This window comes from Pelobates fuscus, chromosome 5, assembly GCF_036172605.1.
Source record: "Pelobates fuscus isolate aPelFus1 chromosome 5, aPelFus1.pri, whole genome shotgun sequence".
NCBI classification, from domain to species: Eukaryota; Metazoa; Chordata; class Amphibia; order Anura; family Pelobatidae; genus Pelobates; species Pelobates fuscus.
In genome coordinates this window covers 130,545,127-130,617,215 of record NC_086321.1, presented here as the reverse complement: position 1 = coordinate 130,617,215, position 72,089 = coordinate 130,545,127, and the positions used below count along the sequence as shown (strand labels likewise).

At 40.8% G+C, this 72,089-nt stretch overlaps 1 protein-coding gene across 2 annotated transcripts; it reads right to left on the bottom strand.

Moving 5' to 3' along the window:
- Positions 1-12,874: 12,874 nt before the first annotated feature.
- Positions 12,875-47,570, bottom strand: SBNO1 (strawberry notch homolog 1). Of its 2 annotated transcripts, none has more exons than XM_063454305.1 (32): positions 47,199-47,570; positions 40,772-40,900; positions 40,299-40,403; positions 39,125-39,428; positions 34,943-35,043; positions 34,197-34,290; positions 33,857-34,017; positions 32,640-32,773; positions 31,924-32,014; positions 31,643-31,804; positions 30,431-30,566; positions 30,184-30,289; positions 29,927-30,080; positions 27,711-27,893; positions 27,526-27,623; positions 25,642-25,790; positions 24,323-24,526; positions 23,593-23,769; positions 23,330-23,508; positions 23,007-23,138; positions 22,785-22,920; positions 21,778-21,890; positions 21,266-21,337; positions 20,652-20,751; positions 19,447-19,521; positions 18,417-18,563; positions 18,234-18,328; positions 17,189-17,281; positions 15,829-15,966; positions 15,668-15,744; positions 14,921-15,114; positions 12,875-13,753 (listed from the first exon to the last, which is right to left on the bottom strand). In XM_063454305.1, exons 2-32 carry the CDS (start codon positions 40,898-40,900, stop codon positions 13,611-13,613), a joined length of 4,182 nt encoding a protein of 1,393 aa, XP_063310375.1. In that variant the 5' UTR covers positions 47,199-47,570; the 3' UTR covers positions 12,875-13,610. The 2 variants fall into 2 exon arrangements, with proteins under 2 accessions (XP_063310375.1, XP_063310376.1); XM_063454306.1 differs by lacking the exon at positions 47,199-47,570 and adding an exon at positions 46,661-46,718.
- Positions 47,571-72,089: the final 24,519 nt, after the last annotated feature.

Below are 72,089 nucleotides of genomic sequence, written 5' to 3'. Positions count from 1 at the left end.
ACGAACAGATATTATGTATATTTGCATCAATAATCAATATCCAGGGTCGGTGTGCAGTGCTGTGGGTTTCATCTGGTGCATTTCATGATGTGGATTGCATAAATTTTAGCCAGGGTTCCCAGGTAAGGGGGTAAAATCTGTATTTATGTGTTAGAGAATATGTAAGTTCCTCCATATGTCTCACCAATTCTACTTTTTGAATCCACTCCCCGATGGATGGGGCTGAGGATCGCTTCCAGCACAGTTGGATGAGTAGTTTAGCTGCTTTGAGGAGGTGGTTAAGTAGAATGTGCTGGGGCATCTTCATAGGGGTGCAATATCGGAGGAGTAGCAGTAGTAGTTTCAGGTGCTTTTGGTATGTGTGGACCTGTGATTGTGTATATGAGAATTTCTATTCTATCCCAATAACCCTGTATAGTGGGGCAGTGCCACCATATATGGCCTGGTGTACCTCTAGATTGGAGACATCTCCAACATGTCTGATGTTCCAGGGAAGAACCTGCGTAATCTCGTTGGAGTGTAATGCCATCTTGAGAGTCTCTTATAGTTACCCTCGTGTGTACTGTTAAAGATAGAGGATTTAAATAGGTTGTAACAATTTTGCTTCCAATCCTTCTCAGTTATAGAGAGGTTCAGCTCTTCCTCCCACTGTTTAGTGTAAGGTGGGGGGGGGGGGGGGGGTCTAAAGCATTTTCCTGTTGTATGAGCCTGTAGAACGTGGGTAGATGTTTTTTCTTGATATTTTGTGTAGAGCAATTCTTTTCATATAGCGTGCATGGTCTATATCCCTGTGCTAGATTCGGTGTAGATGATATGAAGTGATTAAATTGGTGAAACCTGAATTGATGGATGGTAGATATTTGTGTGGTCGGGATTGTGTCAGTAAAAGGTCTGCTTCCACTGTCGTTGAGGATAGTCCCCAGTTGTAAATATGGGGAGTCATGAAAGATCGTGAAAGGCAGCCAGGAGGGAACAACAGGTTTTGCAGAGGGTACAGAGAGGATAGGTGGGGAGAGATGTTTGTTGACTTCCTAATCTGTTTACAGTTTCTCAGTGTGGGATGGACAGTAGGATGTGAGGTATGATTTGGGTCTAAGAGTGCATATCCAGATTTATGCCAGGGGATTGTATAGAGGAGAGTTTGGAAAACCAGGTTAACCCATTGTTTTGTTGGTTTATGAGCCGACCAGTCATATATTCTCATGAGAATAATGGCCTTATGGTAGGATTCTATGTCTAGGAGGTTCAGTCCTCCCTGGGTTATGTGACGTGTCATGAGCTTGAACCGCCTAGATCTTTTGGCTACCCCAGCGGGGGGGAAAGACTTCGTTCTCCTGAGTTTTGTGGTTCCAAGATGCAGGCCCTCACTAAGGTCTGGAGCTGGAGAGGACCCATCTCATAGTGAATACCTACATGTACTCTCCGGGTTGCACTCTACTCCTGCTGCTCATGGGGATTTGCTGAACGTGTCTCGGATCCCAAACACACCTATGATGTGTCTGTGAACACTGTTTTCCTGACTATGTCTGTTATGTGACTTATCACTATCATTTTTTTTCCCCATGGTTTCTGTTTAACCTCTTTGTTTACTTTAATCCTTCACTTGTGCTTTCCTCCTGAGTGGTTTTTAACCCATGTTATGTCTACGCATGATTGTCATTCCCCGCTATCCAAGTGACTAAAATATAAACAATATGCCACACAACTATACTGCAATGTTGATTTGCTTGTGTATATGCTGCCGTGGGGTAATTTGTGTGTGTGTGTGTGTGTATATATATATATATATATATAAAATATTTGAAATCCCCAGCACTCACGTTTATCCAAAGCCAATGGCGCCAGACCAAAGCTCCAAAACAGATAAAAATCCAAATGAAATAGGCTGCTCTCCGGGCTTAAAAGTTCCAAATTTTATTCAAAGTTGATTAAAATAACTACCAACGTTTCGGTCCCCGCTCGGGACCTTCTTCAGGGTAAAATTTCAACAAGACAATACATCTTAATAAAAATACTGACATTATATACCATTGCTAATCAAGGAAATAACTCACCAGAGTGTTTACCGCCGAAACCGCCATCACCAAGTGCACTTCCGGGTATGCGTGCGCACCTCTAAGCGTGCCCCGCCTCCCATCACGTAATCATGCGTGCTTAGCCTCCTGAGTGACCGAGAACTACGGTTACCATAGTGATGTGTAAACGATTGTGGTTTATGAATGAATTTAACCATCTGTTCCCATATAAAAATTACTGTAAGGGGAACACTATTATTAAGTGCTTAACATGTATGAATATTCTTAAATACATCTAATATTAAAGTGCTTGAAATAAAGTGCTCACCATGTAGCTATTATTCATAAAAAGTGCCAAGTGCAATAAATTGAAAAAACTGTCAAATTGGTGCTATAGTGGACATCACTCAATTAAAGTGCTACAAAAGTGCTTCATACTTCATAAACATACATACATTATATACATAAATACATATAAGCTAAAAAATATTTTTATAAAAATATATTGGCTAACTGGCTATTCCTACAAAAAAGAGTGGTAAGTGATACTTTCATTAAGTCCCAGAGGTGACACTGTATTTAATTGGTTAATCCAAAACGCCTCTCTTTGGAGCAATAGTCTCCCTCTATCTCCCCCTCTCCGGGGGGGAGGGATGTGGTCTATCCCAATGAACTTAAGGGCTGCCAGAGGGTGCTTCTTATCCAAAAAGTGCTGTGCAACAGGTTTGTCCGTTAGTCCATCCCTATACGCCAACCTAATACTTGATCGGTGACCCCTGATCCTCTCACATGGGGGTGTTTCAGTCTTTCCCACGTAGTGTAAACCACACGGGCATACCAATTTATAAACCACATAAGGGGTTTTGCAAGTAATGGTGTGTCTTATATCGTAAACCTTGTTCGTATGAGGGTGGTTAAACTTTTTAGCTGCAATCATGTGTCCACACGTTACACACCCTAAGCATCGTATGCATCCCCTTATATTGTGCTTATCCACTTTGGAATAACATTCCACTGGGTCAGTGTGCACCAATATGTCTTTGAGGCTTTTATTCCTTCTGTAACATATCAATGGTTTTTCTCTGAAAATTTTTGGTAGCGATTCATCCAAAGCAACCATTTTCCAATTCTCTTTGACTATCGCTGTCATTTCACTCGAGGTATTATGGAACGTCATAGGGAATCCTTTGTGGTGTGCACTGGAGCCATCTTAGCTTTCAACAGTGCCTGTTCCAACTCCCGACGGTCATAACCTCTATCCAAAAACTTTTCAGTCATGGTTTGTAATTGTAACTCAGCTTTATTATCATCCGAATTGTTGCGAATAACCCTTTGGAATTGCGCCTTGGGAATGGATTTTTGGAATATTGGAATGGAATATTCATACATGTTAAGCACTTAATAATAGTGTTCCCCTTACAGTAATTTTTATATGGGAACAGATGGTTAAATTCATTCATAAACCACAATCGTTTACACATCACTATGGTAATGGTAGTTCTCGGTCAATGAGGAGGCTAAGCACGCATGATTACGTGATGGGAGGCGAGGCACGCTTAGAGGTGCGCACGCATACCCGGAAGTGCACTTGGTGATGGCGGTTTCGGCGGTAAACACTCTGGTGAGTTATTTCCTTGATTAGCAATGGTATATAATGTCAGTATTTTTATTAAGATGTATTGTCTTGTTGAAATTTGACCCTGAAGAAGGTCCCGAGCGGGGACCGAAACGTTGGTAGTTATTTTAATCAACTTTGAATAAAATTTGGAACTTTTAAGCCCGGAGAGCAGCCTATTTTTTTTTTTTTATATATATATATATATATATATATATATATATATATATATATATATATATATTTGAGCTTTTTTTGTACCATAGATTAATTTTTAAGGAGTTTATTTTTTCCTGTGTACCATACATGTAGTGACCAATATAAGAGTGATTTAACTACTTTGATTAATTAGTTTAGACAACCAGTGAACTGTGAAGGAGATCATCAGAATACAATAGTGATTTATCAGTGTATTTTGTATGAAGTGACAAATACAATAGTGTTTTACATGTTGTTGATGAATTAGATATCTAGTGTATAATAAATCAATTTCACTTTTTTGCATATTAAAAAGAGAATCATTTGATGGGGCGGAGCTAGCGGCACACTGCAGCGGTCGCCATTTACAACGGCTCCGATAAGCCAGCGCAATAAACGAGCCTATACTCGGCACCAACAGCCCTTCGACTAAAGAGAACTGCAGGGTCACACTCCGGACACCCGGCGGATCCTGCAGATGCCTTTTTTTCAAAAATCTGGCACTAAACGCCGCACCAAGGGACCCGGGGCCTACCGCACGAGTGAACACTACCTAACCAGGGAGCTGACTTCGTGGCTCGGCGGGACCTCACAACTCACCGACGCCGACTTCTATACCCCGGAAGAAATGGGACGGAAATCACACAAACCGATCCCGAGCACTCCCAAGCCGCAAAGGGACATAAGCAGCATGCTGCAATCCCCTCCGCCTGCACGGACCCAAGCCGTCGAGACGGCATCACCCGAGGGGTCTGAGGACGGAGACTCCACACACAGCATGACTACGGCAGGCACGAGAAGCGCACACGTATGCACCCAGGATGACACGGTACCGGCATCGAGGCAAGACATTCAGAACATGCTGGCCGGTCTGCAAAGGAATCTACAGCACATGTGGCAAGCTGACCTGAAGGGGCTGGCGGCAGAGGTACAAGCAGTATCGGCACGAACCCAGGCTGCAGAACAGGAGGTGAGAGACATACGCCAAGACATCACCTCCCTTAAAGATACAGTCTCCCAATTACAATTCACACAAGCAAACGTCATCAAACAACTTGCTATACTGGACGATAGGGGCAGGAGAAAGAACATTAAAATCAGGGGTGTCTCAGAGGTGGTACTACTGGACGAACTGCCCCATTTTATCAGGCGCCTGGTGGCAGCACTCCTCCCCAACAGACAGGCGAAACACTTCATGTTTGACGGTGTATACCGCATCGCAAAACCCCAGCAGGCACCAAAGGCAGCCCCGCGTGACATCATCTTACGATGTCAATCCCTAACGGATAAGATAGCCCTGATGACAGCCATCAAAGAGAAAACGTTAAACGAATTTGAAACACACCGAATCACCTTCTTCCAGGACCTGAGTAGAGACACTCTCCTATGGCGCAAGAGCATGCAGCCCATCACGACCACCCTGCGAGCAGCGGGCCTCAAGCATAAATGGGCAACCCCCAGGACATTATGGGTGAATAAAGGCGACCAACATTACAAGATCTCCAACTTCGGAGAAGGTTCGGCCCTACTGACCACCCTAGGACTGTCCAATAATGCCAGGGCACCAGCCACAACACCTCCGGGACCAGCAACCTAAAACCTGCATTGATCACAACACCAGCCTACTGTTACTGTTTACTGTTCTTATGTTTTCATGTATTTTAATTCACCGCTTATATCGCTCTGTTTCGCTGTCTTTTCTGAAGACGCGCTAAACCACCCACAACCTGTTCCGCTGAGGCAACCTCACCAGTTAGCACTGACTACACGGCCCCGTGACGGTGAAATGACGGCCTAACGTCTAACCAGTGCCCCTCCTCCCTCCCCCCCCCCTACATGCCCGGGGTTACAGGGCACAGTACACTACGGAGCCCCTAGGCGGGAACACCGGCCTGGCCGGAACATGACAACACATCACCCGAACTCCATAACATCCTGCACTCTCACATAGACAACCTAAAGGCTTAGACCTTGCACGATATCCAACATGACACACGCTGAACCACGTGAGGAACTAGGCTATAATAGAGGCCATAACCTGTGCCAGCGTCCCAACATAGTCGCAAAGTCCCCTCGGGACGACCACAGCTACTTATCTAACGCACCACTGGCATAGTCAGTCCCTCGCTTCAACTACACAGCCCTTATCAACATAAAATGTGCATAGCTCGACTTGGCCCAACACAAGAGACAAATGTAATGTGACTGTTTTTTCGTGCATCTGCTGTTGTGTCACAAATACCTATATCTGTATTACTGAAACTGCACCAAAAATAAAGAATTTAAAAAAAAAAAAAAAAAAAAAAGAGAATCATTTGTTTATGCATATGAGTGCAGTATTTAATTGATGTTTTTTGTATATATTATCGAGGTCCTTGATGGTGAATACCTTGAATACCTGCACCACCCAGTAATTGAGTGCCAACACAATTAATTTTGAAAAAATTAATATATACATAAAGGGAGGAATTGATGTACTGCCACCATATTATGGAAAAAGGAATTTACGGTGAGTAAAATTACATTTTTTCCTGACATATGTGGGCAGTACAATAGGGATATATCGAGATCCCAGACTAGGGGTGGGAATTTAGGCAATAACAGCTTGTAACACCATGTGCCCAAAAATGGGTGTCAGAGGCAGAGAATTAGTCTAGCCTGTAATGTTTGACGAAAGTGTTGAAAGAAGACCAGGTAGCCGCCTTGCGTATATCTTCCGGAGAGGCACACGCTTTTTCGGCCCAAGAGGCAGCCATGGCTCTAGTAGAATGTGGTTTCAAAGAGGAAGGCAGAGGTAAATTCGAGATAGATTAAGCCAATTTTATAGTATCCACCAGCCATCTTGCCAAAGTGGCCTTGGAGGTAACTTGGCCCTTAAATTTACCAAAGAAATTCACAAATAGATGATCAGTCATCCTATACGCAGAGGAGCTGTCCAAGTAGATTTTCAGAGACCTACCCACATCTAGTTGATTCCAGTCAAATTCCCAATCTGGCTTAGATGGACCATTAAAGGAAGGAAGAAAAATAGGTTGGTTGATAACCTTGGAGGAGATAACTTTCGGAAGAAAGGAAGGCTTAGGAAACATAACCACTTTATCCGGAAGAAATTTTGTAAAGTCAGGAGAGGAAGAAAGGGCCTGGAGTTCCCCTATCCTCTTAGCCAACGTAATGGCCACCAAAAACACGGTCTTCAGGGACAGATTCTTCAATGAAGCTTCTTCCAAAGGAGCAGAAACTTGGACTTTGAGGGTAGACAGACTAAAACCTTGAGCAAGACCATCTTGTAAAAAAAATGAAGGATAGTATCCGTAGAAGGAGAGGATCCTATGCAACGATTAGATATGCACCAGTGAAGAAATCTCGTCCAAATTTTTAAGTAGATAGAAGAGGCAGAGCTCCTGGTAGAAATTAACAGTAACTGAAACCTCTCTTCTTTAATGCCCCTATTATGCAGAATTAGCCGTGCAGCAGCCAAGCTGTCAACCTGAACATGTTCAATACTTCTACTGGAATTCCCTTGTTTTCCAGAAGATCCGGTGTTACCGGGAGAATCCAGTACTTTAACCCCTTAAGGACACATGACATGTCTGACATGTCATGATTCCATTTTATTCCAGAAGTTTGGTCCTTAAGGGGTTAAAGCCATTTTCTTTAAAACAGAGAACCAGCTGCGGTTTGGACAGTACGGTATTACTGCCAGAATATGAGCTTGATCTGATGTTACCTTTTGCAGAATCCTTGGGACAATGCTTACTGGGGGGAAAATGTAAGCAAGAGGAAACTCCCACTGGATCGAAAGACAATCCATTACCAGCGGCCTGTCTACCTTGAAGAGAGAGGCAAACGATCTTACTTTTGCATTTGATCTTCTTGCCATAAGGTCTATGACTGGAAGACGGAATCTCTTCACCACCTGAGCGAAAATTTCTGGATTGAGAGACCACTCGTTCTGGGACCATTTTAATCTGCTTAAATCGTCCGCTACCACGGTCTATTCCACGAATGTGAATGGCTGAAATGTCGTCTAGATGACTTTGAGCCCAGGACATAATCCGTGAGCAAAGGAAATACCATTTTTTTTACTATTGTACCGCCTTGTTTGTTCAGGTAGGAGACTGTAGTCTGATTGACCGACTGGATCTTTACAGCTTTTCCTACAATTAAATCCTTGAACTGCTGAAGAGCGTAGAGTACTGCTAACAACTCCTTGAAATTTGAAGATTCCTTTTTCGACCAAACACCTTGTCTTAAGTGATACAGGAGGTGAGCCCCCCCAACCTGTATTTGAAGCGTCTGTAGAAATCACGATCCAAGATTTTTGACAAAAAGACAGGCCTTCGGTAAGGAGATTTTTTTCTTTTGTATGATCTGATATACTCAATGCATCCAAGTCTTCTTCCTTCTTTGACCATTGGACAAGAATTTCCCACTGTAATGGCCTTGATTCCGGTGTGGACCATTTTACTGCCTGGGATTGTAGAGGTCAAATGACCTAAAACCTGCATGGCTTTCCTCACTGAACATTCTGACATCCGAAGAAGGTTTTTTATTAAAATCTTTATCTTTCTCTTTTCAGATGAATCGACAGTCTGACTTGATCAAAAACCCTAGAAACAGGATAGACCTTGTAGGGGTAAGGTGTGATTTTTCTAGGTTGATAATCCAACCATGTTCTTCCAGGATTTCTAGTGTATAAGCCACATCTGATTCTAGAGCGCCTCTTGAATCTGCCTTTATTAACCAGTCATCCAAGTAAGGTACTACTGTGATAGGTGTGAGGACCTTTGTAAAAATCCTGGGTGCTGAAGCTAGCCGGAATGGAAGGGCTCTGAATTGGAAATGGAAATTTTTCCCTTTCCTTATAGCAAACCTCAGGTATTTTCTTGATTTCACATCCATAGGAATATGCATATAAGCATCCTTTAGATCCAAAGTTGCCATGAAATCTCCTTTTCGAAGGATATGAGTGACAGACGCTATAGTCTCCATTCTGAAATGTTGGTAAGGAATGAGCTTGTTCAGGTTTTTTAGATCCAAGATTGGACGAAAAGACATGTCCGGTTTTGGGACTAGGAATAACCGGGAGTATACACCCTGATATACTTGGGAAGTTGGAATCCTTTCTACCACACCTTTTCTTAATAGGGAGACTGTGGCCGAAAAAAGGGCTTGTTTTTTTAACTTCGACCGGTAGGAGGAGACAAGGAAACTTTGTCTTAGAACATCTAAGAATCCATTTCCATGGATTTGTAGTGGTCTCCCTCCATCTGTGAACAAAACCTTGCAACCTTCCTCCCATTTTGATGGCGTCAGAAAGTTTGTTTCTGTCAGACTTATTGTCTTTTTGTGTGTCAAATCTTGGATTTTTCCTGGGTTTTTGAACTGAAAATTTCTATACCCGGGTTTCCAGGCATTTTTTCTGTCTTGAGGCAAGGTCTTTTTTTCCCCCGACATCGGTCAGATTAACTCTTCTAGAGGAGAACCAAACAACTTTTTCTACTCCAAGGGAAGTTCACATAATGCAGATTTTGACGCAGTGGCTGCTGTCCAGGCCTTAAGCCACAGTGCCCTTCGGGGCACAGATGTCAAACCCATGACACGAGCCGAAAGCTTAATCACCTCCGTCATAATATCCATAATGTACATATTAGACCACCTTAAATTTTGGAACAGGAGGGAAAGGCCTTTGGTCTTGGTTATCACCCAGACCATCTTCCAAAGTGTTAAGCCAAAGATTCTCAGCTCTCACCACTGAAGCCTCGGCTAATGCTGCTTTAGCCTGAAAACCTGCAGCCTGATAAGCTCTTCTGCTGGAAGTTTCAGCCCGCTTATCCATAGGGTCTTTCAGACCAGAAACTTTCCCAACAGGTATGGTAGTTTTTTTAAACAAGTGCGCCACTTGTACATCAACTACTGGCAATTCTTCTGTTGAGTAGCTTTTACAGGAGAAGTGTGAGCAGGCTCTTTAAAAGACTCAAAAGTCTGGGCCAGATTATCCTGAAACCAAGACAAAAAGGATTTCATCTCTTGTTGCTTGGATTTTTCTAGCTTCAAAGAAGAGCAAATATTACAGACTTTCCTTTTAATCACACTTATCTTCCTCCGCCATTTTAACAATACTTTTAAAATGTCTGGAGAAAAAAAAAAGCCCTTTTCTCAAGTTTTTTTTTAGAAGCAGGAGTAGGCACTTTGTCTTTATCCATATTATCAGTAGAGACAGGACTAGACATACCTGCAATACATAAACAAATAAACCATTTTTGTAGAAACAATAAAAACAGTTTTAAAGATTAGAAACAAAGAATCATACCTCTAAAACCTCTGACCCATGTGGGGGGGCTGGCGACACGGGATACCTTCACTGCCGAGCATCCATGCTGACAGTAAGACCTGCACAGCATAAATAGACAGATCCTTTGAAATCTAGCGCCATTTCGGGGAGTTTAGACCGCGCATGGCGCAGTCGGAACTCCGGTGGAACGCATAACCACCCGAGTGTGCGTTCCACCGCCATGCGCATGCGTCTCCGACGGGCAGTGATTTGCTGCCACTAGAGACTGCCTTCCTGCTTAGCCGGTGACTGCACTCGGCATAAAGCAGGCTTACCATACCTGCTCCGTAATCCTGCAGGATGCTTGCTGGCCATTCAGCTCCCACCCAGGAGTCTATCAGACCAGATGCCCCTGGCAGCAACCCATGTGCCTCACCATCTCATTCCAGATGCCGTCCGTTCCTGATGGAACAAGAAAGAGAACCGAGGTCCCAGGGCTGGTTTGGTCTCTTATACCTGGTAAGGGGAGGAACTTATGTTAATTATTTATTTCAGATGCTTGTCCCGAGGGAAGAGTACATCCCTATTGTACTGCCACCATGTGTCAGGAAAAAGTAATTTCTCCAGCAACTCACTGATACTTATTTATCACAACACATGCTTGCTTTGTTTTATTTCAAAGTTGTATTTAAAACCACATCCATTCCTGCAGAAATAGAGTGAAGTCTGAAACATAATGCCTGTCTGGGATACTTATTAAAGGGACACTAGTCACCAGAACAACTACAGCTTATTGGATTTGTTCTGGTGAGTAGAATCATTACCTTCAGGCTTTTTGCTGTAAACACTGTCTTTTCAGAGAAAATGCAGTGTTTACATTACAGCATAGTTATAACTTAACTGGCCACTCCTCAGATGGCTGTTAGAGATCCTTCCTGGGTCATGGCTGCCTAAAATGCATCCAAACATTCAGTATCTCCTCCCTCTGCATGCAGACACTGAACTTTCCTCATAGAGATTCATTGATTCAATTCATCGCTATGAGGAGATGCTGATTGGCCAGTGCTGTGTTTGAATTGTGCTGGCTCTGCTCCGATCTGCCTCCTTGTCAGTCTCAGCCAATCCTATGGAAAAGCATTGTGAATGGATCAGGCCACCACTTCTGATGTCAGCAGACAGGTTGAGTTACAGCTTCAGGCTTGAATACAAGCAAGATTTTGCAGGGGGGCTAGGTGGTGGTTTTAACACTATAGGGTCAGGAATGAGCGAGCTCGCTCTCTGATCTGTGCTCGCTCTCTGATCTGAGCTCGCGAGCTCAGATCAGAGAGCGAGCTCAGAGATCGAGCGAGAGATCGAGCAGAGATAAGATCAGAGAGATGGAGAGAGATAAGATCAGAGAGATCGAGTTAGCGAGTGAGAGAGAGCATGAGAGATATACACACACACACACACACATTTCCAAACAAAATTATATATGTATATAAAAGTAAACATGACAATGTATTCCCCCCCCCTAACCCCCCAAGAGTATTTTAACACTTTTTACATTTAACTAGCAATCTGGGGAAACTTTTTTTATCCATTTGTGAAAAACATTCCAGGGGATCTCATATGATGTATATTGCGTTGCCATTTTTTCTACCAATTTTAGTCAAAGTTCCCAAAACTTTGTAGAGTGTCAAATGATGAGCAAATGGTAGCAATTGTTATTGTAATGGTTGTTTAAAATCTGTTTTTCCCTCAAACATGAGCCAAATTGAAACAAAATTTACTCATGCTTGGTATCACAGGAGAAATGTCCAAAGACCATACCAACACACCATCTAGCAAGGCCCTAAACATGGAAGCAGACTCATTTTCAGGGGTACTTGGCAAACGTGTATAGCCAAAAGCAAATTATATATGGCTGGAATTCAGTTTTACGAAGAGGGCAATATCAGAAGAGTAAAACAATCATCTGGGGAAATAATTACAGTAGCATACTCCATAACAGTTATGCCAATTAACACTGACATTCAAAGTAAAAAAACAAGTTTCCTTTTTTGTACAATAAGTTTTATTTGAACCCTACAAGTGGACACTTGCAGGATTTGTTTTTTTTTATTTTAAACAGGTTTATACAATTTCAAAACGTTCAATAGTGCAACCTGTGCAAGCAAGAAAAGACAAACATTGTCCTTTTCACGTCCTTAGGAACAAGTACTATCAGAGGCAAAAAAAAACAAAACAAAAAAAAAACTTAACCATATTATAGATAACTATTCACATTTGTACATTACATTTTTAAACAACTCAAGAAACTCTACAATGTCTTACAACATATTAAATGGTATTCAAGTTACAGAGAAGGCAAAACACACAGCGGGGAGCCTTGAGTGTTCAACATAAAGCCTACAGCTCAAATTGTGTCTGATTTTACCAGTGAAAATGTTCTGTATTAAATTACAATAATCTAATGGGACATATGGGGAAAGAAGAGAAGGTGGTCTTAATGAAGTTATGTTATTCCCACTATTGGGTGACCAGCAAAATACTTAACGGAGAACGGGTGGGGAGGGGACAAAAAAAATAAATTAAAAAAAAACCCACAAGGCAGAAGCCCTTTTTCTGCATTACATTAGAAAATGTTCATTTTTTTACACTTAAAAATCATTTAGGATCAAATTTTTTTTTTATAGCAACTATGATGAAATGTCACTTTACAGAAGCAAGAAAAGCACTCAAATGAAGTAGTGGCATTTAAAACACAATGTGTAAAAACCCCTAAAAATAAAAATGGGGGAGGAGACATTTGGCAACCAGTTTCCTCTCCCTGCAATGGGACATTCAAAGCCTTTTCTAGTCATGCTTCCAGAGACACGCTCTGCTTTAAACAAAGTAAGAGCAAAAATGCAAATAACCTTTTTATAAATACAGTGCATTAATGAAAGCATGCATTCTTACCATTACACAAGTGAGGGGAAAGAACTTGTATATACACCAATGTTATGCATCATACCTCCCACGTACATGCATTTAGAGATAGTTAACATGAAGAAAGACCATTGATTACCAAGTTAAACCCTGAGCAATGTGTGGAAAATGAATCGGGGTGGGGAGAACAAAAAAATGGAAGATGTGCCAAACCAACTCTATATTTCATAAAGTACACAAAAATGCCCATCCAAAACTGAAAAAAAAAAAAAAAAAGAGATGGATCCTTTGAAGTTCCATGAGGTGGAAGCAATGAACATTTAACCACCGTGGCATTCAAAAAAAGGTTGTTTTTTTTTTTTACTATAGAGGGGCAGGAGGGAAGCACCAAAAGAAAAGAGAAAAGACCAAATGTGCCACTACATAGGAAATTGTGGATTGCCACAAAGACCCCCAAGTCTTGACTTGTAAAATAACAAAATGTCCATCTATGCTCAAGTAGACTGAACTCTTTGGAATCTGTCCCTGATTTATATGCACAGTTCTGTGCGCCTGTAGCTTCTCCTGTGACACCCAAGTCTCCGCCACCTTGTTACTACAGAGCATTGAAGTTGCTTATACTCTGAGGGTGAAGCTGCTGCCACATCTGCTGCTGCTGTACTGCGATCTGTTGAGACTGGTCTGAAGTTGAAAGCAGAGTCACAAGTGATGAGACACAATTTGCAGGAATGATTAAGCCTGTTGAGACAAAGAGGTAATAATGGTCATATAGTAATACAACAAGAGCAGGACTTTTATTCCTATTACACAACCTAAAATAAAGTCTTTTTGAAATACTAATGCTGACTGAAATCAAACATCGTTGAAAAGATTCAAGACAAAGTATGAAGCTTCTGTCAGAACAAGGATCTCACTTAATGAGATTCTAGCACGGTCTTACATGGTCCTTCATAAACCTCAGTGTTGTACTGTCACACATGCACAGGAATACAACAAAACATGACTCTTGAAGGCAGACCTAAGAGAAGCTGAAGACCTATGTCGCATTAAAGATGGCATAGTCTACAAAGGAGAGCTTCAGATAAGTATATCTACCTTCAGCTTCTCCAACCTCTGCTGCAACACAAGCAGGCATGGTCACTTCATAGGGTCTTTAAAAGATATGCAAAGACTCCCACAGGTGACACAACCACTTTACAAGAGCAGCTTGAGAATTACAGGGAACTTGGGTGAATTCTTTTTTGTTTAAAAAACAAACAAAAAACAAAGCCAACCCCTTAATACACCAAGTGCAATTTACAAACAGTAAAATTGCCCTCATCTTCACGGTTCTTTGATTATGATAAACACTGGCTGAGAAAACGCACCTGGGAGTTGTACAGACACTGATATTTGAAATTTTAAAAGCTAGATTGTTTGTAATTCCGCAATCTTCCCATTCTGCCCTCACCTCCACCCACAATATGATGAATAAATGCTTAGCGTTTCCAATAGGTGTAGGGGTTAATATTAGGGACTTACAGGTCAACATTTTGTTTGCATTACAATCGATACTCACAGATCCTTAAGATTTAGCAAGACATCTGTAGTAACATTTTAATTATAGTGTAACTGTATGCAGCAGACGGGTAATCAGTGAACGTCTACGCAAAGTAGATGTAGGAAACATGGATTCAAATCAGTACCAACAAGGTGGGGTAAATTCTAACTTGAATAAGATAATGTTCTAGTGGATCTGGGATTACTTTGTCAGTAGAGGCAAAAATGGATGAGGAGGAAAACAATTTGACTTAAACTGTTGAATAAATTATTACCACAGAAGGTACACATACACATTGTGAGAAGATATTCAAATACAAAGGAGCATTTATTTTGTAAAAACCTGAAAGAAAATGTAATATTTACCAACAATCCTTTGCCCATCTTCAGTTCGTAGTCTAACGATTTGCATTTTTACATTTGTACCACTGACAGAGGCCAGTACTCCTTCCACTTTAGTCCACACACTTAACACAGAACCACACAACACGTAGTATGTCCGACAGCGCAAGCCAATTTCACAAACTAGGCCTAGACTAGCCTTCTTGCAATTTCCTCGCCTAATTTAAAAAAGGACAGAAAAATATGTTACACACAGCAATATTGGATTATTTTTATTTAGAGTTAAAAAAGGACAACATGTAAGCCATTAAATATCTTGAATATATAGCTTTTTGAGGAGAATACAATAACTCCGATAGTACACAGTGTAATCGGGGTAAATTGCCATACAAATAGCATGCTGCACATAAAAGGACATGGAATTACTTTGGAGTATCTCACTTGCTCTGTTCAATTACTGGCATGCCTATACTTCCCCCACATTAAAAAAAAATGCCAATTGAAAGACATAGGCAAAGCACACATTTTATTTATTTTTTGAAACGGAAGTTGTATGGTGCTGATAGAATACATCCACATCTAGTGTTCATGCCTGACAAACAGATGCGTGATCCCCATTATGTTTATTATATTCCTGACTCTACATTTAACTTGACTTTGTATGGGGGTCAGATTACACTAGTACTTCATGTTTACTTGTGTCATTAGCCAGGTGGCTACATCAACTGGTGCCCAAAGAGTATCTTGCAACACTACACAAAATGCACTCACCAATAAGCATGTGTACAGATGTCAGCAGATGAGATGTACTGTTCTTTCCAGTGAGCAAAAGCATCATCAGAAATGACCTGCATGAAAAAAAATAAAACCCATTAAAAACTTTCTACACAGTAAAAACACACTTCTGGAGATTAAACATTACCAAGTATTACCTTTTTGTATTTCTTTTTCAAATCTGACAATGTTTCGAGCTTCAATTGTTTCCCTGTGTTGGGTCTATATACAAGGAAAAGCTTCTTTTTGGGATTAATTTCTTTTACCAGAATGGCAGTTTTCTTATTATTTCGGATCTGAAAAGACAAAAGAATAACCCATTAGAAGAGATTTGTGAAAGGTCGAATTTATTTAAAGAAAACTTGCTGCAAGTGGTTAAGAACCTCACAGGTATTGCCTGTCTGCCAGCAATGTACATTCTAGGGACACTAATCACACAGTTAACTGGTGGGGACACTCGACTCTGGATTACATGTGATTTATATGGTGGCATTTTTTGTGGCAAAAAGTGCATGGAGCACAGTAATAAAAACAAAAACACAAACATTAAAATAATTTTTTTACGTTGTGTTTTTCTTCATCTTCTGAACTTTTAAAGTATTTTGTTATGCATATGTTTATAATAACCATATATTTATAACCTGTAGAACTGCAAATAAGAGCGGTGTATAAGGCGTTAAGATATTTAAAAAGATATTTATCTTGCCATGTCATGAAATGATCATCGGTGTTGGTATGGTCTACTTTTTAAAGGTACGCATGACACATTTGTACAGGACTTCCGATTAAGCAAATTTACCTTAAATGGACACTAGAGTCACAAAAACAACTTTAGCTTTTTGAAGCAATTTTGGTGTATAGATCATGCCCCTGCAGTCTCACTGCTCAATTCTCTGCCATTTAGGAGTTCAATCACTTTATTTATACAGCCTTAGCCACACCTCCCTGCATGTGACCCACACAGCCTTCTTAAACACTTGTAAAGAGTCATCTAATGTCTACACTTCCTTTATTGCAAATTCTGATCAATTTAGATTCTTATATCCTGCACTGTGAGACCCTGCATCTAATTAAAGTTCAAACTACAGAGCAGAAGTTAAAACTTTTAAAGTAAGTTACATCTGATTGAAAATGAAGCCATTTTTTAATCAGACTGTCAGTCACAGTCAGGGAAGGTGTGGCTCAAACTGCAATAACAGAAACAAAAGTAATTTAACTTAATTTAATTCAATAAATGTTTCTAAATGGCATAGAACTGAGCATTGAAACTGCAGGGACTTGATCTATACACAGATGCTGCCATGATCTATACACCCATGCTGCTTCATTAAGCTTACGTTTTTTGGGGGACTATAATGTCTCTTTAATATTACTGGAGTGATTCCCTTAAAATACACATGATTGTGTGCCCCTGGTTCGAGAGTGCTTGTATTTCAAATAAGGGGCCCATTGTTTTGCACTATAAAGTGCACATTAAGTCTAGTACAATGCCCTGTTCTCAATACGGGGATTACATACCTGCAGCGAAAGATAAAAGCCATCATCTGGTCCAGTTTGTTCGGCCCATATTTTAGTTGCATCCTCCCAAGACATCCCTCTTTCCACGCTTATCTAAAAAAAGATTAAACACTGAATACAGACTGTCTAGGAGCTGATTTTCACTTTGCAAGTCATAAAATAATGAGCAACTGCTTCTTAATAACATTAAGGTCTTTAATACTTTATGTTGGAGTACAGAATGCCAACACACACATTCAGTGGAAATATGGAGGAATCCCAGCTGGTGTACCAGATGTTACCACATGGGGTGAGTAGACAAAATTATGGGTGTATTGCATCACAAACTAACAGTGTATTTTTCCACGCATGCACAACAGCCTCCCAAAACTTTCCTAAGGGAAAGCACTGGCTTGCATAAGATCATCAAGATTGATTATCTCATACATGAAGAAGGAGGCAGTCGGGGCCAGCCATGACGAAACAGACGCAGGAGAAAAGGAGAGTAAAATCCTATTTAAACCCCAGAGGGGGCCGGTCATCTAAACAGCAGCTTCAGTACTATAGTGTCAGGAATACAGATTTGTACTCCTCACACTATAGTGTTCTTTTAGGGGAAGAACAGAAATAGTTGCAAATAAGAGATTTCTTAAAATATTGCTTGTCCTTGATAGGCATCACCTTCTGGTTTAAGAACTTTGAATATTTCCTAATCAGTTTCACCTTAACCAATAGTCTTCCTAGAGATATTAAACATGGTCTATTTCTGCTATGCCCACACACGTATTGACGAATACTGTACAATACAGCAGAATAAAGACATCTCATTTAGTGAACACAAAAACAAACAAACATATATATATATATATATATATATATATATATATATATATACACACACACACACACACACACACACACACACACACACACTTATTTATTTCTGCACTTGTTTCCGTAAAATAAAAAGAGCCTTAACTACAAAAGGATATTACCTTTTTGATAATTCTTTGGAAATCATGTTGCATGGTTAAAAAGAAAATGTATGTAGCTCAATAAAACATACCGTGTATAACTCCACATGGCCTGAGGTAGAATAACCAGGAGTCAAGAACTTTTTTACGTTAGTTTTCCTCACTTTCTCATCTCCAGAACCGAGATCTTGAAAGAAGAAATGGGCATTAGAAGCAATATGCTCATAATAGATACAATTGTAAAAGTAACACAAAAATAATATATTGATAGTTACCTAAAATACCCATGTCATATCTTCCATTCTTTTTAGCGTTCTGAATAACAGCATTGAGTGTGTCAGAAAAATACTGGAAGAGGGAATTCTGTTGGTGGACTTCCATTCCCAAGATACGATTAAGGAATTTTCCTATATTATTATAATCTACAAAGAAATAAATGAGAGATGTCATTGTACCTTGATAAGCAGAATTAAGAGAGCACTTAACTATGAGTCCAGTTATGCTGGAGAAACCAAAACAAATCCCAGAATTTATCAAAAGAATAAAAACAAGAGGTCTACTAGGATCTCATGATGACAGACCGGAAACATTACAACATCACAAAGGTCTTTCTGACATTCTCAGGCTTGAAGCTTTAAAAGGACATTTGCAGGGTTGGAAAGTTCCCTGTTCTAATAAAGGAGTGTTTAACAGCTGATCTATTATGCACCATGGTCACTAAAATCAGTAAATCAGTGCATGGACAAATATATATTGGTTTTAAGATTAAATTATTAATCATATTTTTAATACATGAGCTCTGAGCATTGGGGGGAGGGGATTCGGGGAATAAAACACAAAACACTAAATGCAAGTGTGTAATTTATGCAATGCAGAGAACTCAGCCCTTTGAAGCTTATGATATCAAACACTTATACACTTTATACTTTTTAAATATGATCTTGTGTCTGCAGCTATATGTCACAAGAGAGGATAAGTGTGTGTTTGGTGGGGGTGAGACAACCAAAGGGTGGGGAAATTTACAGCTACAAACTAAGCAGCCAAAGGGGACAGAAGCCATGTAAGCTCAGCAAGATTCAGTCAAAATGGATCAATACTAGCCAGAAAAATGTAAGCTATAAAATGTAAAACCAAACAATGTCGCACCAAATAAGCATTGAATATTAAGCAGCAAAATTAAAACGATTCCCTAATCTGCACCCAAACATTAACTGCCCCAAGTGTTATAGAAGGGCAGCCTGACTTAACAATACACACACATTTTTATTGTGCCATATAGAAAATTAAGACTTTTATTAATGTTACCTTTATCAAGAGTCAGTATTCCTGAACGGTCTTCAACATTGATTAGACCAACACCTATTAATCCTTGCCGAACATCTGCCAAGAACAACATTTATTAAGAGTTAACGATATAGTTTTTAGAATCTTTTTTTTAAAGTGAAAACTGAAATGCAAAAAAGTTTTGTTTTTTCTCAACAAACAATTTATTATACAGTAGGCATGGCTCAGATGGCAGACTGAATACATGGATAATGGATACAGACTGCTGAAATAAGGATTTTCCACTTTCCTGCCCAGTGAGATGCTCAAGCTAAATTAGCCCAAGTACAGAAAATACCAGGTTATAACTGGCTGATGACCTGGGTTATATCAGCAAGTGACTAGTTTAATAATTGTGATCGAACATAAAAATAAGCACTGAAAAGCAGGCAGAACTTCAAGTGGCAACTGTGACAAATTGTACTGCATTTACATATTTATCATTTGTGGATGAAATAAAAAAATAAAAAAACATTTAAAACCGAATTTAATTTGGCACCAAACACTGAATTATGTTGTGAGAAGGTACAAATACATTAAAATTGCAAAATAGAGATGTGTACTCTAAAACTTATGTGAATTATGAAACAGACAAGATAGTTTAATATATTTTAAGGCAACCAGACCACTTCAGCTCATTGAAGTGGTGTGGGTGCAATGTCCTTATTGCCCCTAGTGCTGCAATGTAAAACATTGCAGTTCCAGAGTCTTCCTAGTTTGAAATGGACCTGTGGTTTGGTATCTGACACTGAACCAGCATTGAATAAATGCTTTCCTATTGGGAAACAAATCTGACCTCAAGCACTGATTTAATGCTTTTCTATGGTGAAGTCCAATTTGGGTGCAGCATTTACCGTGCATTAGAGCCCACTCGTTGTGCGATGGAGGAGCTTTGAACAAGCGCCGAGTGGCATCGGCGCTGGGATCAGGCAAGTAAATGGCTTTTAAACTTTTTATTCACTGGGGGGAAGGAACGATAGTGCCAGGAATACAGCTTTGTATCCTGGCATTATAAAATCTCTGTAATCTTTTGGTATAACTCAATTTTGACAGAAGTATTCAAAGAGGAATGGGAATGCAAAAATAAATACATACATTTTTTTTAAATGTCTGCTTACGGTAAGTTCTAAACATTTTGCTTGAAAAAATTGCTATCTGCTAAGATAACCACATGCACTTTAGGTTACCTTTAAAGAAGTCACCAGGATAATCTGGTGGAGAAGAAACCAGAGGAGAATCCAAGTTCACGATTGATTTCATGACAATTTCCAGAGCATTCCTTCCGTACTGTAAGATATCAGTAGCACATAATTATAACAGAATAAAACAGCTTCCCAATTCAGATTAGGTTGGTAAAGAACATTCATAATAGAAATAAGCCACTTCATAAGATGAAAATGGCTAGCAAAAATGTATTAAAGTCCTAAAATAAAGCATCAATAACTAGGTCCATATTCTTTTGATCAATTGATTTTCCTCTTCCTATAACAGTATTCAACTGTAATAACATGATGGCGTAACAAGCAAAATAGCACTTAAAGCAACTCCAACCTCCACTATAACTTTTGTAACTCGACCTGCAGGTCTTCAATGGCAGCATTTACCCCCATCTGTGCTGCCCATGCCCTCCCCTTTTCCAGCAGCTAAGGGTAGTGATGTGTGTGTTTTTTGTAACCTTTAAGAGGGGCATCATTCCAGATGGGATTAAAAGTAAAAAAAAAAAAAAAAAAAAAAATCTAAAAAAAAAAAATCTAAAACTTTCAAACTATAAAATAATCATACACTATTGCAACAACCTTACCTTGTTATCAAAGTTAAAGCGGCTCAAATCTCTGGATTCTGTTGCCCTCCTGTCTCCATGTGTTAAAGCTCCCTAAAGAAACAAAGGAAAACCAAATTTGGCACATTGGAATAGATGATCTTCTATGATTGTATCTTTTAACATCTTATTTAAAATACACATATACACACATATATATACACACACACACACACACACACACATATATACACATATACATATACATATATATATACATACACACATTTTTTTTTAACTTTTTTTTTATTTAAACGTAACGGTCATGCATTCACGAAAATACAATGGAATGTGTGGTGACAGTTCCTGTTGCGGTAAGCACTCCAGTGGTGTCACAGGAATACGGGGTGCAGAAGGTAAAGGTACTGCACCTTACTCCATAGTAAAGAAGTATAAACAATATATGGAATGTTTACCAACATGAAAGAGTATGCATGAACAAAAAATAAAAATATATATATGTACCAAAAATGGAGTATGAACCATAAACTTACCAGGCTTTCTAATCTTTTTGCAACTATTGAAGCAAATCTTTGTTCTCCCGCAAGTTCAGAAATCAGGAAGACATATTCAGGAGCGGTAACCTGATTAGACCTATGGGTCCTACCTAAAGATGAACAGAAGCAGCTAAAAAGTTAATAAGACATTTACCATTGACCGATCAATCAAGTTCTTCCCACATGACCGTAAATATATAGATCAAAAATAATTAGTGATTTACACTTATTCTACAGCATGAAAAACACAAGTAATTAATGCAACAATGAGAATGAACCTTCCTCATCCAATGCGTTAGACCTGCCTACGTGGGTAATCCTCAAATGGAAAAGCTGTAATAGAAGCTGGATTCCCTATAATAAAGAGTTGGCCCTGATTATGTAAGATTTTTGTGTATATCTAGCAGATTTTTAGAAAACAAGTCGTTAAACCAGTTTTGCATTGTCTCTGTAACTGGGGATATGTCTACAAACATGTTAGTGAATGCAACATCTTCCTTCCCACCTCTTAATTTGATAATGGCAGGACAAAGTTTAAAGGAACACTGTAATCCTGACACTATAGGGTTAAAATAATTTAGGTGCCTCACCACCCTTAAAACAATGATTTACTTACCCTTTTCCCAGAGCTGTGTGGGTTTCCTCTCGACTGGCCTCACCCACCTCCTTGGCTGAGATCATCAAATTTGATCTCAAACAAACAGGAGGCAATTGCACATGCACAACAAAAAGAGCCACCAAATCAGCATCTCCTCAGAGATTGACATTGTGATTCACTGATCCAGGAAGCACCTCTAGTGGATGTTTGAGTGACTGCCACGGGAGGTGTCCCTAGTGACCAATGTAAACTCTGCCTTTTCTATGAAAAAGCAGTGTTTACAATTAAAAAGTCTGCAGGCTCCAAGCTGTAGTTCTGGTGACAATAGTGTTCATTTAAGATAAGGTATGTGTGGCAGGACTGACTGGTATTGTTGTTCATGGTTAATCAGGTAACTTAAGCTCACCAAATTGCTGAATAGCTCGGTCTGCACTCCAAGGTAATTCCAGTGTCATGTGTACTCTCCTCCTCTGGTTTTTAGCTCTGCGGTCTGCTTGTAACGAGATTCCTGAACTGGCAGCTTCTGAGATGATGGCTATGTTCTATAAAAATACAGTTTCATTTTTAAGTAAATACATATAACTGAATTTTAATGTGGTTTTGCATAACGCTACAAATATATACATACCTTTTCACCATCCATAAATCTCTGCTTTTCCGTGATATTTAGAATTTCAACAGGAACATCTAGCTCTGACCTAGATTCATAAGATATGCTGCCATCATCATTGCTGACAACTCTGCCTTTTCGTCCAGTCATCTTTATGAAGGAAAAGAAATACCACCATATTAACTGAAAGACAGAATGGTGCTGTACAAACTATCCAACAGCAAGCTACAAATGTAACAGTATACACTTAAATAAAGTAAGTGAAATTTCATAAACTAGAGACTATAAAACGCAACAAACTGGAAAAGCACACTGCAATTTAATAGAAATCAGCAAGTTACCTCTGCCACATTATCAGGTCCTCCAAGTTCATCAATGAGCTCATCTAAGGTGTTTGGTGGAAGAGCTTCGGCCAGATCATCAAGTTTGTCCAAAAGTTCCTTCTTCATCTGCTGGGCCCTCTCTACAGCATCCTGGCTCGTCACACAGCTGTTACTAGGATTTGTATTACTGGAGAGAGCTGGGAAGGAAGGAGGATTGTGTTATTTGCATAATACATGTTTCTCCTAGTACATTACACCAGTCACCTAGTGATCAAACTCACCTGGTAAACTAGCAGCAGAAGCAATGGGGGTTACAGGTTTAGCAACAGTTGAAAAGCTGGGTCGTTTAGATCCCAGACCAGATGCTAATAAGGCACTGTGAATTGAATCAGGATCAATCTTTTTCTTCTTCTTTTTGTCTTTGCTTTTCTTATGGTCTTTTCTAATCAGCCAAGGATCTTTAAAGAAATGCACAATCATCAGCAATGTCAGAGTTATTAAAGTGTAGCATATGTACACCACAGCTCAGATAAACAGTGATTTTATATTCATTGATGGTAAATACCACTTCATAACTACAGAAACTTACAGTTAGTTATTCACTAAAGCAATCATTTTTCAGTTGGATTCTATTTTACTCTTAATCTGACACAATAGGAAAGGAAGGCACCCTAGTGATAAAATGGTGTTCTATTAAATGTGTACATTGACCATTCAGCCGCCACTGCAGATATTAAGAAAAAAATGTTGGCTTAAATTTTTGATTTCCCCATAGGAGGATCTGTTCTATTAACCACCAGTAGATGATCACAATTATATCAATAGTCTATTTTATACAACTATCTTGGAGGGACATGTTTTATAGCTAGCCAACTTTGATAGATTGCAGAGGTAGTCTATGTTCTATATCTCTAGTTAAAATCAAACCAAGAATCTTTGTAGATTAGCTTATTCTGATTGCCAACATTCTTATTTAAAAGGTTAATTTTCCATCGAGCAAAAAAACCTTACCATCTTCATCATCTTCACTTGATTCATCGCGAAACGGATTAAAATCATCATCGTCATCTCCAGAACTGACGGACTTGAAACTTTCACTTTCACTCCCTGCTTCCTTGTCAGATGTGTCTGATTCACTGTCCATTTCATCTGAGCTGCTACCTGCAAGACCACCAGTTTTCCGTGGTTTCTTTGCTTCCCGTGATAATGCTTCACCTGGGTAGACCAGTGATAATATTATAATTTGAGCGTGCAAAAGGAAATAAAAAAAAGTAGAACCAATTCCCCAATGAGTAAAATGATTTACAAAAAAAATATATAATTTTTACATAGAAATGCAATATGTGCACATCACAAAAAAATTACTTTAGACCGTAATTTTAAAGGAGAAATCACCTCAACTGACATCTCACAACCCAATAGCTAAAGAGGAACTGCCAATATTTCAAATATGACAATTCCGTTTTAAAAGTACCTCTACAACAACCCCAGTAATGCAAAGGGAAAAAATACAATTGAACAAAATCTGCACCGTCACCATTTCCCTTAGCAACGGCCCATTTAATAAATATTGTTCTGCAGCCAAACAGTTTAGGATCGAGAATAAATTGTCAAGGCACGGAAATCCAGTTTTTACTAATATGAGCTGTTCTATGTTGCACGTTCTAAGAGAATACAGAATTGTGCGTGTATGTTTAAACAATACCGCTTTAACACTGATATAGTGAAAACATGATCTAAAGCACTTCACACTCATAGAAAGAGGTGAAAAAGGAAAAGGATAAAAAAAGGAAGACAACAGGGTGAGAGGAGCTAACCCTGAAGTACAACTAGGGACTAAATGGGCAACCGAAATAGGGCATGAACCCAAAGTTAACGATACTAGAAAAAGTCCCAAATGTTAGGATTATATGGAGGGAGAAAAAAGAAAGTTCATCCCCCAATAATCACTAGCAGTGGGTGTGCCCATATGGAGGGATAAATAACTGAGTTTTTCTCCCTCCATATAATCCTAACATTTGGGACTTTTTCTAGAAAAAGGAAAAGCTTACAATCTATGAGAATTTGAGATGGGTGGATATACATTTTTCGTATCTTGCCCACTGGTAAGATGGTATAACTGGGTATTTGCATTTGGGATTCCTATTTACCACTGCTCTAACCACATAACCTATGGAACATTGGGCATTTAACTACCATAAATCATAACCACAACTAGGACACCTGCACAGCAACTGCATATACAAGTAAAAAATGTAAACTGATGAACATGAGAAAGTCTTCAGTCTGTATTCCAAGCTTGGCAGAAGGAGTATAAAACTCCTGCTTACCTTTCCTCTTTTTTAATTTGTCTTTACACGGGCTGTCTCTGGGAGAGTTGTTATTGCTTTGTGCACTGAGATCTATTCCTAATAAGCTGAAGAGCTTCTTCCGGTCAGGAGCAGGGAAGTGTTTCTCGGTTAAAGATTGCAGCACTCCTCTGTGAATATAGAAAAATACATATTAAAGTGGCTGTCACGTTGCAGATTTCTCTTATAAAATGAAGGAAAGGAAAACAATTTCTAGTGAATTAAAATGAGTATTGTTTGAACAGAAATAGTTGTATGGTAGTACAAAGTTACGCAGTAGACTTTTTGGAGAAGGATTTTCCTGTTCCACAAAATAAAAGGCCTACACACTGCCTCCTAATGACCCTTTTATTAATCCTAAAATACTTATTAGAATTAGTAGCAAAAACATGTATTTCCACTATATAGAAATAGAAGATCTGACTGAAGAATGCAATAATTTTAGTATGACAATTACAGTTAATAAAGTAACTTATTTTATAAACGAGAATGTGAAGTAAAAAAAAAAACCTTCAAGGTAGCATTCAGATTATTTACATTGTCTGTCTACAGCTACAGTACAGAAAAAATAGGAATAGAGGGGCACACCTGGAACATGCATTTCTAAGTTGTGTTGCTGTCGTAAAGACCGAAATACAGATTAGGGAACAGTGTGCACACAAGAAAAATACAGTTTTACATTTCACTAGGTAACTTAATATCACCTCTCAGCAATCAAATATGGGGATTCAATTCCACCATTTGGCCATTGTGTAAAGCCTAACACTACGTCAATAATACCCCAATATCTGTGGGTCCTAAACTAAGTTAAACACGGGCAATTTAATGCCAACGGCAAATTCTGGGTGTGCCCCAATTCCTCTTTTTCTGTGTAAATTTGGTATCCAGATCAGATTTCTATTAGGCTGAGCACCCCCACCTATCCACTATAGGAGCCCCCTTTGGAGGCGACGTCAGGAAAGCTTAAATTGAGAAAAGACTCTGAAGGCAGTTTAAGCGATAGTGTTTCGTTTAGCACATTGGTCTCCCATGGTGAAATTGTTGTAGGACCCACTGATATTGGAATACTGTGTAGTGGTGGGTTTACCACAATTGGCCACATTGTGTAACTGAATCCCCATATACGTTTGCTACGATAGGTAATTTAAGTAGCCTTGTCAATTTTTTAAAACTGTATTTTTCTTCACTCCAGATACCTAAAGCTCTTCATCTTGCTATAGTGCATGGTATCTGAACTCTGCCATACAAGTGAGTTACTAAAAATTTAGGTTATCTTCTGCTTCAGTTAGCCCCACTGACTGAATACTCGCTGAGAAGCATAGGAAAGCCACGGGTCTGGTATAAAGTGGAGGGCTTGCAAAGGCATATTTCAGGCAGGAATTTTCATTGAGGTTGGAGTAACTTTAGAAAAGATTGTCTCAGGTTCCTCTTTGCAATGATGTAAAGTTGGGTTTGCGCTTAGAGGTACCCATTAAATTACACAAACTGCTCGCACAAAAGTAATTGTCCTCTTAATGTTAGAAATAAATTCTCCTAAGAAGAACACAACCAACTTTAACACTCTTAAGAGCCATCCATTGTGATCTTTTTTGCTCTCTAATCAAATCCATTGCCCTGTTCCCTCCCACCAGGTGCCTTTTAGAAGAAAATTATATGGAACAAGACTATCAGATAGCCAACATCATAACTATTATATGGTAGAAAGATCTTTTTGTTCCACAAAAAAGGCCTACAACATCTAATGATCCTTTTATTGATCTTAAACTACTTATTAGATTTAGTAGCAAAAAAAATTACCAAAAATAAATATAATTAAAACATGCAGAGGCCGACAGAGAATAACAAACAGATAATACTTAAACTCACTTTGCAGTAGACACAAAGTCATTCAGTTCACCACCCCCTTCCTCCAAAGCTTCCAACGTTCTTGCTTCTCCAGTAGATTGAAGACCAATAACTACACACTAAGACAAGACATTAGAAAAGGGTTTAGAATAAAGATGGGGAAAGTGATATAGGACAGAATAGGAAAAACATTTAATTAAAATTACCTTGCCGTTTTTTATTTCTTCACGGGCAAGTTGTACTACTCTTCTGACTTTGGATGCTATACAGAGGTATTTGAAAAATCTCTGGTGTGCCGACCAAAACTGACCCCACATTGATTTCTTCATCCGTTGTTCTGCGTCAATGAGGTCAGCAGCTTGCTGAAATCGCTCTCTTGCCAACACCCACTGATAAAATGAGAAACAGGTCACAATAGTTTGTATACTAGCATCAGTTTTAGTCGATGTGCATGTGGTACAGGTCAGAGTCTACACAGTACATACACACATTGAAATAAACATCTTTTTTTTTTTTTAAATTCTTTATTTATTTCAAATTTTTCAAGTACGGTAAAATGCAGGGGGGGTTACAGAAAAGAAGGGGGGTAACAAAAAATTGCATACAAGTATTTTCATCATCACGGTGGGGTACAGGTGGTGTTTATTGTAATAGGGTTTCGTATAGTTCAGGGTTCGTGTATGAATCTACACCAAGAGGGGTACAGGAGTGTGTGCGCTGCTGATCGCCCTGGCGTAGGTGGTCTGGTATAGTGTTTTTTTCAGGTTGGGCGTACAGGGTCTAGTGTTGTGAGCGTTATCGTAGATGCGCACGGTCATTGCCCTAAGGGCCTTTTGCTGTGTCGTTCTTTTGTGGTGTGTATCCGAGGGGAGGGTTAGGTGAGGGAGAACTTGGGGTAAGTGTGTAACTTGGGGTATGAGGTCTGTACATAGTGCCGTGTTGGGGGGTGTGTGGGTGTGGTGGGTTGTATGGTAGTGAGCTTTTACATTGTGGAGGAGCGTTAGCTCTTTACAAGGATGGTGCCTCGTGGGTCTGTGTTGTGGGGTTTGTAGGGGTCTGATGCCCTGGGGGGTGGGCAGTGGGATTTCCAGGGTATGCGAGTGGTGTTCCTTAAGGCGTGTTGGCCGCGGAATTCCTTCGTAATTGGTTGGCGTGCTTGTCTGTGTGTCTTTACTAGGCACGGGCCCTTCCACCCCCAATTGGGGGTCTGGTGGAAGGGCCGGCGCTCAGAGGTTTGGGTTCATGGGGCCATTCTGTTAGCGATATAAGGGGGATTTTCCTTTCTATCCTAATTCATATGTTCGGGGCTTATTTGTTGGGGGGGAGGGCTGGTTGTGGGGGTGGGTAGAGGAGAGGATGCGGGGAGGGTACTGTGGAGGTGTAGGGGGAGGGGGGTCCAGGTGGGCAAGGGCAGTAGCGGGCCTAGTGGATTCAGGGTGCTAGTATGGTCCCGATGAGCCACGGGTCCCATATCTTGTGGTAGGATCTTGTGGTGTCGTGGGCGAGGGCGGAGAGCTTATCCATCTCCATCGCGTCTGTAACTTTTTTCAGTACCTCCGGCATGGATGGGTGCGTGTTACTACCCCAGTGTTGGGCTATGGTTCTCCGGGTGGCCAGGGCAACTCTCGCCGTCAGTTTGTTTTGGGCTCTGGTGAGTGAGTCGTGGGGTTTTGACAGGAGCCATATCCAGGGGTCAAGTGGAAGGTTGCTGTGTAGTGTTCTGTTGACTGTGTGGGCTATGTCTTGCCATAGTTGTGCTATTGGTGGGCATTGCCACCACAGGTGTATGTATGTGCCCTGTGCGCCACAGCCTTTCCAGCACTGGTCAGAGGTGGCAGCGTGCATTTGCTTCAATCGTAGGGGGGTGAGGTACCAGCGGAACATGGTTTTGTACGCCTGTTCTTTGTGTGTTACACAGATGGAGACGGCCGCAGTGGCTTCCCATATGCTCTGCCAGTCGGATGGGTCCCCGGGAGGGCCTATGTCTCTTTCCCAGGCTGTGGTGTACGTTAGTGCGTTGGGGGTGTTGGTGAGGTGTAGGATCCCATAGATGGTGGAGATTTGTCCCCTTTGTATTGGTGTGGTCATGCACATCTTTTCAAACAGTGTATGTTTGGTGGTGGCTGTGGCTTGGTTAGTTGGGTGGGATAGGAAGCTCCGGATTTGTAGGAAGCGGAAGTGGTCGAAGGTGGTGAATGGGGTGGTGTTTAGGAGGTGTGTGAAGGGTAGGAGGGTTTGTCCTTGAAAATAGTGATAGAATCGGGTTAGGTTGTTGTCCTCGTATCTTGCAAAGTGTTGAGGGGTCATCCCGGGGAGGAAACTTTTGTTGCGGAGGATTGGTGTTAGTGGGGAGGGGGTGTTGATTAGAAATAAACATCTTTAACATGTAATATCCAGCATAAATAGAAGTGACATTACTTACCAGCTTTACAGACTTGTTATACATTTTGACATAATCATAGCCTAAGGGGACTTCTTCAATTTTGAATGTCACACCAGTGAAGCTCAATTGTCTTGCAATATACATCCCTCTTAGTTTCATATCCATTGCCACAATTTCCATGGCACCCACTCCCCTGAAATAAAAACACAGCGTTTTTAAAGAAACTGCTGAAGGTGCAACTGAGAATTATAAAATCAAATGCATTGCAATTGTAAATTAAAAATACACATCCGTACCTTCTCTCAACTGCCTGGATAAAGTCATTAAACTCTCTGAAAGGAGTGCCTTCACCCCAAATCCCTAGACGGCTCATATAAGCCATATTCCTTGGTTCGGAGGCACCTAAAAAAAACAAAAACAAATTGAGAGATGCTAAACAATAAATAGGTTAAAAAAAAAAAAAAAAGCTCAAACCCTGAAGTCATTCCTTTTTGATGTAATGTCAATGAAAAGTACATTTTCAATAATGCAAGTTTTACTCACCTGTGGCACTAGCATATACAACTCTGGCTTTTGGCAGCTTGTTCTGGAGTTCTAGAACTGCTAATCCAGTCTTGGTTGGTTTTGAGGAACCAACAGGACACAAATTCTTAGCTTTGTGACACTCATCAAATACAATCTACAGTAGGGGTTAAGGATCAGTAATGATATGGAACAGGAGGTAAATCAGCCTTCCATTTAGTCATAATGTGTACACATCATAGTGCCAACTTATTAATGCGTGATTTCCCATTCCAATCCCTGAAAGCTATTTTGTGAAAACTCACTGCTAGATCACGTTTAAGTAATTCATGTCTGGTGTTCCTTGGCAACGTTCTTTAATTCAGTGTTAAACCGCTTTTGAATGTTTTAATACTAAATAAGCATGCCCAGCTGCCCATTCCCTTGGTCTTCCTTGGGCTAATGAGAATAAAAGGAGTCTGAGCAGCAGTTACTGACTTTCAGCCTATTACAGCTGCATATTGTTGGTATGAAGTGGCATGACTAAGTGCATTATGTTTGATTTAGCCATAACTCCAATTGATGCCATGCACATCATTCAGTGTTAAAACAATCGAAAATAGACTAAAAGGACCCGCTATGTACCAATATAACTTCAATGTCTTAAGCCACGCCCCCTCACTCCAGAAAAAGACAACCTTATCAAAAATATATGCACACAGCTCAGCCACTGACTGTACTGAATGTTCTGAACAACAAAACATGCAGTAGGAGAGGACACAAAGCAAGGATATCACTACCCGTTTGTAATTTCCCTGACTGCAACCCGGTTGAAAATTAAAAATAGCTCACTCAGTGCTCTTGGGGTTGAGACTGTGTGAATACGTTTGATAAGCAAGTCTTTCTGGCATGAGGGGGCAGACTTATGGTGCAGCATTCTGCAAAACATTTAATTAATGCAAAAACAAAAATTAGAGCATTAAAAAAAAAAATTCACATTTTTTTTTATTAGTACAGCATATCAAATGCAGTAAAGTTGTATTGGTGCTTGGACTGTCCCTTTAACACTGAACAGTGCCAGGGAACTCCAGGAACTAGGAGCAATTCAATGAGATGAAATGATTTTATAGTGCCTTTCTTCCCATGACGACAACAACCACTAAACTGTAACCAATTTTGCATGCAAAAATATTACAATCTAATACTTTAGAAACATATTTTACACTACACAGATGGAAAATATAAAAAGGATACAACTCCATCAAATTCATCTCCACACCAGTGAAGAAGCTGTTTTAGACGTGTTTTGTATTTACCCCCAGACTGGCTTTCACCAATCAGAGAGGAGTAAGTAGCAAAAATAACTCCTTTCTTCACACTACCGTTGTGCTTTGAAGAAATCTTTCCATACTTAAACTGCAGAAGAAGGAAAAACAAGAGTCTGGTTATAAAGAATCCAATACGTGTAGCTAAATATTATTCAGATACCGGATGGTATCCATCATACATCCAAATAGAAATTTAAAGTAACATACCTTGTTTAGACTATGAACCTGGATGTTCTTTGCCCCGATGTCTCTCAGATCTCTTTCAGCATCATACTTTAAATCATTTGAAACACTAAACCTGTGTAAAGAAATTCAACAAGGTACTTCATGTAACGTGCCTTAAATTTTTTTTTTTTTAAAGTAAATCATAGGACATAAATATTCAATTACATTTACAATTAACCCCAACATTTCTCAACATTTGCTGTATTGCCAACTGTCCTCAAAGCACTGTCTACTTTTCAGACAGAAGATCCTACACTGAGCTTCTATTAGCTCTCCTGAACTAAACTCTATTCATTATCTGAAAACACAATCTTCACACATGAGTGTGTGTGTGGACTTTTCCCTTGAAGACCTAAATCGTTGGGTTAGCTCAGTAAAGAGAGATTCTGACTTAAAAGATGTGGCAGAGGGCGCCAGGCAAACCTAAGTAAGACGTCAAGCGATTTGACCACTTACCCTGAAAGGGCATGATAACATGTGGCACTTAGAAATATTCCTTTAAGAGAGGTTATGTACTCGTGTTTGCAAAGAAACTTACACAAAGATCAACTACAAAGTCCAGAAATTTTCACTTGGTAATCTATTGCAGCCACTCTGACTGTTTATGTGCCCTATTTGGCAGCAAGCTATACCTTTCTGTTATATGTGTTTTTAAAATAATACAACTTCTATAAACTTATAGTTCCTTATTAACTTACCATAAGGACCTTTTCCTGCTAAGCAGGTAGTTTTCAAAAATGATTCCAGCAATAGTTCTTCCTTTTCCCACGCCTGCTCCATCACCTATTAAAAATCCAGCTCTTTCTCCATTGGGAAGATATGTTTCATGTTGCTGTAAAAATAAAATAAATAAAAAAATCAATAATATAACAAGACTGTCCGATATTTTAATCTGTAAAGCTTTAGCATTGCATGCTTCAACAAAAAGTGCAGGGAATGTTAGGTCTGCCAATTCATGGAAATGCAATCCCTTAATTGGAGACACTGTTCTAAATGTTAAGTCTTACTATTGAAAGGAAGTAGAACTTCAAAAGAACTAGAATGAGGTATGCAAAGTGCTTTTTTCCCCAGGGCTATGATGATGAAGCACTAGGTAGATTTTCTCTAAACCCTCATAGTTTACATTACTGCAAAGCATTTTACATGGGTTGGCAAAGGAGAAGTTCAGAAAGTTGGCTATCGTACTAAATAATTGTGTAAACCTTTTAAAGTTAGAAAATAATTTGTGCACTTATGTATCAGTAATATGTTTATATTAAAGGAGGGGTTTAAAGGAAAGAAACCTATTTAAAAATATGTATTTACCAGGATAGTTTTTATACTAGGTTTACTTATGCTCTATATTTAGCAACTATGTTTTTGAGACGTATAAAATAAAGTTTAGTTGAAAACTCCACACATCTTTAATGGAACTTGGCACCCGAGTCATGGCTCCCTGTCAGTCCTTTTTATTAAGGTAGCCGTTTTCTGCCATTGAAAATAGACTGTGGAAGAACATAAAAAGAAAATGGGGGTTCTGTAAAGAGAAACCGGGTTTGGAAAAGTAGTGACAATACGTAAAAGAGAGGAGTCATTATTTTAACAATTTTAAATGTTTTATTCAATGGTGTGATTTTCACAGATACAATAGCGCTGCTTAAATATCACACTTCAAAAGAGGATATTACAGCAAAGTCATTAAACTCATTGGCCCCCCCCTCCCCCTATTGGTGTACCATGACCACTAGGCAAGAATACAGCACAGTGTTTTATCCAATAATGCCAATCGTATATTTAGAGAGGTATGCCACCATATGAAACAAGGGACTGGGTTAGAAGTGACAAATTATTGCAACAAATTCAAATCATTCCATATAAAGAGAATTTAGGCAATGCATATAATCGCAAGCACACACAAAATACAATAGATCCAAACCTGGGCGGCATATGTCACAGCTTCTAACTGCAGAGCAGACAGCCAGCCATTATCAATGGTTTCCTCAGGGATAGAAGCCTGAAACCAGACATCTGGTGGTGTTACACTAGACAAGGAGCTGGTTTCCACAACAGGATCAGGATGACGCAATCCAACTTTCACTAAAATAAAAATATAAAATTTAAAAAAAACAACCAGAGACTGCACGAAGATTGTTTAAAAAAAAAAAAACTAAAAAAACTACAGTGTAAGAGGTTTTAGTCTAATCAGAACATTTAAGAAATAAAGATAAAATTTGTGTGATCATTCCACAGCAATGGAAAAGGTTATATAGGCATACGTTTGATTGGCATGTACTCTGCATAGGTCTCTGCATGCCCCATTTCCTCTTCATCTTCTTCCTCCGGTTCTTCCTCTTCCTTTACAGGAACCTTCTGTAAAAGCATTAAACAGACTTATTATACTAGGAGAGAAAAGCGGTTATGAAGAGAAAACTGAAAAAAACAAAACAATTTCTGAAATAAAGGACTTTACTGTGGAACAATGCATTACTCCATAACTTCTGAAGTTTATTTTTTTTAAGCACCTTTTTCTCTCTACTGAGCGCATGTTATGGAAGTGGGAGTATTCTTTTAACAGTTTTAGCTAAATCAAGATTAGGGACTGACCAGGAGGAATTTACTACCCCTAATTGTTTTCCTATTATTCACTTGCACCTGAAGGTCTTTTTGAGTGATTCCTAGATAGGATTTTCTATTGCAGAACTGGTGAACATGGGAAAAGAAATTGCACACACAGGCAAGCTCACCAGCTTCATCTAGGAATCAATGTAATACTGCTACAAGGAAGAGTGGTTTCCATTCAGATGCTGCTCTGGACTGCAATGTGTATGTGTGAAACCATTGCATATGAGCAATAGCAAGATCATACCCCTTGTATAATAAAAGGCGAGTGGCACTAGACACAAAAAAAAAAAAAATACTTGCTGTGCACATTTTACAAACTAATCTAGCTGAGCTGTGGGTCTTTATAAACAGGTCAGAAATAAAACAGAAAACAAATGCATATCTTACTGAAAATACTTACATTAGTTGGAGAAAAACTCCTCATTTTAAGATCATCATTGATCCATATTCGTGTTACTTCCTTGTTGGAAATATCTTTCTTTGTTCCATTTAGGAGGTCAGCTAAAATAAATAAAAAGTTACTTTTCATGAGAATTGAAAGATTAAATTGTAAAATAGCACTTCAGAAAAATCCTTTTAACTTGACATGTTGTTTGAGTAACAATCTCCATGTATTACTTCTTAGCCCCAGTTAAGAGCAATCTATATGTGTATATTATAGACATCTGCACACCTTACCTTTAAATAGTACATATGTTTGAAGCCTAAACATACATACATATATAAAAAAAAATAAAAAAATAAAATCCCCATACAACAACTGTGCCTTTCCAAGTGCATACTTTTACATTTCAAAGTGAACATTTACGAGGCCAACACCATATACAGTGATTATGTAATTTTCAATTCTTACCCGATTTAGTGGTACATACCACCTTTGGGGAAAATATAACATATTCTGGAAGACATATAAGAAATGGCTGCTGTCATGAATATTATAGTACAGAGAGACAACAGTCTTAAAAGGGAGTCACTAAAAACACAATTAAATTAAAATATATACAAATTCTCACTCATTAAAGGGTCACTCCAGGCACCACGACAACTAGAGTGATTTGACGTGGTCATGATTCCTGGAGCCTGTATACATCCGTACATACCGATATTAACTGCACCTCCAGCAGAATGGAACAAAAGTTCCAGCTGGTTAATGTCAATTCTGTGCAAATTCTGATGCACAGATTCTCATTCATTGGCTGACAGCAGTCAGTAACCCGTTAACATAGATACATTTCGTTCTAATGTGGTATGAGGTAAGTAGACAGACTATACACACACACAAAATATAAGTAACCCACAACTCACATGAGGGACAGGGGTGTCAGTCCCACATTTTCCAGAAGAGTGACTGAGGGTAAGAAGCTAATCAGGTCCTGCCACCAGCACGGAAGGTGTGCGGACAACAGGTGTAATTTTTGCACAGGATTAGCATTAGGTAGTCCAGAACAGATTGCCAGGCTGCCTAAGTCACATGTACCAGTAGCGTAACAAGTCCCTGGCACAAAAATGAAGATTTTTCTGTATGTGCAGCGTTTCAAACTGAAACACTGCACATACAGATTACTACCACCATTATCACTTCTAAAACCAGAAATGGTCACGGAGGTTGGAGTAACCCTTTTATAAAGCTTTTCGTATTAAACTATTATACGCACAATTAACACAAAACAAGTAGAAATCCCTTTGTTAGGGCTTAAAACACCTCCAAGAAAAAAAAAAAAAAATAAATCCATCAGCAACAAGAAACAAAAAAAAACATCACCCAAAGAGTCATGCTGCATAGGTTATAACGTGCTACCACACAGTACCTCACTTTGAAGAAGGAGCGGCTAATAGGAAGAAAAGTAGTAACAAAAACTGGGAAGATGTATACGTTTGCGGGGAAAAAGTTAAAGTAATTTTTTTTTTTTTAAAAAACCCATAGAGTGTAAATGAAAATGCTCTGCAGTAATGTGCAAAGTCTTAAATGGGGACGCCACAGCTTTAACTGAAATCACAACCATTTCAGCTGCATGTAATCTAGTTCTTGTACTTCGAATGCTCACCATGCTTTCAAAACTGTAGTCAAGGCAGCTACTTGATCAAAAAATAGCAACTACTCAAAGACCCAGATTCTGCAACCCCATGGGGGTAGAGGCCCACTATAAACAAGTCACAGCCATTAAATATAAACTAAATACTTTATATAGGAAGGTTAAGGACATAAAACCGCAGGACAGGACATTTCACACCCTTTTATCATTACATAACACCCAAAGAAATATTAAACAGCCCCAAAAAGTTGTAAAGTTTATTAAACCATAGATTTAAATTTTGGGCTGCTACTGCTTTTGTAATTTTATTTGGGGTAATAATGAAAGTAGAAAAGAAAAAAAAGCTAGTCTGATCTTAAAGGACCACTCTAGGCACCCAGACCACTTCAGCTTAATGAAGTGGTCTGGGTGCCAGGTCCTTCTAGGGTTAACCCATTTTTTCAGAAACATAGCAGTTTCAGAGAAACTGCTATGTTTATGAATGGGTTAAGCCTTCCCCCTATGTCCTCTAGTGGCTGTCTCATTGACAGCAGCTAGAGGCGCTTGCGTGCTTCTCACTGTGATTTTCACAGTGAGAGCACGCCAGCGTCCATAGGAAAGCATTATGAATGCTTTCCTATGTGACCGGCTGAATGCGCGCGCAGCTCTTGCCGCGCGTGCGCATTCAGCCGACGGGGAGGAGAATCGGAGGAGGAGAGCAGGAGGAGATCTCTCCGCCCAGCGCTGGAAAAAGGTAAGTTTTTACCCCTTTCTCCTTTCCAGAGCCGGGCGGGAGGGGGTCCCTGAGGGTGGGGGCACCCTCCGGGCACTCTAGTGCCAGGAAAACGAGTATGCTTTCCTGGCACTAGAGTGGTCCTTTAAGTAACCTCAAGACCGTTACTGAAGCAGCCAAACAAGTTTATTGATTAAATCATTAGATGCTATTAAAATTCCCCCAATACACAAGGAAAACTATAACTCCACCTCAAGTTACACAAAAACACACAGGACACTTTGGTGTTTTGACAAACAAATGCAACAGAACAGAGCTGAACTTGACACGTAAACATGCTATCACGCTTCCCAGGTTGCAAAGTAGCACAAACTACACACAGACTTGGCAAGAAAGCTGATGCTCTGGATGATGCTGGCAGACGGATCAGTAAAAAGCGAGAGGAATTCCTACATTTTAAAATGAAGATGCACTAAACCCAAGATTTACCGAGGCTGTTCATTGCTCTTCTCATCCACAAGCATATGAGATAGCTGCACTATTATGCAGTATACTAAAAATCTCAATGACCACAATTTTTTAGTCTAATAAATAAAACTGCAGCTTTGGTATCTGTGCGGGGTCACCTTTGATACACACCAATTCTCCTTTTACAAAGATGTCCAAGACAACTATACATTGGGAATGACCCATTTTGAAACTCCAGCATTGGGCATCTAGTAGTATGGGAATCAGTGAAGGTCTCTGCTCCCACCTGGCTGACAAGAAAGGCCTTCATGTTTGATTGCAATTTGGTGGGATTGTGCAGAGGTGCCTAAAGCAAACTGCGCCAAGAAAAACAAAGGCAACTACCACTGGAATCTGGGGACTGTGTCCTGGAAGTTTCTCTAGAATGTTACTAGAGCCACCATTCCTGAACACCATTTCAGTTTCTAGTCTGTTGGCCTCAAATATGAATAACTACCCATTTTGTCAAGGGATCCAAAATAGTACAGACTAAACAAATCTATACAGCAGTCGCAAGACAAGTTCCAATTTTTTATAACCATTTTTATTAAGAAGTGACAAATTGACATGAATAGATAAGGGGCATAAATGTGGGGTGTACCTCTGAAAAGATTTATATAAGCACTGAATTTCAAAGCATCGTCACAGGACAAGTGTACCAAAAGTTGAGATTGATTGTAATGGTACTAATGTAATATATTAACATTTGCAAAGAGCAAGAGGGAAAGTGAGAAAGTTTAAATTCAAAAGACAATATATCATTTCAGTTTTGGACATCAAGTCCATTAAATCACACTGCCATGGCTCACAGATCATTGTGGACATGGGTGACCCTGCTGGGCTCCTGGATCCTGACAGGAGGCGCAAATGGGACACTGCCCTCAGTTGTTACTTACCTGACACTGCAACTCCTGCTGGCCAGCACGGCGCTCCTGCTGCTCAGCTGAACAATGCTGAAGGGAGAGACCTGGTGCCAGCAAACACTAGTGAGGTTTACTCAACCCTCTCCAGTCGGACAGGTGTTGACACGCTGATGGGCAGAGGGGGTTATCCTTGCAAGGCCTCAAAGCACATCTCACTGAACTCTGAGCTGGTCTGGATTTAGGGTGTAGGCTGTGCTTGGACTGTCTGGGGGACTATCTCAAGTTATATTCCAAATGCAGTGGGGATGGCTCCTTTTAATCTAAATGCTAAATAGGCTACACAACATACTCTGGTATTTTGGTTACACCCCATGTCTACCTAGCTATGTTTTAGAAGCTTAGCCTCCGTTTCCAAACTGACAAATACATGTAAAATGTACAGACATATAGTACAATGAATTACTTACTTGTAGCAGTTGCCACTGGTTGTGCAATATTAGGAGGGGGTTTCAGTTTCATTAGCTTATTTAAACTGCTGTTTTTCAATAAGTCTTTTAATTGAATCTGTTCTTTGCCTGGTACAGCAGTCACAGTGGTCTGTACTACAGGTGAAGTTGTTGGTCTTGTTGTGGTGGTTGTCTGCAGAAGTTTAGTTACTGTGATAGTCTGACGAGTTGTGGTAACAGGAGATGGTTTTGTCATTACGATTGTGTTGCCAAGTGTTGGTAGCTGGTTAATCTGATTAAGTACAAAAGTTGTGGTCGATGGAGGCTGCAGAAAGGAGATAAATGTAAATATTATTTTCTTTTACAACCAATATGAAAGACAAATAGTAAAGGGACACTCTAAGTCAACAAAACTACTACAGCTTAAAGGGACTCTCCAGTGCCAGGAAAACAATCAGTTTTCCTGGCACTCCAGGTCCCCTCTCCCTCCCAAGCCCCGGTTGCTGAAGGGGTGAAAACCCCTTCAGTCATTTACCAGAGACAGCGACATGTCCCACGTCGCTGCTCCTCCTCCTCATTATGTCGGCTGGTGGGCGAGACTGATACCGCCTGCCGGGGAGACCGAATGCCGCGCATGCGCATTACTGCTCTCCATAGGAAAGCACTGAAAATGCTTTTTTAATTGGGAATTGAGCAACGCTGGAGGTCCTCAAGTGCCCTCTAGTGGCTGTCTAGTAGAAAAAACTGCAATATTTATTACAGTTGCAGGGTTAAGGTTAGTGGGAGTTGGCACCCAGACCACACCAATGGGCAGAAGTGGTCTGGGTGCCTGGAGTATCCCTTTAATGTAGTAGTTCTGTTGACTGTAGTCTGTCTTACACAGCTTTGTTTGAGGAAAACCACAAAGCAGATAAATGCTAACAATAGGAGTTGTAGATCAGCGATTGATGTGCCTGAATTTTTGTGTGATTGTATGAACATTAACATTTTGTTATAATGCATTTTATATTTTATCTTTCTCCCTAGAAGCATTACCAAATCCCTTTTGCACCGAAAATTTCATATTAAACTCAATGATCTGTCAAGTAACCTTTCATTTTCCATATTAAAGCTTCAATTATTTAGTCTTGTTTACGTGTTTTATGCACATCATGAAAAAACTTAAATATAAGGAAAAAAGATGTAAAAACCTTACTCTGACATTCAGTAGTGTTGGGGTGGACACTGCCACTTGCTCTTGCTTGACAGAAATTGACATTTCATTTTCTTTACTGCCGCTTAAAGCACTTATTGGCACAGACTGGAAACGAAAAAGTATAACATTATAGCATACAAGTATTTTAAATTTAGAACACAACAATAAGCACCTAAGTGGTTGATGTTTTCCAGATTACACAGTAAAGAACTCCAAATGCCAAGAAGTATTACAAAATTATTCAACTAAAAACACAAACATGTTTTTCCTACATACTAACTTTCACACTTTATTGTTATTGCAGATAGATACATACTATATATACATATACATATATACATATACATATATACATATACATATATACATATACATATATACATATACACATATACATATACACATATACACATATACACATATACATATATACACACACACACACACACACACAAAATATTAAAATAGCTTACCTGTTGATTGGCTGGAATTGGTGATGAACCAAAGCCAAAATCCAAGGAATCGCCATCAAAAAGATCATTGGGACTGATTCCACTCTCACTCAGAGCAGCGAGCAACAAATCTTGCCCTGGATCCATCATCTTAAAAAAACAAATACAGATATTTAGATTGTGATACATAAAAGAAAAATACAAACTGTATAAATTGTTAAAATCAAGGTAACGGGTTCCAAAATGGTACAATTTAATGTGCACAAAGTAAATAACATTTGGCAGACCGGAATAAGAAAAGAGAAAAAAAAAGGTCCTCAGCATAAAGCAATAATTTCAGGTGGTTTATTCAGCCAAAGTGAAAATGCAACATGTCGAAATGTATATGTCTCTCAAGCCATCATGGCACTACCTCTAATGGTTATCATTCTGCACAGAGACACTAAACGCTCTCAATAGAAATGCACTGACTCAGTGCTTCTCTCTGAAAAAAAAAAAAAATGCTGATGCAAGCTAGCCTCCCAACGCATTCCTATGGGGAAGCACTGCATCTCTACTGACAATCTCAGCCAGAGCGACTGTGGCTAGATCGGCATGACAGGGTAAATTAGGTGAAAAACTTGCATTTGATTGTTAAGAATACAAATATGTATTCCCAATGTTCTTTTAATAAACCAAACCAGCTCGGGGGAAAAAGGCTTGCCATTGGAAAGAGAGGTCTTCCAATCAAGAGTCAAGAAAAATATCATAATTTGAAATCACATCTATCTTGCATGATAGTATGGACTACATAACAGAAGAACAAAAAAAATAAAAAAAATAAAGCTATCAGATCAAATTAAAGAATCATAAAAAAGCAAAGCAAAAAACAAAAAAACACATGATTGAAATGGGCTAATCAATGCAATGGACCAACACAGTATACACAAGTGCACTTTGCTTCTCTTCCAAACCACTAGAGCTAGATTTTCTATGCATGCTCCTACAGTTGCATATACCAGAGAATCAAGTGGCATCAATACCCCTCACTTATACAACACTTTAAAAGAATCTATCTTGAAAATACACACTGCAAGGTCAGTAGCTTATCTGCAGCCTTTGGAAACCTATATGGCTGCTCAATGACCTTTCCCAAGAGTTCTGATGGGATACGATACTATAGGTTACTCTTGTACATGATGTGGACAGAACATTCAACATACTAAATCCATTCCCTATAAAATTTTAAAACCTGGTGTCAACCTCTATCAACTTCAAAACTATAAAAAAACATGGTACATGAAGGTAAAGTAGTAGAGTACACCCCCTGTTTAAAAGTCAAGATCAAAAGTCAGCTCCTATCAAAATGTGATGGTAAACTATATATACAAAACGCACACACTTCGTTCTACATCTCTGCAAAAAAGTAAAGTAAGCATATAAATGGAGGCAGGATCAGGCACAAGATCAACTGCACAAGTTAACAGGTGGGAAATAGAAATTTTTTTTATATTAAAAATAAATAAATTAAAATCAGGGTTAAAGCTTTCACTAAACAATGCAAATTGCAGGCCAAATAGCCAAACTGGATTCATTCAGCAAATGAAGTATTCTGACCCTTAATTGGCAATTCCCGCTTTAATTCATCACAATTTAGTTTAGTGAATATAACTAAAATGTATTTTAAAAGGCAATGATGTCGTTTGTAAGCTCCATAATGAGAGAGGGAGGTGGGGGACAATCCAGTACCCATATATTCATTTAGAATCATAATATGATTGATATAGTTACATACATACACACTAAATTTAGCTAGTGCTATTAGGTTCTATATCAAAATGGAAATTTAGAAACTGCAATATTATGTACATTTTATAGCCAAATATTTTACTTGCTTTATAAGTAAACCAATAGCAAAAAGATTTTGCACTTTATAATATATGAATGATTTGTAATGCAATCAGTTTCGGTTGTTGGAATGTGTCAATTCACTGTATCAAACTTAAAATGGCCTATAAAGATTATATCTAAAACCAGGAAGCTTTGGACATATTTGTCAAGCTACTGCTAAGAAATGTAGTGGTTTAGTTGCTTTCACAACGAATATCTCACAGTTTGAAGTCTGAGTTTTAAACCTCTCATACAATTTACAGAATTTGAACCTAGCATAAAACCTCCAGGAGAGCCTTTTTCATTGGCTATAGAGTTGGTCGCAAGGTTGGGCTTATGAATGAATCAATTAATTTAACACTCCAAACACCATCCTATAGTGATTACATAAGGATTCAAACCCCGTTTTAGGACGTTTCTCCTTCAATCCCCCCATTTAGTGATCCCAGGACTGGTGCCAATGACTTTCTTTCACTGTTACTGTCCCACCAAGTAGCGTCGCCATCTATGCATTTCCCTTAATGGTGGCCACTGGAAATAGCGGCATCTGTCCTTCCAAGCATGTGCAAGTCCAGAGTCTTTGACACAACACTACTGGAAATGACAAGTCGTTGGAAGAAGGTAGACATTTGTCAACAATGACAGAAGTTTCTAAAAAGAACATGGAGCTAGATTAAAAGAAAAATTTCTCAGGCAGTGTTGAAGTGTAAGCAGGATTATAATGGAACATCAAGTGCACAACAATGTTTCGACAATGATCCAGAGGCACTGTTGTAATAGAATTTGTCATTCAAAAACACGTGAAGACGGTAAATTCAGCAACTGATAGGTATCCTCCATCTAGATTGCAATCTTAGATACAAAAGCTGTGTGCAGCAAGCCCATACCGAAATAATGCACAGTTCAGACCAACGTTGTAGGACTACAATAACCATGGTGGGAGGAATGCATCACTTGCATTCAGGAAGGTTGCATAAGTAGAGTCAAAAAAAAGGTAGGAATTAAGTATAGACTGCATCCACAGAGTAATTGCACCATAACACTATTAAGCTGTAGTGGTGAGGCTTCTTATGCTCACCCTGTTAACCAATACTTTGGCACAGAGTCTATGCTAAAGAATTGGTTGACAAATTAGGGAAAAATCAATTTTCAATGTTTTTTTCTCCCAAATCAATATATTTGCTAGCACCGTGTGTAGATAAATTGAGTAAAAATAGTTTGGCCATGACATGTTCTCTTTAACCAATAAAATGGAAATAAAGTGTAAAGGATTTTACATGGATTAAGTCCCAAGGGGAAAGTTCTTAATAAACATCTTCTAAAAACAAATTTAAATACACCACCACACTTATAACATTTTATGCTCTAATCTTTAAGGGAACTGTATTGTCACCATAAGTACCTAATTTTACCTGAAGGGGTTAAACTGTTCTTGAATGGTTTAGACCCTCCAGGTAATTAAGTGCCAGAAACCTCTTTGCACCAGAACAACTTCATTTCAATTGAGTTGTTATGGTGATCATACAGTTTTCTTAAGAGACAGGCTTCTTTAAACATATTCTGGCATCCAACTACAATTATTTCTCTCTATCTGGAGACCCTGAACTAAAGAAACATTTACATGCAAAAATCACAGAATGCTATTTTGTTAAATTTATAAGTACGTGTTCAGCAAGGAAGCAAAAGCCTCACTTGTGGTCCAATGAAACATTTTCTTATCAACCAACTAATAAACAAGTCTCTACATAGTGCATAATAAAAACAAACATGCTACTGAATATTTATAAACTTAACCTGGTAAGAAGTGCAGATAGTGCTGTGTAGAACTATATTTCTAGGATCTGTGACTGCCTGGCTCTTTGCGGTCCAGGACAGATTTATACTGTTCTTATTGATTCTTTAAAAGAGAAACTTGCTTCCCAAGATTTTTTTTTTTTTTTTACGTTATGTTAACTTACCTACTAAATTTTACAAATATATTTTGGGGCGTTCTGGAAAATAGAACCAAAAGAAGAAATCTACACATTCTGCAATTGGAAAACCCCATCTTGACTCCGACTGAACCTTTGTATTAACTATTCCCCTTCTCAACCATGGTACTTTTTTGTTGTTATTCTCCTCATTTGTGCCTGAACTGAATTGTGCTACAATACACATTTTAAAAGAAAATAGAGCAACACATTAAAAAGCTTAACAAGTGCGAGGCGATTTGGAAAGTTTCATTTAATTGCATATTATCCTTAAAGTGACCATTCTGCTTCAATATCAGGGTAAAACTGACCTATATACACTACAGGTTTCATTCACTATGTGGTAAGCGGATTCTTGCAAATGCTAAATAACTGTAGCTCAAAATTACATCAATTATTTAAACAAGAGAAAAAAGTGATCAGTGAAGGTAAACTGGACCGCCTTTCAATACTGTTGCACTATTCATTTAGCAGACCAGGATTGACATGCACCATTCTATGTCTGAAAAGTTCTTACTGCTATGAGAAAGATTTGCTGGAAATATGACCAAGTGCCTTTGGACAACAAAGTAGATAACACTGTCAAAGGCAGAATCTAGCATCAGACTAGATTAAATTACAGCTTTGTTTTTTTTGTACTGTGATATTCCAGCCTAAAATTGGCTGTTAAGTCAGTTAAACCAATACACAAAAGTAGTAATTTTTAGCAAGGAGATATAATACACTGAATACTCTGGCAGAAAAATATACTGCACATGCCCTTTACTGATAATTTTGAAATCACCATGTATCTATGAATGTCTACAGAGTTTTACTTTATGATCTAAAGAAAGGATCCCCTGTACTGAAGCTAAAATGATACATTCCCCCTTCTCTATTTTTTTTCACTTTGATCAATGATTCACAAGAGAAAAGGATAGCCGGATTAAATTTTAACAAATGGTATTTATTCACTAAACACTGCAAGCAAGCAATTCATACTTTAGTGAATAACTAAATAAGCATTAGGGTGCCAAAAAAAAAAGAAAATTTGATTTACAATAGTAAAATCATCTGTAGTTGGATAAACTAGTTTTTTTTTTTTTAATGGATTAAATACTTTCTTAAACCTCATTTAACACGTTTTGCATTTGTACAAGAGGTTCAAAAATAAAAATGCAAGTAGTACTTTAATATTTGCATTAATGTAATGTCACAGGGGTTCTCTATATACTATGTTAGTTATTTAAAAAAACCAAAACAACATTTTTTTTTTTTGGAACAATAGGAATTGGGGCAAATCCCCCTCCCCCCAAAAAATGTTAAGCCAATTGGTTAGCTTAAGGTTGAAGTTGGATTATCAATTCACTACAACTGCCTGCTAAAGGTTGTAGATCTCATGGTGCATGTTTGATCCACTGCCTCTTACACATCATGAAACAGCAAAAAGTACCCAAAAGTTGCATTTCATAATACCTAGACATAAGTTGGCCAACGTGTAAGCTTGATGTAAAACATTTGAACTACAACAACAGCAAGCACCACCTGTAACAAGGCTTGGAAAAGATTTAATACTTTTTTTTTTACCAGAGTTGTATTTCAAAAACACCTAAACTGCAACAGGGTCCTCAGGTAAAACCGCAGGCTATCTTTATTAAAAATGTCATCTAGACCTTAAACTGTCCACTTTACCCACGTTACCACAAAGCATACTTCTAAAATATTAGAGACACCTGAAATGTGCAGATGGTGCAACAAGGAGTACCAAATACATTAAAATCGTGCCACCAACTACATAACATTTACAAACTATTAAATCCAATGTGCCTTGTATCATCCTGCACCCAATCAATTATACAAAACGGACACATTACCTGCCAAGGAGGAGGCACGTGTTTGGTAGCAATTTATAATAAGGGCACCTTCATATGGACAGAAATAAGTGTAGTGGTCTTGAGAATGAAGTGTTAGAAATGTGAATATTAGAAGGACCTGGATTATAAATTAATTAAATACCAACTTAAAATTAACCTACATGCTTTAAAGGTCAGTACAGGAGAGATGCCCCCGAGTTTCTCAACCTTCTCCTTACCACGTGTTCTGAATATAAACTTCCGGGTTGGGCCAAGATGACTAGTCCAATGTGCGGTGTGTCCAGGCGGGCCGTGTGACAGTGTGTGACCCGGGGTACAGATTATAACCCGGGCAGTGATTATATGTGTGGCTGTCCGTGTGTACACACTGAGTGTGAGCTTCCCGGGCCAGGAGGGCGGGCGGCAGTCAGCAGGTCACTCAATGCTAATGAGAGGGCAGGGCAGGGGTCCCTGCGGTGGGTGTCCCGGGGGCAGCGGTAGGTGATATGTAAATGGCCCACGTGGGGGAGGCCAGCTGGCGGTAGGTAGCTAGGTGCAGTGAGCCAGCCGACACACACAGCGCGGAGCTCGGCCCCGGATCTCGGTGTGTGGAGCTCGGCTGCCGGTAACCCGCCCGGTGACAGGCCTGAGGGGGGGGCCTCCCGGAGCCTGAGGGGGCCAGGCTGGGCTCTCACCGTGCTCCCCAGCGCTCAGTGACCCCTCCCTGCCGGCAGCCCCCCGCTCCGGCCCACCCTCCCTCCATCCCCGGTCACTCACCGTCCGGCTCCCGAGATCCCCTGCGGAGAGTCGCTCTGTCCGCTCAGAAATGCCGCCGCTCCGTCAGACCCCGGCCGCTTTCTACCTCACAGCCGCCATCTTTACCGGGGAAACAGCGCAGCGCTGCACCACGTGACCACACCACACAGGCCCAGCTCCTCTCCACCCCCAGCCCAGCGCAGCGGGCCCAGCCGGGCGCCGTCCGACACAGCGATCCTCCGACTCCCCGCTCCCGGGGGAAACAAACATAACCCGCCGAGCGCCCGCTGGGATGATAATATTCATTGTAATTATTATATTTTTTAAAAAATATTCGGTTACAAGGAGCGGGAGGCGGTTGGAAGTCACGTGACTGTGGAGCGTTCCTCCCCCGGATGTGACGTCGGTGGGAAGGCAAAAGGGAAAGGACGTGTCATAGGCATGCCGCCATGTTGAGAAGGTCATGTTGAGAAGCAGGAGGAGAGCTGGGATTGGCTAACCTCTCATCAGCTGACTTACAGTTTGTAGGTCACAGTGTTTGTCAGCACAAGGGAGAATGGAGTAGATTGCTAACCTCACTATTGCTTTTTATTCCTTTATAATCTGGCTGCCGCACGGCCGCCAGTGAACAATACAGTTAATCGCCCCCCCCCCCCCAATATATATATATATATATATAAATATATATATATATATATATCATTGTGCCAATATGTTAATGATTATTCTGTAATAGAGAAACAATAACAATCTTAACCTAACCTATTATATGGTCAATGTGCATGTTTTCTAAATTGTACTACTCTGACATGTGTTACATGTTGCTTATTTATTTTTTCTATTCTGCATTTCAATAAATGGCAAGGTGTATTTATATTCTGGACTTGCATGATGAGTGAAACAACACAATCTCAACTCCAAAATCCTGCCCTCATTTGTCCTATCAAATAATACACCTGCCAAACTACACAGGGAAAATGTCTGTACTCTGTGCTAAGTTTCTGATTTTACACAATATAAACAACACTGTGAACTGCATGCAACAGGCTTAGGCATTATTTCCCCCCCTCCATTTCATATAGTATCTAGAGTTAACAATGTTATATTCATGCACCCCCACCATATACATCACGCATGTTAAACTCAAATGCTAGCACGGGCCAAAAAACAAGGTTTAAGTTTATGTGGGCCGCAAAAAAACTAAAACTTAAATTTTCATAGAAACATAGGTTTATTTTATTTAAAAAAACTAAGTTCCCCCACTACTAAACCCCAGCACCCTCCTCTACTAAACCCCCACCCCCCTCTACTAAATCCCAGCCCCCCTCTACTAAATTCCAGCCCTCCCCTATACTAAATCCCAGTCCTCCCCCTCTACTAAATCCCAGTCATCCCCCTATACTAAATCCCAGTCCTCCCCCTCTACTAAATCCCAGCCCTCCCTTATACTAAATCCCAGTCCTCCCCCTCTACTAAATCCCAGTCCTCCTCCTCTACTAAATCCCAGTCCTCCCCCTCTACTAAATCCCAGTCCTCCCCCCTCTACTAAATCCCAGTCCTCCCCTATACTAAATCCCAGTCCTCCCCTATACTAAATCCCAGTCCTCCCCCTCTACTAAATCCCAGTCCCCCTCTACTAAATCCCAGTCCTCCCCCTCTACTAAATCCCAGTCCTCCCCTATACTAAATCCCAGTCCCCCTCTACTAAATTCCAGCCCTCCCTTATACTAAATCCCAGTCCTCCCCCTCTACTAAATCCCAGTCCTCCCCCTCTACTAAATCCCAGTCCTCCCCTCTACTAAATCCCAGTCCCCCACCTCTACTAAATTCCAGTCCCCTACCTCTAATAAATCCCAGTCCTCCCCCTATACTAAATCCCAGTCCTCCCCTATACTAAATCCCAGTCCTCCCCCTATACTAAATCCCAGTTCTCCTTCTATACTAAATCCCAGTCCCCCCCCCCCCCTTGACTAAATCCCAGATACCAGCACCCCTCTCAAACTAAACCCCTGCCTAAAAAACCCAATATTAGCCAACAAGCAGACTCCACACACATTGCCGCTGCCAGTATGTGACTCTAGAATACCCCCAATGGCGCTGTCCGTACCCTGTGCCAAAGTGGATCCACCCGCTACTCCTTGAAACCCTGTGAAGGTGGAACACATCGACGTCAGGCCCGAATGTGATGTGGCGTTGCGTGCCTTTGTGCACCTCCAGGTCCTCCACTGTCCATTCATGTCCATCACAACACTGATCGACACATTCACTGATAGACAGATACACACACACTGACAGACAGACACACACACACATTTACACATTCTTGCACACACAAATCATTATACTTAATGCTGATTGCTCCCTACCTTTGGGAGCTGGTGTGGGGAGTGACTCTCCCTGGGGTCCAGTGGGTAACAGTAAGCACTGCTCCGGGGGCACCCCTAGGTGGCCTGCTGCCCACTACTTGGGCTCCCTGTTACACTTCATCTACTTGTGGTTTGCTGGGCCTCAAAGATATTCATGGTGGGCCACATGCAGCCCGCGGCCCGCAAGTTTGACATGCTTGATGTACATAATGATTTATCGTAATGTTCCCTCTCCTACATGCCCTGGGTTGATGCTCTCAAATGCACATATGGATCCTAACATAAGCTCTAATTTTAGCACCACATACTTTCTCTAGCCTCTTCCTTAAAACTATTTAAGGTCACATAGTCAATTTTTCTCAGTTCTTCTGAATTTCCCAAGGTTTTTCTGTATTTTTGGGCTGCCTTTATTTTTTATTTAATATTTATTCACTTGAAATGTGTTTGTTTGTTTGTTTGTTTTTAATTTGCTACACTTTGTTATATATATGTGATCCAATATTATTGATTTCAATTTTATCTTTAAATTGCATTTGCATAAGTTTTTCAATAAAGAAACTGCGTGATTTTTTCCACAAATGTCATTCTAAATCTGACCTGGAGTCTCTGATGATTCCCATAACACAGGACACCTAGTGATATAGGGAGATATGACAACTACAAAGTGTAGTTATTTGAGTTGTCATCATGCATGACCCAAAAGGAATGCTTTTTCTAAGTAGATGAGTCATAATTTTACAAATGAGCATAAGGTAATAGTAACAACCCTGGTTGTTGGACAAAACTAACATCCCCAGGACGTACTTGGAAACCAGAGTAATCTGAATGTACGTTTCCTGAATGTACCTTTGTTATGTTTATAGCTGTGGGTTGTTTTTCATGTGATGCTTTGCTTTTAAAATGTGTATATATATATATAGTTTGGCAAGTGACATCACAATTCAGTTTAGTCAAGGCACAGTTTCTCCTCTTCCTCTAACTATTTTAGTGGCAGAGAGGGCAACATTTATAATCATGGTTACTGGAAACCTAGATGGAAGTGTCCAATTCCAGGATATTTTTAGCCGAAACGTTGGGTTTTTTTTTTTGATTGACTCTGTCCCTGCTTCTCACTGAACTTGGTATGGTTTTTTTGCATTTTTATATGTCTGGGTTTTTGATTATACTAGTATTACAGTGGTCTGTTTGCATGATACTCCTTTCATTTATATATCACGCATTGCGCGTTTATATATGTCTAGAAATTTTTTTCTGGTAAATGCTTTATAATAGTATGACTTTGTATCTTTGTTGATACAAATTTAAAGAGACAGCCCTATAGTATATACCCATTTGATAAAGATTTTTTTCATATATATAAAGATTTATGGTTGTGCTCCTTACTCTATTCACATTGTTATATATTTTGGGTTCTTCAGGGGATAGAGCCTTATGTGGGTGAGCACCCAGTATTTATTGCATTAGCCTTCTCCTGGGGCTATTTTGTCGTTTAGTCGAGTGTGCCCACCTTGTCTCATTTGCATTACGGTTACTTAATAAAGCAGTTCCTAATTTACTATCCTTATGAAAAGGAATGGATCCAAAATATTTCAAAACAATTCATTCCGAAATCTTTAATTTAGGTTTGTTTAGTTAAGTAGTCATTAAGAAATTTGGACACTTCCCAATTGCAAAATTCGATTCAATCCAGAACCAAACTAATGCACGTCTATAAGATGGCTATCTATCTATCTATCTATCTATCTATCTATCTATCTATATATATATATATATATATATATATATATATATATATATATATATATATATATATATATACATACATACATCAAATATATTGGAGGTAGTGCAGGATAAACCACAAGTCAAACTCAGGCAGCTACCAAGAGCCCCGTGATTAGACTGAAACCCAGAATCATGTACTTTCTTCTTCCTACACACCATCCTTGAGTTGAATGATAATAGGTAAAAAGAAAGGAAAATGAAAACAACAATTTGTTTTACATCTGTTTTTATTTGTATTTAGAATTTTACTCTAATTAAAAATATTGGTATTGAAAACATAGCATGTTTGTTGACATTTGGATCCAACAATGTTTCTACTGTAGTATCATTATGAATTACAATTTAGGGGATAAAATGTATCTGATTAAAATAGATAAAGTGTACATGACGATAAGAAATCTGATACTGCCTTTTTCTGTTCTTTTATATGGGGTGAAACCTTTTTTCGTCAGCTAAACTCATATGGACATTAAGAACTTGAACTAAATCATGGGATGATGAACTTCTAAAGAATACATATGCCCTGCTGAATATAAATGCAACTCTCCGCACGGAGGAATTAAAGGAGCCAAAATGACAAGAAAGGATTTAACCATTTCGGCTCCCGGTACTGGCATGGAAGAGAGGCATGGACCGCACACGTCGTACCTGTGGGTGGTACTGACGTGCGACGGTTAATGTGCACTGACTATTTGCCCGCCAATTTTGGATATTTAAATCTGCACGAGGAGTCCCAGGATCATTGCTGTATGATAATCCGGTTTGAAGAAGCCACGTTTACAGTGGCGAAACGCGTCCCGGTTTTTTAAGCACATTGAGGCTTTTTAATTTTGTACTATTACAGTGTATTAATCATTTTTTTATTGCTTTAACAGATCCTGGTTCCTGAAACTGTTGTATCCAACAGGGAGTGCAGTCCCAAATCTGCACGACGCTGTTTAATTGAGCCAGTGTATCCTGACTCTACACTTGTGAATACCCACTTGGGATGACCATATTATATTTCCAAATACTATTTTAAAACAATACTATTGTACTACTATAATACTATTTGGTGTACCTCTATTTATCCACAGATTTTGGAATTATATCGGAAAGAAAGGGGGGGTCACCTGTATGGACCCAGAGGCTATTCAAACCAGAGCTGGGTCTATAGCTCTCCGTTTGTGAGTGTGTACATCATATAACAATATTAAATATATCATAAAAGTGTGATCTATACTATATGTGATTATTCCTTATAGATATCTCCCTGTTGAAACCCTGCTCCTGAAAGTTTCTTAAAAGGTGATTTATAATTTTCTATAAATAAGCGCTACATTTTTAGTTGGTTAAGAATGGTAATGTAATGGCCCCATAATGCTCTGGGCATGGTCATGTGCAGGTATGGCATATGGCATAAGATGTAGATAAAAAAATGTTTTTATTTAAAGAAAAAGCACAACTCATCTATTATTCTCTATAGAATCAGTTTTCTCTGGGCCTCTCCTGTCAAAAGCGGTGGTTTAACCAGAAAGGTTTTACTGAGCTGGGTGGGTTGGCGCATTAGGGATAATGACAAAGGCAGTTATTTGGCATCATATGGATATTTCTCAAGAAAAAATGTCAAATTTATTTTTTTAAATTCTTTATTTTTGAAAGTGCATAGATAATTACAAGTTTCAATACTGGCAGAGGATGTTACAGTAGTTGACAATTGGTGACATTTTGGTGTTAGCTTCAAGATACGTTGCACTTTTTTTTTTTTTTTAAGTAAGAAATTCGAGAGTAAGTATAGATAGGCATAACAGAATAAAATAACAATCAGGTTATACATGCTTGTCTAATAACAATTAAGCATGAGATCATATTGCTATAGTTAGTCATATATTGCAAGCGATCTGCACAATTTTAAATGCTTAGTTACTCGTGGGTTAACTTTAGGGTGACAGTAAGCATAAGAGACAAACCAGTAATCACAGGGTAAACCAACATGTCTGCATATTAGGCAGGTGCTTTGCGTTTTGATAGTACATGCACAATTTTATGTTTTATAACGAAGATGTCACAGGTGAAAAGATAAGCATGTCGAGATATAAACAGGCATATAATATGGTTCTCTTCTAACCTGTGTGCAGGCTAGTATGCCTATATGTGTGATGGTTGTCAGGCTGGAGCACAGTGTATATGTGCTGTATGTCAACATATAGTGGGTTTTAACCGTGGTATGCATAGTCATACAGGTTTTTCTCTATAATTATGCACGGTTCAACAGTTATCAGTAATCGTCTAGCTGAACAAACATTCAACTTAACTTATACGATAATGTACTGTAATATTGTAACACGTTTGGTATGATTCAGGTTTTATATATGAGGTACCAACAGAGTAGCATGTTTGGCTTGGAAATATAATTTGAGGGTAATGCTAGACAGTGTGGGTATTTGGTTGTTGCATGTTAGGGGTAACAGGCTAGTCGGTTCAATAGGGCGCAAGGTTGCTGTAAGAAATAATAATGCTGTAGTGTTAGACATATCCAATAACGTTTGGTGTGATGCCATTCATAGGTAGAGATGCAGGGAACTATGCATTGAACACATGCTAGGGGCTTCTGCGACATACATTAAAAAGGTGGTGTCAGTGGTAATGTCCTCAAACGAGACAGCAGGTAGAGATATCACCATATATGTCTGCTCGATTTTACATCCCGGGTTAACCTATACCTTCCGGGCAGGCAGCGCAGTCCAGTACCAGTACTGGCTGAATTTGGTGGCTTTCCGAGCTTGGAGGTGTTGCTTTCTCCTGCGCCCTTTGCCAGTTCCTTTCAGCTTGGGTGATGTTTGCTTATGGTTGGGGCTGTGTGGTGGCCCTTTGGGTATTTTCACCCTTGCCTCCTGGGGCTGGGCTTGCTTCATCCTGTCAGCTAGCTTTATCCAGAAGGCCGCAAAGGTACGTTCTAGCCGTGCCATTATATCGGGTGCTTCTTCCTTCCCGTTTGCTTTACACATGGCGTCCGCCATTTTGCTCTGCTCTAGAGTTGCAGGCCTGCTGTGTTGGTTCGTCGCTTGTTTCCTGGGTAGCCGAGCTTTCTCCCAGGGTTGGACCGGGATAACCCCCACCAGTCCGAGGGGGGGGAGCTTTATGCTAGCGAGAGGACGGGGAAAGCGGGCGTCTCTCCCCAGGTCCGGCGCCCGCAGGCCGCGGTCACGCATCTCTGGATTCCGTGCTCCGATTTTCTTCCGAGTGGTATCAGGAGGTTCGGTGGGGCACACTGATCTCAGGCAGGTTAGTCTCGTGGGTGTGAGTACCTGTCGAAAAAATGTCAAATTTAGACGCGTAGAAATGTGTGACAGAAGTCAATAAGCCACTGTAATTTAGGAATCACATTTGCTGCCATGCTTTCAAGTAAGTAACATTTTCACACATTCCCTGGACTGCATGATGGGCAACAATGGAAAATTGTGGAGAGTGGCCTTCCTTTCTAAACTTTACTTGCATTATGTCGTCTCCCACTGTAAGTAAGGTGTGGGAAGAGAGAGAAATGACAGAAGGGACTGTATGACTTGGGAAATTAAAATAAAAATTAATTATCCATAGTAATATATCTGAATGGATATATGTGATGGCTGCATCACTGCTATTCCATTCAGGTGCACAAAAAAAAAAAATCACACTACAAAGTTGTATTGATTAATGTGGGCTGACCACTGCAGCTTACCTTCAGTATTCATGTTTGTTTAGCTATTTTTTTTTGTAACGGTCATGATTAAATATTCCAGAAAAAGAGAGAGGGAATAGGAAGTGGAAAAAAACGCCACCAATACCCAAGAGGGGTTACAGGAGGTATAGGGGGCTTAACCCCAGGTACAATAATCAGAAGAGAAGAAAGTGGAAAAGAAGATCCCCTAGCATATAGTAAGTGAGAACTCAAATCCACTGGGCAATACCTCCTAAGTAAAGTGTCACATAAATTAGGGTAAATAAACCTTTATTAGAAAGGTATATTCCATGTGATATCAACATATCCAGAGTGTCGCTGAGTAATATGGCTTCCTTTTATGTATTCGATATGGTGGCCAGATGTCCGCCATTCAGCCATGGACTTTTTAAAATTAAAATAATCATTGCTCTGCATGGTTTATTTCATGTGTTGATGAGATCTGGATACCTCATGTTGGGTGAAGTTGTAGAATCATTCTTTACAGCTTTTTCCACGTGGCACACTTTCTTACAGAAATATATATATATATATATAGGGTGTGGCCTGACTCCCATTTTGAGAGGACACATGACTGTGAAGATCCCGGGAGGTCTGATATATTTTTATAATTACTCATCCTTACAATCAATTACTGTTGGATATCCTTACAATATCCATCCTTACAATATCCAATTACTATTGGATATTGATCAGAAGCATCCACAAAGTACTATGGCTTCCAAATATATGACACTCCAAGAGCCTATATAAGTGCTACTTAGAATCTTCACTAAGGTGACCTACTGCATCATTTGGGTGGGAGAGATGGTCGCTCTCCCACACCTCAGGCTATGAATCAGCACCAGACCTAGATCACAAACCCTGTCTCCCCCCCCCGGCCAGGGGGTTATCTCTGGGAAAAGGCAGACTCAGTATGCTTCAGCTCAAACTCACATCCTAAGAGCAGACTAAAATTGCAGATGGTCAAGGCAAGCATTCTCCACATGTGTACATTTGTAATAAGGAAAACATACCTATTACAGCTAATGCACTGGACAGTCTCCTGAATGCACTCTGGCAGATGTTGACCAACCAACTCTACCTTTCATTAGTGAATGGAAAGGTAGCTCATTCTTCTGTGCCAGCCAAGGCAAGGTTTTTCCAATTCCAAGCTCTCTACTTGACACAATTCACCCTGGATTCCGCACCCATCACTCTGTTGAAACTTTCCTGACCAAAGTATCCAATGATTTAATTGCTGCAAATTCCAGTGGTCACTATTTTTTCCTAATTCTCTTGACCATTCTGCTGTTTATGTAACTGTTGATCAGCAACAACTTCTTCTCATTCTACTTAATCTTGCTCTACAAGACTCTGCTCTTTCCTGGTGCTCCTCTTACATCTCCCAGCATTCATTCATTGTTTATTTTCCTAGCTCTTCCTCTTCTCTGCAACCCCTCTCTGTTGGTTTTGCCTACGGTTCTATCCTTGGTATCCTACTGTTCTTACTCTAAAATGCCTCCCTTGGTAAACTCATCAACTCCTTTGCCTTCCAATATCACTTCTATGCGGATGAAATGCAAATTTGTCTGTCCTATCCTGATCTCTCGCGGTACTTCTGGAGTCTCTGACTGCCTCTTTCTTATTTCTTTTTTTTTTTTTTTTTGTCAATCTTTCTTTTATTGAAGCATATAGGATTGGGTACAAAAAGAAAAAGGGAGGGAAATGTAATAAACAGTTTACAATACAGGATTAGTATATCGACGTTTTCAGAGAACTACATTTCCTGAGTGACAATGCCTCATTTTTTGTTTTTTTGGTTAGGTAAGTGAACTTGTAGCGAATCTAAAGCGCGTTGTAGCTAAAGCAGGCTTGTAAAACAGGTTTATAATACAGGCTTAGAGTAGGTGAACAGATTCACCTGCAGTGTCACAACATCTAATGCAGGAACAAGCAAAATCACATTAAAACAGATTGTTTAAGAGATTGATCTTGAGAGTTATTACTGTGTTCCAAGTCGCTGCGTCTGCATACTCTTGTTAAGGTTACGGTGCAAGAGGGAACTACACAAATTTCCCGCGAAATGGTAAGGGCATAAGTGACACATGCGTGTCCTATGTGTACAGGCTTGTGGTTAAAGCGGTAATTGTGAGACCCTCCTATATGTGTGGTTATGGTATGTATAACTTAAATATATGGCATACTTTACTATATATAACACGAGTGGGAAATACCAAGAGGTTGCCAGGCATGCAGGTATATGAGTGTGAGAGTAAGTTACTGGCCATTAGGGAATGCCATCCACATGTGTAACACAACATTTTATGATCATTATGGTATCGTTATACAGTTGTCAAGCGCAAATTAGAGAAAACAAGCAAAACGATCATGCATATAGGGTATCTTAAGTGGTCTCCAGTTGTAGCAAGTCGCAGGTAGGGAGGCTGTTTTGTGCCCTGAGCTTGGATCTCTGCGCTGTCCTGGGGGTATACGTTCCCATTCAGCCTATGCCCAGCGTGGGAAAAAACTGTAAGGTTGTGTGGGAGTCCAGATTGGGCTGCAGGGTAGGTATTGGGCTGTGGGATTGTCCGCCGACTGTATTCGACCGGCAAATCCAGGATTCCCTCCAGCCCTGGGTGGTATGGGAAACCAGCACCCGTGTTCCACTGACCTGGAGGACCTGTGGTGTCAAATCTGTCCCCTGTTTGCGGTTGCTGTGGCGTCCGATAGGTGTTCGCCTCTTGTAGGGGCATTTCAGCCGATTTGGTCGGCGAGTGGAGGCTATGCCTCGGAGAGCTCTTGGCCCAGGTAAGGTGGTGGCTTGTGACGGCTGTTTCTCCCGATGGAGTCCGCTCTGCCCCTTCTTTTGCGTGCGTGGTAGATGGGCTGTGATGCGGTCTTGGAGTTTGCGCCAAAAGGCTTGGAAGATGTCATCCAGGCGCTGTGAGATGTCTGGGATGGTGCTTTGCGGAGCTTGCCCAGGCGGGCCATGGTCCTCAGTGGTAGTTTGGCGTTCATCCGCCATTTTGGAGTGTTGCAGTAGCTTGGGAGCAAGTGGTATGCAGTGAGGGATAGATGTGGAGTTAATTTGCTTGTTAGCACGTACAAGCTAGGGTGGACCGGGATAACCCCCACCGGTCCCGAGGGGGGGGAAACAGGGCAGTAATACAGGCTTGGGAGGGCACTAGGTCGCACAGAGCGGGGGATCGGCCGCCTCACCCGTCCGGCGATACTACTAGGCCTCACTCCCTGGACCCTCGGCAGATGCTCCGTGTACCCGCGGGCGGCAGACCCGGGGCACCTCGGCTGGCTCCTGAGGCAGGTATGTCCTGGTTACAGGCTTTTGTGGTGGTCCTGGCTGGCTGGTGTGCGGTTTTTCAAGCTTAGAAAGATGCTTGAGCTCGGAGCTCACACGAGGCACGTCCAGCCGCCATGATGTCCAGGCCCCTCCCCGCCTCTTTCTTATTTCTAACTGGATGGATGCTCATTTCCTTAAACTTAACCTGTCCAAGACAGAACTTCTTGTCTTTCCTCCGCCAAGTGTTGCTACTCTGTCTCCCTCCAAGTCATTGGCGCTACCACCAGCTGTACTTCGCAGGCTCACCGCCTAAATGTTCTCTTGAATAAACCTTTCCTTCACCCCTCATGTCCAGTCACTCACCAAATCCTGCTGCTTTCCTCTCAAAAACATTGATTGCATCTGCCCCTATCTAACGCTAGATGTGGCTAAGGTGCTAGTGCATGCCTCTATCATCTGTCGACTTGACTACTGCAATTCTCTTCTCTGTTGTCTGCATTTCCAACTTGTTACGGTTTATAATAAATTAGGTGGCAAAGATCATCTTCCTGTCTGCCTGCACCTCCCATGCTTGTATCAAGGTACAACTCCCCAACACGCAAACCAGAGAACAGGGCCGCCATCAGGGGGTGACAACCATGACGGTTGTCACGGGCCCGGCGGCCCTGGGGGGCCCGGACTGCTCTGGCAGTCCGGGCCCCACTTTCCCTCTCTGCACACATAGATAGCGAATATCGCTATCTATGTGTGCAGCCGCGGGCCCCCCAGCTTCCTGTTACCGCAGAGGGGGCCCAGGCAGCACACAGCTTCTCCTCTTCTCCGCTCTGCTAATAAATCTCGCGATCTCGCGAGACCCGGTTGCCATGGCAACGCTCCTCGGGTCTCGCGAGATTTATTGGAGGAGAGAAGAGGCTGTGGGCTGCCTGGGCCCCCTCTTCGGTAACAGGGAGCCGGGGGCCCCACCATGCCACCGGACCACCAGGGATGGAATCTCCCCCCTCCCTGGACAAAGGTAAGCAGGGAGGGGGGAGAAACAATTTAATTAAATGTAATTTTTTTTTTTTTTTTTATATGTTAAAATGCCCCCCCTCCCTCTCCCCGTCCCCCCAGATTGCACATTTACACACACACACACTACATACACTGACACAACACACACACACTACATTCACTGACACAACACACACACTACATACACTAACACAACACACACACTACATACACTAACACAACACACACACTACATACACTGACACGACGCACACACACTACATACACTGACACTTCACACACACTACATACACTAACACAACACACACACACACACACTGTATACACTAACACAACACACACACTACATACTGACACAACACACACACACTAACACAACACACACTACATACACTGACACAACACACACACTGCATACACCAACACAACACACACTGCATACACTAACACAACACACACTGCATACACTGACACAACACACACATACACTGTATACACTAACACAACACACACACTACATACTGACACAACACACACGCACTAACACAACACACACTACATACACTGACACAACACACACACTGCATACGCCAACACAACACACACTGCATATACTAACACAACACACACTGCATACACTAACACAACACACACACACACACTGCATACACTAACACAACACACACTCTGCATACACGGACACAACACACACACACTGCCTACACTAACACAACACACACTCTGCATACACTAACACAACACACACTGCATACACTAACACAACACACACACTGCATACACTGACACAACACACACTGCATACACTAACACACACTGCATACACTAACACAACACACATACTGCATACACTAACACAACACACAGTGCATACACTAATACAACACACACACTGCATACACTAACACACAGTGCATACACTAATACAATAAACACACTGCATTCACTAATACAACATGCACTCTGCATACACTACACACTAACACACTCACTGCATCCACTATACTGACACACACTCTGCATTCGCTACACATTAACACACTCTGCATTCACTACACTAACACACACTCTGCATCCGCTACACACTAACACACTCTCTGCATTCACTACACATTAACACTCTGCATTCACTACACTAACACACACTCTGCATCCACTACACACTAACACACTCTCTGCATTCACTACACATTAACACACTCTCTGCATTCACTACACTAACACACTCTCTGCATTCACTACACATTAACACACACTCTGCATTCACTACAAATGTACACACACACTACATTCATTACACTGACACACTCTGCATTCACTACATCCTAACACACACTCTGCATTTATTACACACTAACACACACTCTGCATTCACTAAACTATGCACACACTCTGGATTCACTATACTGACACACACTCTGCATTCACTACACTGACATACACTCTGCATCAACTGTACACACAGCATCCACTACACAAACATCCTGTATTCACAGTACACACACTACATCCACCACAAATTGAAACACTCTGCATTCACTATACACAGACACTGTGTCTAATACACTACATCCACTACAGACACTGCATCCACTAAACACATTTCATGTAGTACATACAAACACTACATCCACTACACAAACACACACTACATCACTGTACACACACTACATCCACTACTCAAACACACTCTGCATTCACTACACTAACACACACTCTGCATCCGCTACACACTAACACACCCTCTGCATTCACTACACATTAACACACTGCATTCACTACACTAACACACACTCTGCATCCGCTACACACTAACACACTCTCTGCATTCACTACACATTAACACACACTCTGCATTCACTGCACTAACACACACACTACATTCATTACACTGACACACTCTGCATCCGCTACACACTAACACACCCTCTGCATTCACTACACATTAACACACTGCATTCACTACACTAACACACACTCTGCATCCGCTACACACTAACACACTCTCTGCATTCACTACACATTAACACACACTCTGCATTCATTACACACTAACACACACTCTGCATTCACTAAACTATGCACACACTCTGGATTCACTATACTGACACAAACTCTGCATTAACTGTACACACAGCATCCACTACACAAACATCCTGTATTCACAGTACACACACTACATCCACCACAAATTGAAACACTCTGCATTCACTATACACAGACACTGTGTCTAATGAACACACTACATCCACTACAGACACTGCATCCACTAAACACATTTTATCTAGTACATACAAACACTACATCCACTACACAAACACACACTACATCACTGTACACACACTACATCCACTACTCAAACATACTCTGTGTTCACTATACACACTGCATCCGCTACACAAACACACTCTGCATTTACTGCACAAACAGTATCTAATACACACAAACACTACATCCATTACACACATTCTAATTCACTTCCACTATACACACCACATTCAGTCCCGCATCATTGTCAGCGGACTAGGTAGGGCGTGGGCGGGCCCGGGAGGGAGGGGGCGGGGGGGGGGGGGAGGGCAGACCTTGTGCTTTGTCAGGGGCCCCAAAATTTCTGATGGCAGCCCTGCCAGAGAATAATAAATGCAAGCACAGACAGGCGTATTACCGGACCTTAAAGTGGCCGGACTTAACGCAAGAATGTAAGAGATAAGAATGGTCAGACAAGCCAGGGTTAGAGAGGAACGAGTAAGCGATAAACAGAGCCAAGGGTCAAGGGAGCCAGAAACAAGAAAAAACAAATAACAAGCCAAAGTCAGGAACCAAAGAAAGACAAGTAATCAGAACGCACTCTCGGGCTACAATAAACCACAACAGGGCAAGGAAGTGATGTCAGAAGGAGGTTAATATACGGCAAGGTGAAATCTGATAGGTAGGGACAGAAATGAGGCAGGATATAAATAGATAGTAGCAATTGGCTACTATCACTTTAAATGTCAAGAGCAATGTTCACCCCCATCAGCTACCACGTGCGCACGCGCACGTCCCCGGACGCGTACCCAGACACGCATGCGCACCTGGACGCGCACGCGACTGGAGATCCACACTGCCCGGCAGGAGAGGATGGACGGCGGGACCGGGACGGCGCGGGACTCAAGGTATGACAGCTTGGCCTCTCTGTCAGTTCCTGCACAGACATTCCATAAGATTTAGGGCTCAATTTAAAATTCTGGTGCTTGCTTACAAATCTCTACATAACACTGATCCTACCTACCTATCCTCCCTAATACACATGTATGTCCCGTCTAGGTCCCTACTCTCTGCCGAAGATCTACTTCTATCTAAGACAACCAGAAACCACACAAACCTCATCCCAAAACCCTGCCATTTACCCTGATTTACCAACATTCAGTGCGCTCCCTGGAACGCCCGCTCCATCTGCAGCAATCTGAATTCATAGACGACCAGCAGCCATAGACGACCTTTTCATCTCAAACTCTCTTACACTACTAGCATTTACAGAGACCTGGCTGTCCCCCACTAATAGCACTACTCCTGCCTTTGGGCTACAATTCTCCCACACTCCCAGATCAAACAACTGTAAAGGAAGTGGTGTAGGAAATTCTTTTCTCAATGTACTCTCTCTCAATGTACTCTCAATGTACCTTTCAACCAATCATAACTTCCCCTGCCCTCTTTATCTTCCTTTCTTCCTTCCTTTTCCTCTATCTGACCACCATCTGCTGACTTTTGACATTGGCATACCCAGGACCCAATTGAAACCACCCTTGGCACATCAATCTTGCAGAAACCTCCACTGTTTTTGACCCACTTGAGTCTGGTTTCACGCCCAGCACTCTGTGGAAATGGCTCTGACCAAAGTATTCAATGATCTACTCGCTGCAAAATCTCATGGTCACTATTCTATCCTAATTCTCCTTGATCTTTCCGCTGCTTTTGATACTGTTGATCATCAACAGCTTCTTCTCATCCTCCATAATCTCGGTCTAATATTATACTATTACTACTATGTTACACCCTGTTCCAAATTTTTTTTTTTATAAATCTTTCTTTTATTATGGCATATACGTCATGGGATACATAAGAGAAAGAGGAGGCATTGAGGGGTCACATGAGATAATAATATCAAGATGGTGTGCAATGCACCTCAAAGAAAGATTGCCATGTTTTTTTTTTTTTGTGAAACATTCAAGTAAACAGAGTGATACAAGCTTGGATAAGAAACAAAAGTAATCAAAATAGTGTAGACAGGCTTCATATACAAGTTGGTGTTCATAGCTAAACAGGATAATAAAATAAAGTAAAGGAGTAATGCTTATTCCACCGAGTTAGGCTAAGTTGTATCTTTGGAGCAGACAGATATAACTTAATCTCCGTTTATCATAGTACCAACGCGGGCAAAGTTACATGCTAAATGTGAAACCTGCTTGTTCTAGTAGTCATGCTTGTAGGCTAAGTATACAGGTGAATCGTTTGCGGTCTGCCCTACTATAAAGCGAGTGAGAATAAGTTAAGCTAGCAGCAACTAGAAACATAACAAGGCATAAACATAACAAGGCATGAGAAGTGGGTTGCAGTTGCGGCCGCCGCTGGGTTTCAGCAATTTGGAGCAGCCTTCGTTTGCGTGAGCGTGGCTTTCAGCCAACTCCTTGGAGTGGTAGCCCCTGCGTGTCCACGGTCAGTCTATGCCACGGCACCCCTGTTCTCCCGTCATCCCTCCAGGCGACCTGTTTGAGAGGGGTAGGTGCACTGTCCTGCCGTCGGCTTGAGGGACTGCGCGGTCCACACTTCTTGCGTCTTCGGGCCAAGGCCTGTGCGGGCACCCCCGCCTGCATTCCATTGATCCCTTCACCAGGATCGTGGGCCCCCGGGTCAGTCGTGTTGCAGACCTCCCCTGGGGTGTATGGATGGCTGTGGGGGGTTACCACCACTTGGGTCCCCGGCTTGGAAGAAGAGCCAGCATGGAGTCCAGCATTTCCCTTCCCTCGTGCGGATAGGGGTATACCCTGCTTTAGGGTGAGCTCTGAATGAGGCGGTAAAGTAATCGCTGTAGGGGCATTTTGGGGCCTTGAGATAGTAGGGGTCAGTGTCACCTGAGGTCTGTGGGCAAGTCGCTCCCGAAAGTCCTGGCACATTGCCTCAAATCTGGCATTAAAAGAGATCAGCCACTCCTAGGGCCATAGAGTCATCTGAAGGATTACATACATTCATGAATTTAATTAACTCTAAAAGTAATAAAAATTTAGTATCACATTGTGCTAAACTATATAAATTATATAAATCGAGCCCAACATTTCCAGCCCTTGTATCTTGGGAAAAAGACCTACAGGTTACTATTACAAGAAATGAGTGGATAAATGCAAATAATGCCGTAACTAAGGCTATCCATTGTTTAAATTCATCTGAAAGTCATTATAAGATCATTAATAGATGGCATTATGTCCCCACTAAACTGGCAAAAATGTACCCATCCTCTCAATATAAGTGTTGGAGATGTGGCTCATCTAGAGCAGACTATGTCCACATCTGGTGGTCATGCCCAAACCTAAGGCAACTATGGAATAAAGTAGCAACATTTTGTCAAGAGGTGATAAAAGTAGATCTTGACTTTACCTGTAAGTCCTTCGTATTACATCTAGGCTGGCCTAGAATTTCAAGAAGCAAAAAAGATATAGTAATCCACATTCTAACGGAGACTAAAGCAACATTGGCGAGATATTGGAAATTATCTGATTCCCCCTCTTGGGACATGATAAAATTTCAGGTCCTGAACCATTGCAAAATGGAGATTGGAATCCTGAGACAAGACAACTATACTAATCCTAGAATAGAACAATGGGAGGAATGGGTAAAAAAGTTACGCCCTACATAGTGGTATCCATTATTTGATTTTAGCACAGTATGAGTATTGGACAATACTGTTAAAAAACTACGTAGCGAACAATAAAAAAAAAAAAAATTCTTTTGAGAAGAATAAAAGATGATAAACTCTCTGTGACTTATGAATATAGATAGATCAGAAATTTTTTAAATAATTTTTCATCTTACAGAGCTAACACTGTTGATACGTCTTGGGGCTGTAATGTTTATATATTTTGCATCTCTATATAAAGCCGGTTTCTTGGCTATTAATAATGTAAATTTTATTTTTTTTTTAAAGAAAAAAAAAAAGAGAAAGTAGAAGAAAGGGAAAAAGTAAAGGGGAAAATATCAAGCCCCATAGTAAGGTATTATTTATCAGGATATATAGATCTCGGCACAGTGTGACTTTATGTTTGTTTTGTTTTTATGCTTACATGGTTTATCATAGACAGTAAATAGCTATTTAAGGTTCTCTCAAGTTGAAGTAAAGATACTAAATTTGGTATGTCGTCCAATTTATAATTAAGAGGATAATTAAGGGTAATAAACTAAAAGATTCAGTATCTTAGAGGGCTAGTACTGTTGAAACGTATTTATTGTTTTATTGTTTTATTGTCTATATTTTTTTTTTAAATAAGTCCTGTACTGTCCTGTACTGTCTATTGTGATACATTTTTTTGAAAAAAAAAAAAATGAAAATGAAAAAAAAAAAGAGATCAGCCACTCCTGAGTTCCCTGGCTTGCTTGTGGCTGTAGCTTTTCCTGGCTGGCGGCCATCTTAGATGTGCCTCGTGGGCCTTGCTCGGGCTGTCTGTGCGATATTGTGTCTGTACGATTGCCATGCATGCTGTGTGGACCGGGATAACCCCCGCCGGTCCGGGGGGGGAACGGGTGGTTTGTGCATTACCCGCGGTCCCCGGCTGGAGGAACGGCCGTTTCCACCCTCCGTTGGACTCGCCTGGTGTGCAGGTGTGTAGGCCGCTGGAGCTGCATATGGCCGCGGTCCGGTGCGTTTGTCTCGGGTCGGAACCCTCCCCCGTCCTTAGAGTCGGTTCGGCACCCGGCTGGGTAAGTTTTGGGGTCGGCATCCCGTTTAGTAGTGCGGTAATCCGCGGCAGTTGTAGGGAGCTCGCAGCAAACACATCTGGCGGCCATGCTGGTCAGGCCCCGCCCCCCCCTGTTCCAAATTATTATGCAAATGAATTTTTTTTCATTTACCTAAATAATTGATGTAAATAACAGTCAGCATAATTCTCATGTTATCAACTATTAAGAGTACAATTCAAATTTTATTGAACAAACCTCCTAATGATAACAGTATTTTTTTTAAACATAAAAAACTTACAACGCACTGTTCCAAATTATTATGCACAGTAAGTTTCAAAACACTTTATAGGTTGTAAAGAACTGAAAATTGTCATTAGTTGTGTTTGCAGCATATTTACTGAAATCAAAAGCTATTTAAATCAAACTTATAACAACATTTTAACTTTTTAAACATTTTAACAGGTCACGTTACATTTTAACATAGGACCCTTTATTTGATAGCAGCTTCACAAGTCTTGCATCCATTGAACATGTGAGTTTTTGGACAGTTTCTGCTTAAATTTATTTGCAAGATGTCAGAATAGCCTCCCAGAGCTGCTGTTTGGATGTAAACTGCCTCCCACCCTCATAGATCTTTTGCTTGAGGATGCTCCAAAGGTTCTCAATAGGATTGATGTCAGGGGAGGATGGAGGCCATACCATGATTTTCTCTCCTTTTATCCCCATAGCAGCCATTGATGCAGAGGTATTCTTTGCAGCATGAGATGGTGCATTGTAATGCATGAAGATGATTTTACTACGGAAAGCATAGTTCTTCCTTCTGTACCAGGGAAGAAAGTAATCAGTCAGAAACTCCACATACTTTGCAGAGGTCATCTTTACACCTTCGGGGACCCTAAAGGGGCCGACCAGCTCTCTTCCCATGATTCCGGCCCAAAACATGACTCCACCACCGCCTTGCTGACGTCGCAGCCTTGTTGGAACAGGGTGGCCGTCCTCCAACCATCCACTACTCCATCCATCTGGACCATCCAGGGTTGCACGGCACTCATCAGTGAACAGGACTGTGTGAAAATTAGTCTTCATGTATTTTTCTGCCCAATGCAGCAGTTTCCGCTTGTGAGCATTGGTTAGTGGTGGCCGATTAGAAGGTTTATGACCAGTTGCAGGACTCTGGAGGACTCTACACCTTGATGTCCGTGGGACTCCAAAGGCACCAGCAACTTCAAATATCTGTTTGCTGCTATGTAATGGTATTTTAGCAGCTGCTCTCTTGATCCGATGCATGGATCTGGCAGAAATCTTCCTCAATGTGCCTTTATCTGCACAAACCCGTCTGTGCTTTCAATCAGCCACAAATCTCTTAATAGTGCGATGATCACGCTTAAGTTTTCGTTAAATATCTAATGTTTTCATACCTCGTCCAAGGCATTGAACTATTTCACTCTTTTCGGCAGCAGAGAGATCCTTTTTCTTCCCCATATTGCATGAAAATGGTGCTCTGCTTAATAATGTGGAACACCCTCCTTTAGTAGTTTTTCTTTAAATTGTGCTCACCTGGCAATCTAATTTTCACAGGTGTCCAAGATTGTTTTCAGTGATCAACAGAGCCCTGAGACACAATGCCATCCATGACTTAAACTGAAAAACAAAATATTTAATCTTTGTGACACTTAAATAGAATTTGCATAATAATTTGGAACAGGGTGTAGATATTGCTCTCTCCTGGTGCTCGTCCTACCTCTCCCAGCTCTCTTTCAGTGTTTCTTTCTCTGGGTCTGCCTCTTCTCCCCAACAGCTCTATGTTGGTGTTCCCCAACATGCAGTCCTTGTCCCCTATTGTTCTCAATCTATACTGCTTCCCTTGGTAAACTCTTTGGCTCCTTTGGCTTCCAGTATAATTTCTATGGGGATAACACGCAAATCTATCTGACCTCTCCGGATCTCTCCCCGCCCCTCTTGACGCGTGTCTCTGACAGCCTCTCTGATATATATAACTGGATGCTGCCCACTTACTTAAACTCAACCTACCCAAAACAGAACTTCTGGTCTTTCGGGGGGTGGAGCCAGAACAGCAAACAAGTAAGACGTGCTATGCTTGAGCTCCCGCCATCTGGAACATTAAAAGCGTAATATCTGGGGGTGAAATGTCACGATACTGGGGAACCCAACACGCTAACACACACACAGACACACAGACAGAAAGTGTGTAGTACCGGTCCTTAGAGTGGCCGGGCTAAGCACACACAGAATAGTCAGGAGACAAGCCGAGTAAGGGGAACCAGAAAACAGAATAACGAGAAACAAGCCGAGGTCAAAGGGTAGGAGAAAGTCACAAAGTCAGTATAACAAGCCAGAGAGTACGTAACCAGAAAGCACACGTTCAGAATCAATACTATAAAGCAAAGACCACAACAGGGCACAGATAGACAGGAAAGGTAAGTATTTAAATCCTAGCCTGAATCCTGATTGGCTAACCACCAATCAGTATTAACAAACACACGTGGGGGATATCTATACCCCCCACTGTGTTTGTTGCACTGTAGCTTTAACGCCGGGTCACGTGAGTGACCCCGGTGCTTAGATAATAGTGCCGGCTCCCAGCGTGCAGCGTTAGACATGCTGCCGCTGGGAGGAGGAGAGGAGGACGGGAGCGGCGTGTCAAGAGGAGAGGACGCTGCTCGCTTATCGGTAGGGGGAGAGGGGACCGCGGGCGGCAACGGACCGAGGGTGAGTGCTGCGAGAGGATTGCAGCCTCCCCTCACCGCTGCCCGCGGAGCCCTGACATAACCCCACCCTCGAAGACGGCCCAGAGGGCGGGAAGCCGAAGGCTTCAAAGGAAACCGCGCATGAAAGGAGCGGATCAAAGAGGGCGCGTCCAAGTCAGAGACAGAAATCCACGACCGCTCCTCCGGGCCGTAACCCTTCCAATCAACCAGATACTGCAACCGACCTCGAGAGAAACGAGAATCAAGGAGAGCAGCCACCTCATATACGTCACTAGAGACCGCGCGGAGGGCATCGGAACACCTGAGAGACCCAGAGAACCGATTACAGAGCAAGGGCTTCAAAAGGGAGGTGTGAAAGGTGTTAGGTATGCGCATGGAAGGGGGCAAGGCCAGGGAGTAAGACACAGGATTCACCCTACGCAACACCTTATAGGGACCAAGGAACTTGGGCGCGAACTTCATCGAGGGAACCCTAAGGCGGAGATTCCTAGAGGACAACCAAACCCTATCACCCGGAGCATAAGAAGGAGCCGCACATCTGCGACGATCAGCAAATCTCTTTTGAGTAGCAGCAGCACGACAAAGAGCAGCATGGACCTGATCCCACATCTTCCGTAAGGAGGCGAGGTGCTCGTCCAAAGCGGGCATTCCCTTGTCGGAGAACACACCGGGAAGGACAGCGGGTTGGAACCCATAAGCCACCATAAAAGGACTTACGCCAGTAGAAGAATGAGACACAGTGTTCCTGGCAAACTCAGCCCAGGGAAGGAGATGGGACCAGTTGTCCTGGTGTGCATTCGTGAAACAGCGTAAATACAACTCCACAGACTGATTTGCTTGTTCGGCAGCTCCATTAGATTGCGGATGATAGGAGGAAGTAAACGATAAGGAGACCCCCATCTCAGCACAAAAGCCTCTCCAAAACCGAGAGACAAACTGAGGGCCCCTGTCAGATACGATATCTTGTGGTATACCATGCAAGCGGAACACTTCTTTGGCAAACACCTGAGCCAACTGAACCGCAGAAGGTAGCTTCTGAAGCGGAATGAAGTGCGCCATTTTGGAGAACCTATCCGTTACAGTCAAAATTACTGTCTGCCCATCAGATGAAGGAAGATCCACAATAAAGTCCATGGATACGTGTGTCCACGGTTTCTTGGGTACAGATAGGGGCATAAGGAGTCCCAGGGGTTTAACATTAGGGGACTTACACTGTGTACAGACACGGCAAGCCTGCACGTAATCTACCACGTCTTTTTTGAGTGAAGGCCACCAAAATTGTTGGAAAAGACCCTTGTAAGTCTTGGTAACCCCTGGATGACCAGCCATTTTGGCTGTGTGAAATAAAGTTAACAACTTCTTTCTGTCTTTTACTTTCACGTACAGCTTACCAGTAGGAGTCTCAGAGGGTGCTTGGGATTGGTATGACTTGATACCATCAAGAAAAAGAGACGAGATAACCAAACGGGTAGTAGCTATTATATTAGTTGTGGGTACAATGGGCTCAGGAGTGGAGGTAATAGAATCTACAGGTTCGTACTGGTGGGAGATGGCATCAGCCTTGACATTTCGATAACCAGGCCTGTATGTGATTATGTACTGAAAACGTGAGAGAAATAAAGACCATCTAGCCTGACGAGAGGATAACCTCTTAGCATCTGCGATATAGGATAGATTTTTATGATCGGTTATAACCAGAATCTTGTGTCTAGCTCCCTCTAACAAGTACCTCCATTCTTTAAATGCCATCACTATAGCTAATAATTCTCTGTTCCCAACGTCGTAATTCTTTTCAGACTCTGACAAGCGTTTTGAAAAGTAACCACAGGGAAGGAGGGGTTCGTCATACGATTGTCTTTGTGACAACACTGCTCCTATACCTGATTCAGAGGCGTCTACTTCCAGTACAAAGGGAAGGGAAGGATCAGGATGGTGTAACACAGGGGCAGTGGCAAATGCCTTTTTTAGAGTCTCGAAGGCCACAATAGCATTAGGATTCAAAACCCTGGGGTGTAAACCGTTTTTTGTCAGTTGAGTGATAGGGGAAATAATGGATGAGAAGTTTTTAACAAACTTTCTATAATAATTGGCAAACCCTATAAATTGCTGTATTGCCTTAAGTCCTTGGGGAAGGGGCCAGGACAGTATAGCTTCCAATTTTGAAGGATCCATGCTGAATCCTTGTTCAGAAATAACATAACCCAGGAATTGTACAGAAGAATAAGCATTTCTCTAATTTACAATAAAGACCGTTCTGCAACAACCTTTTAAGCACCATCCTAACATGAGTATGATGTGTCTCCAAATCCGGAGAATATACCAGTATGTCATCAAGGTAGACTACGGCACAGACATGCAGTATGTCTCTAAGGACATTGTTTATGAGATCCTGAAATACGGCAGGAGCATTACACAATCCAAAAGGCATGACTAGATACTCGTAATGCCCACTGCGTGTATTAAACGCCGTTTTCCATTCATCGTTCTCCTTGATACGAACAAGGTTATAAGCCCCCCTGAGGTCTAGTTTTGTAAAATATTTAGAACCTTTGACACGATCAAACAACTCCGTAATGAGAGGGATCGGATAGGCATTTTTAATCGTTATATTGTTTTGTTTTTTTTATAAATCTCTTTATTAAAGGATTAATAAGGACGACGTGTCAGACTGATAGGACACGCAGGTCCAGCATTTTGAGTGAAACAACAAAATATAACAGGTAGATAACGGCTTTGAACATTCACTAGGTAATCAATAGCGGTCTAAACAATAAAATATCTACGACAATTGAGCCTGGTCCTTTATAAGCGTATTTTCAACATGTGAAAAGATATAAGCGGCAGTAATCTTGCCGATAAAACGCTTTATATACTAGATTCTGGGATGAAACGTCTCAGGTATAAACAGGTAATGTCCGGAATCGAGCCCTCCATTACGTACAGTACACGTTATAAATATCTATTGTGCTATTTGCTCACCTACACACTTAGGTTTGGGAATGCTATATATGAAAATTAAATGGCTAGTGGTATCGATACCAGGGCAAAGAAGAAACAAGCAAAAAAGAAACCCCTGATGTATGAAGAGTGGATTCACGT

Coding starts and splice junctions, on each gene's coding strand:
- SBNO1 (XM_063454305.1), bottom strand. CDS start 40,900: ATGATGGATCCAGGGCAAGATTTGTTGCTCGCTGCTCTGAGTGAGAGT. Junction 25,791..27,525: donor GACTTTGTGTCTACTGCAAA/GTGAGTTTAAGT, acceptor CTATATTCACAG/AGGAGTGCTGCAATCTTTAA. Junction 18,329..18,416: donor ATATGACATGGGTATTTTAG/GTAACTATCAAT, acceptor TCTTCTTTCAAG/ATCTCGGTTCTGGAGATGAG.